Source organism: Eleutherodactylus coqui, chromosome 5, assembly GCF_035609145.1.
Source record: "Eleutherodactylus coqui strain aEleCoq1 chromosome 5, aEleCoq1.hap1, whole genome shotgun sequence".
Lineage (NCBI taxonomy): Eukaryota > Metazoa > Chordata > Amphibia > Anura > Eleutherodactylidae > Eleutherodactylus > Eleutherodactylus coqui.
In genome coordinates, this window is record NC_089841.1 from 172,888,683 (window position 1) to 172,960,771 (window position 72,089).

General features: G+C 43.9%; 1 protein-coding gene across 1 annotated transcript; it reads left to right on the top strand.

The window, feature by feature from the left end:
- The first annotated feature begins 11,329 nt into the window (after positions 1-11,329).
- Positions 11,330-33,986, top strand: LOC136628854 (olfactory receptor 8I2-like). Its single transcript, XM_066604947.1, has 3 exons — positions 11,330-11,446; positions 31,224-31,297; positions 33,023-33,986. The coding sequence occupies exons 1-3, from the start codon at positions 11,330-11,332 to the stop codon at positions 33,984-33,986; spliced, it is 1,155 nt and encodes a 384-aa protein (XP_066461044.1).
- Positions 33,987-72,089: the final 38,103 nt, after the last annotated feature.

Here is a 72,089-nt window from a genome sequence, read left to right on the forward strand (position 1 = left end):
ACGCTTATCTGTGATGATTCCCCCAGCCGCACTAAACACCCTCTCCGACAAGACGCTAGCCGCAGGACAAGCAAGCACCTCCAGGGCATACAGCGCTAGTTCAGGCCACGTGTCCAGCTTCGACACCCAGTAGTTGTAGGTGGCAGAGGCGTCATGGAGGACGGTCGTGCGAACGGCTAAGTACTCCCTCACCATCCTTTTACAGTGCTCCCGCCGACTCAGCCTTGACTGGGGAGCGGTGACACAGTCTTGCTGGGGAGCCATAAAGCTGTCCAGGCCCTTAAAGACTGTTGCACTGCCTGTGCTGTACATGCTGCTTGATCTCCGCACCTCCCCTGCTACCTGGCCCTCGGAACTGCGCCTTCTGCCACTAGCGCTGTCGGGTGGGAATTTTACCATCAGCTTGTCCGCAAGGGTCCTGTGGTATAGCAACACTCTCGAACCCCTTTCCTCTTTGGGAATGAGAGTGGGAAGGTTCTCCTTATAGCGTGGGTCGAGCAGTGTGTACACCCGTAGTGGCCAGAATGCGTGTAACGCGAGGGTCACGAGAAAGGCATCCTAACATGAAGTCAGCCATGTGTGCCAGGGTACCTGTACGCAACACATGGCTGTCTTCACTAGGAAGATCACTTTCAGGATCCTCCTCCTCCTCCTCCTCCTCCTTCTCCTCCTCCTCCGGCCATACACGCTGAAATGATGACAGGCAAGCAGCATGGGTACCGTCAGCAGTGGGCCAAGCTGTCTCTTTCCCCTCCTCCTCATCCTCCTCATGCTCCTCCTCCTCCTCCTGAACGCGCTGAGATATAGACAGGAGGGTGCTCTGACTATCCAGCGACATACTGTCTTCCCCCGGCTCTGTTTCCGAGCGCAAAGCGGCTGCCTTTATGCTTTGCAGGGAACTTCGCAAGATGCATAGCAGAGGAATGGTGACGCTAATGATTGCAGCATCGCCGCTCACCACCTGGGTAGACTGCTCAAAGTTTCGAAGGACCTGGCAGATGTCTGCCAACCAGGCCCACTCTTCTGAAAATAATTGAGGAGGCTGACTCCCACTGCGCCGCCCATGTTGGAGTTGGTATTCCACTATAGCTCTACGCTGCTCATAGAGCCTGGCCAACATGTGGAGCGTAGAGTTCCACCGTGTGGGCACAGCAGTCGGTACACTGGCAGATTAAACCGATGTTGCAGTGTCCGCAGGGTGGCAGCGTCCGTGTGGGACTTGCGGAAATGTGCGCAGAGTCGGCGCACCTTTACGAGCAGGTCTGACAAGCGTGGGTAGCTTTTCAGAAAGCGCTGAACCACCAAATTAAAGACGTGGGCCAGGCATGGCACGTGCGTGAGGCTGCCGAGCTGCAGAGCCGCCACCAGGGTACGGCCGTTGTCACACACGACCATGCCCGGTTGGAGGCTCAGCGGCGCAAGCCAGCGGTCGGTCTGCTCTGTCAGACCCTGCAGCTGTTCGTGGGCCGTGTGCCTCTTATCTCCTAAGCTGAGTAGTTTCAGCACGGCCTGCTGACGCTTGCCCACCGCTGTGCTGCCACGACGCGCGACACCGACTGCTGGCAACGCGCTGCTGCTGCTGACACATCTTATTGCGAGACAGAGGTTGCGTTGGAGGAGGAGGAGGAGGAGGGTGGTTTAGTGGAGGAAGCATACACCGCCGCAGATACCACCACAGAGCTGGGGCCCGCAATTCTGGGGGTGGGTAGGACGTGAGCGGTCCCAGGCTCTGACTCTGTCCCAGCCTCCACTAAATTCACCCAATGTGCCGTCAGGGAGATGTAGTGGCCCTGCCCGCCTGTGCTTGTCCACGTGTCCGTTGTTAAGTGGACCTTGGCAGTAACTGCGTTGGTGAGGGCGCGTACAATGTTGCGGGAGACGTGGTCGTGCAGGGCTGGGACGGCACATCGGGAAAAGTAGTGGCGACTGGGAACTGAGTAGCGCGGGGCCGCCGCCGCCATCATACTTTTGAAGGACTCCGTTTCCACAACCCTATACGGCAGCATCTCAAGGCTGATAAATTTGGCTATCTGGACGGTTAACGCTTGAGCGTGCGGGTGCGTGGCGGCGTACTTGCTCTTGCGCTCAAACACTTGCGCTAGCGACGGCTGGACGGTGCGGTGCGACACATTGCTGGATTGGGCCGAGGACAGCGGAGGTGAGGGTGTGGGTGCAGGCCAGGAGACGGTAGTGCCTGTGTCCTCAGAGGGGGGTTGGATCTCAGTGGCAGGTTGGGGCACAGGGGGAGAGGCAGCGGTGCAAACCGGAGGCGGTGAACCGCCTTCGCCCCACCTTGTGGGGTGCTTGGCCATCATATGTCTGCGCATGCTGGTGGTGGTGAGGCTGTTGGTGGTGGCTCCCCGGCTGATCTTGGCGCGACAAAGGTTGCACACCACCTTTCGTCGGTCGTCAGGCGTCTCTGTGAAAAACTGCCAGACCTTAGAGCACTTTGGCCTCTGCAGGGTGGCATGGCGCGAGGGTGCGCTTTGGGAAACAGTTGGTGGATTATTCGTTCTGGCCCTGCCTCTACCCCTGGCCACCGCACTGCCTCTTGCAACCTGCCCTGCTGCTGCCCTTGCCTCCTCCTCTGAAGACCTGTCCTGAGTAGGCGTTGCAAACCAGGTGGGGTCAGTCACCTCATCGTCCTGCTGCTCTTCCTCCGAATCCTCTGTGCGCTCCTCCCTCGGACTTACTGCCCTTACTACTACCTCACCGATAGACAACTGTGTCTCATCGTCATCGTCCTCCTCACCCACTGAAAGGTCTTGAGACAGTTGCCGGAAGTCCCCAGCCTCATCCCCCGGACCCCGGGAACTTTCCAATGGTTGGGCATCAGTGACGATAAACTCCTCTGGTGGGAGAGGAACCACTGCTGCCCAATCTGAGCAGGGGCCCGAGAACAGTTCCTGGGAGTCTTCCCGCTCCTGAGCATGTGTCATTGTAGTGGAGTGAGGAGGCTGGGAGGAAGGAGGAGCAGCAGACAGAGGATTCGGATTTGCAGCAGTGGACGGCGCAGAACTGTGGGTGGACGATAGGTTGCTCGAAGCACTTTCTGCCATCCACGACAGGACCTGCTCACACTGCTCATTTTCTAATAAAGGTCTCCCGCGTGGACCCATGAATTGTGCGATGAATGTCGGTACGCCAGAAACGTGCCTCTCTCGTAATCGCGCAGCAGTCAGCTGCGATACACCTGGATCAGGAGTTCGGCCTGTGCCCACACCCTCACTTGGCCCTCCGCGTCCTCGGCCGCGTCCACGTCCTCTAGGCCTACCCCTACCCCTCAGCATGCTGTATTACCAGTGATTTGATTTCCCAGGCAGGAAATAAATTGGCGCAAGCCTGCAGGCCAAATATACTTTTTTCCCTTTTTTTTAAAAGGAAAGGCCCACTGCGTCTATTCAATGAATAATAAGTTTAATAACTGTGTTGTGCCCCTGCAAATGTGTCACAGAACTTTAGTGTTGCAGAGTTATTAACTACAGCTGAGCAAGGAATTTCACAGGCAGGAAAGAAAGTGGCACAAGCCTGCTGTAAAACGTAGCTGGTTGCGTCTGATTTTTTTACGTTCTCCACGCAGCACACACGTACCCAGAGCCCCGAGGACTGTCAGAGGCAGGCCAAATATACTTTTTTCCCTTTTTTTTAAAAGGAAAGGCCCACTGCGTCTATTCAATGAATAATAAGTTTAATAACTGTGTTGTGCCCCTGCAAATGTGTCACAGAACTTTAGTGTTGCAGAGTTATTAACTACAGCTGAGCAAGGAATTTCACAGGCAGGAAAGAAAGTGGCACAAGCCTGCTGTAAAACGTAGCTGGTTGCGTCTGATTTTTTTACGTTCTCCACGCAGCACACACGTACCCAGAGCCCCGAGGACTGTCAGAGGCAGGCCAAATATACTTTTTTCCCTTTTTTTTAAAAGGAAAGGCCCACTGCGTCTATTCAATGAATAATAAGTTTAATAACTGTGTTGTGCCCCTGCAAATGTGTCACAGAACTTTAGTGTTGCAGAGTTATTAACTACAGCTGAGCAAGGAATTTCACAGGCAGGAAAGAAAGTGGCGCAAGCCTGCTGTAAAACGTAGCTGGTTGCGTCTGATTTTTTTACGTTCTCCACGCAGCACACACGTACCCAGAGCCCCGAGGACTGTCAGAGGCAGGCCAAATATACTTTTTCCCCTTTTTTAAAAGGAAAGGCCCACTGCGTCTATTCAATGAATAATAAGTTTAATAACTGTGTTGTGCCCCTGCAAATGTGTCACAGAACTTTAGTGTTGCAGAGTTATTAACTACAGCTGAGCAAGGAATTTCACAGGCAGGAAAGAAAGTGGCGCAAGCCTGCTGTAAAACGTAGCTGGTTGCGTCTGATTTTTTTACGTTCTCCACGCAGCACACACGTACCCAGAGCCCCGAGGACTGTCAGAGGCAGGCCAAATATACTTTTTCCCCTTTTTTTTAAAAGGAAAGGCCCACTGCGTCTATTCAATGAATAATAAGTTTAATAACTGTGTTGTTCCCCTGCAAATGTGTCACAGAACTTTAGTGTTGCAGAGTTATTAACTACAGCTGAGCAAGGAATTTCACAGGCAGGAAAGAAAGTGGCGCAAGCCTGCTGTAAAACGTAGCTGGTTGCGTCTGATTTTTTTACGTTCTCCACGCAGCACACACGTACCCAGAGCCCCGAGGACTGTCAGAGGCAGTCCAAATATACTTTTTTCCCTTTTTTTTAAAAGGAAAGGCCCACTGCGTCTATTCAATGAATAATAAGTTTAATAACTGTGTTGTGCCCCTGCAAATGTGTCACAGAACTTTAGTGTTGCAGAGTTATTAACTACAGCTGAGCAAGGAATTTCACAGGCAGGAAAGAAAGTGGCGCAAGCCTGCTGTAAAACGTAGCTGGTTGCGTCTGATTTTTTTACGTTCTCCACGCAGCACACACGTACCCGGAGCCCCGAGGACTGTCAGAGGCAGGCCAAATATACTTTTTTCCCTTTTTTTTAAAAGGAAAGGCCCACTGCGTCTATTCAATGAATAATAAGTTTAATAACTGTGTTGTGCCCCTGCAAATGTGTCACAGAACTTTAGTGTTGCAGAGTTATTAACTACAGCTGAGCAAGGAATTTCACAGGCAGGAAAGAAAGTGGCACAAGCCTGCTGTAAAACGTAGCTGGTTGCGTCTGATTTTTTTACGTTCTCCACGCAGCACACACGTACCCAGAGCCCCGAGGACTGTCAGAGGCAGGCCAAATATACTTTTTTCCCTTTTTTTTTAAAGGAAAGGCCCACTGCATCTATTCAATGAATAATATATGTCTTCTGGCCCTGCCTAATCAATTCTGTCCCTGTAGTATTAATGCAGGGTGCAATGCTCTGCACAGCCGATTTTGAGAAAAAAAAAAAAATGCAACACAGCTAACAGCAGCCTGCACAGTACTCCACACGGTTAAATGTGGCCCTAGAAAGGACCGTTGGGGTTCTTGAAGCCTACACTCACTCCTAACACTCTCCCTGCCTAACCACCACTTCTGTCCCTAATACAGGGTGCAATGTTCTGCACAGCCGATTTTGAAAAAAAAAAAATATATACACTGCTAACAGCAGCCTGCACACGGGTAGATGTGGCCCTAAGAAGGACCGTTGGGGTTCTTGAAGCCTACACTCACTACAAACACTCTCCCTACAGCAACTCCAACACAACTGGACTTTCCCTCAGCTAACTCACAAGGCATCTGAGGCGAGCCGCGGGAGGGGCCGCTTTTTATACTCGGATGACATCTGATCTCCCCAGCCACTCACAGCAGGGGGGTGGTATAGGGCTGGAACAACACAGGAGGAAGTTGTAATGCCTTCCCTGTCTTTCAATTGGCCAGAAAAGCGCGCTAACGTCTCAGAGAGGAAACTGAAAGTAACCGGAACATCGCGTGGTACTCGTTACGAGTAACGAGCATCCCGAACACGCTAATATTCGCCCGAGCATCAAGCTCGGACGAGTACGTTCGCTCATCTCTAGTTAAAACCAGTTACATGAGGGGAAAAGGAGAAATTAGTGGCTCGTGAAGGGCTAATTCCTGCCCTTAAACATTTGCTAGCTCCCGCTTTAGCAGGAGCTATAGGATAGTACATCAGAGACCCCCTAGGGTCTTTCTGAAGCCTGTTGCTTCCAAACTTCCTACAGCACTCAGCTTTCCTAGATGCTGAAAAGCATTTAATTCTTGCACTTACAAGCTACACACCAGTGTTGCAAAATCATGTGGGACTTAGCTAGCTGCATCCTACTGCATGGCTAACATAACAATGGATTCTGAGAAACACACAGAATGACTGATGGGCTACAGCCTCCACAATATATATCTATCCATCTTATATCTTTATCTACCTCTCTGGTATCTATCTACCTGTCTGTCTGTCTGTCTGTCTATCTATCTATCTATCTATCATCTTATCTAGTAAGGGGAAATTCAATGTGGGAAAGGATGTCAACTCAACCTTCCTAATGTCCTGAACGTCAGGCAACCATCACCGTACAGTTGGGGGGACACTTTATTCATCTCTTTATATTACAACGATATGAATCCATGAGAGCATAACACAAATTCAAATTCAAATAGATATATACCACTAGATATGTCCAGGGCAATAGCCATCAATGTATCTCAGGTATAACCCCCATTCAGGAGAAAAGAGTAAAGTGCATATCACAGATAATGCAAAGCATTTTAAATACCTATTAATGCTATAAGGCTCCCTAGAGGTCCACCATAGTGTGGAAACTAGACCCCTGATGCGCGTTTTTGACACACCTTCATCAAAGGGGTATTTCGAATCACTAATTCTATCCCTTAAATAGTGTTCAAGTAGTTGAGCACACCCATTAGTAATCTATGCCCTTTGCAAACACCCTTACACCTCCTCACAAAAGTCTTTCTTCATTGAGAATAGTACATCATATGTAAGGGTGTACCAATATGGCGCTCAATCAGGTTAATGAACATATGCATGACTGACTTGGGTCACTGAAAAGGAACATTTTTTGTATTTATCAAATTGATAGTTAGTAGAGGGAGTTAATTTCTCTGATGTCCCCCTTTTTGATGCCCAATATGATGTTCTTTCTAGGGGTCTTTCCTTCTCACCTAAGAACAATTGCTTTGGCTGACTTGGAATCCTTTTTGGAGGAACAGGATTGACTCACATCAGGTATATTTCCTGATAATATGGCCCCTAGATCGACCTTTTTTCACCCCTTGTCTCTATCATCTCAAATCAATGTTTTTACAAAACTTGTGACTGAGGACTTTTGTATCTTTGGTTGTAGCAGTATAACCAAGAATTTGATGCGGGTTGAGCGCCAAGCTCTTATGGAGCTGAGGGAACGTTCAGATGTGATTATAAAACCAGCAGATAAAGGGGGGAATGTAGTGACCTGGCCTATTGCTCTTTATGAAAGGGAGGCTTATAGACAATTATAAAACTGTGATACATATGAAACATTATCTTGTATTCCATTGTCCTCTTTTTATTTTTTAAACTCTTTTTTATTACAATTTTCTTAATATCGATGTCCTCTTTTATGATGGAGATTTTCAAGATGGTCAGTGGAGCCTTTGAATGAGGAATCATTCCAAAAATGATTAGGGATGGACTGCTATGCGAACATTCACATGTCCCTACTTTTAATAAATTTCCAAAGATCCGTAAGAGTTTATGTGACCCACAGGGACATCTGATTGTGTCCAGCATGGGAGGGCTATCTGAGCCCTTATGTAAATTTCTAGACTGAAAAATGGATGGGCAAATTTGCTCACATGAATCGAAATTTGAGTCCCAATCAAAAATACCCCCAGATCTGAGCTGCTATACCCTAATAAGGAACCAAAACCAGCTGTTAACTGCATTTTGTTTTATTTCGTTTGTTTTATAACGTATAACATAGAAACTAATCCATGAAACACTTGACTTGACTTTATGCTGCACTCTGGGGTCATGTGTAATTTTTCTACAGTTCCCAAACTTTGAGCAATATAGGAATCCATGATGCTCAGAGTTCAGATCTACACCAACTAGGTATAGACCAGAGGGTATTACATGGTGTATAAAAATGCTGTGGAAGCCCTTTTTGTCCAATGTGCTATTCACCCTGTGCAAGTTGCGATCTGTGGAACCAGGAAAGAGCCCCAGATCATCACGTTTCCCCCTCCATGTTTAACAGTTAGTGTCACATACTGAGGAAGCATCCTTTCACCTTCTCGACGGTGGACAAAAACCCTGCATGGTGTACCAAAGATGTCAAATTTTGATTCTTCAGTCCATAAGGCCTTCATCCACTCTTCAGTAGTCCACTGGAGATACTGCTTGGCCCAGGCAAGTCTTTTTTTAATTATGCAATCTTTGCAGTGGCAAGCAGTGGCACTCATTGAACTCTGAGCACAGCAGCCAGGTGAGAGAAGGAGAGAAAAAACTATTGTGTACTATGCAGATATTGCATGGAGACACAGACTGCAGCCAGTGAGTAAATGTGTTAGGAAATTTAACCTTTTCCAACAACTAGAGTTTTAAGAGCACGGATGGGCAGCCCTGTAACAGAAGAGAGCAATTGGTGGTGCTCCCTTCATTTAGAAGTTATGCGCCCTGTGCAGTTGTATTGGTTGCACACCCCAAAGGCTGGCCCTGAGTTGGAGCATCATTGTTGTTTTCGGCTGCAATTTGCTTGACTGTGCATCTACTGTTCATTAGAACAATTCTTGATATCCTCCTCAACCCCATTCATCAACCAATTGTTTAGTCCACAGGATTCCCTTTCATAGGATATTATTTCTCAAGCACAGCATTCTTGCTATACTCTTGACATAGTTGAAGAAGAAAACCCAACAAGATTGTCAACTGTTGAAATTCTGGCTTTGGCTAGTCTAGCACCGATGACTGTGCCACGTTTGAAGTCACTCAGATCGCTTGACTTCTCCATTTTTACGTAGAAACTAATCCATGGAACACTTGTTCACTTGATTTTATGCTGCACTCTGGGGGTCACGTGTGTAATTTATATACAGTTGCCAAATGTGAAAGAGCAGGTGTTATCTAAGAAATTGGTTATTAAGTGTATAACTTGCACAGCTTATTAGCGAAATTACATAGTCAAGTTGTATATATAGCTCAGTCACTTATAAAAGGACCTAACAAGGCCATCCAGAGTCCCAAGAAAGGGATAGTGCTTCAGTATCAGCATCTGTACAATTATAGCATATATCATCACCTAACTGCTCCAACTCCAAAGCCATACTCAGCTAGCAACATTTTAGGCCTTAGTCAGACGGGCGTTTTTAGCCGCGATTTGCGTATGCGCATGCGTCCGGCGATTTTTTAAAACCATTGCTTTGCAATGGTATCGGACACATGAGCGCTTTTTATGCGCTCGTCCGATAAATTATAGAACAAAAAATCGCAGATCGCACCTATCTGCGATCTGCGATTCCTGTTCTCTTCTCTATATGCGCTCAATGGGGCCGGCGGCAGCAGCGCCGACCCCATTGAGAACATATAGAAGACAAATCATTCTTCTCTGCCACAGCTGTAACAGCTGTGGCAGAGAAGAACGATGCTTGCTCATTGAATTCAATGGAGCGGCAATACAGCCGCTCCATTGAAAGCAATGGGCTGCCGGCGTGCGCGGGGTGAATTGTCGGGAAGGGGTTAAATATATAAACCCTTCCCTGCAATTCATCCTAAAATGTGTTAAAATAAAAAAAAATTGTATACTCACCTTTCCGCTGCAGCCGGAGTCCAACTGCTTCTCGGCACTATTCAGCCGGCGGGGCTTTAAAATCCCCGCCTGCTGAATGATCTGCCTCTGATTGGTCACAGCCTGACCAATCAGAGGCCGGTTTCACTCACACACCCATTCATGAATTCATGAATGGGTGAGTGACTGCTGCCTCTCAGCGCTGAGCCAATCAGGGGCAGGTCTGACTCACATCCATTCATGAATGGGTGTGAGTGAGGCATGCCTCTGATTGGCTCAGCGCTGAGCCAATCAGGGGGCAGGTCTGACTCACACCCCCTTCACACCCACTGCAGGACGGCCGCTCGGAGCTCCGGCTGCCGGCAGGTGAGTATACAATTTTTTTTTATTTTTACACATTTTAGGATGAATTGCAGGTAAGGGCTTATATATTTAAGCCCTTACCGACAATTCATCCCGGGCTCGCCCGCAGCGCATTGCTTTCAATGGAGACGGCTGTATTGCCGTCTCCATTGAATGCAATGCGCTGGACAGCTCCGGCCCGTTTCTAATGAAACGCGGCTAGGAGCAGATTTTCGGGCGATTTGCGGGCGACTTGCGCGCACCGGTCACGCGATTTGCGGATGCGCATCCGTCATGCGATCCGCAAATCGCGCGAAAAAACGCCCGTCTGACTAAGGCCTCAATTATAAAAGGTTTGCTCATAAACAAGGGTGTCTGTCTTAAGGTTTCTTTATCTGTTTTTAGTGCCTTACACACAAAACCACCTCACAACCTGCGACTGGTTCTAACTTCTCTTCAATATTCTCACATTACATCCAGCGTTGAAGCAGTAGTGACATTCATATAAGCACCACAATCCCTTCACAGTGCTGTTTGGCAGTTGTCCTGGAGGTCAGACCCCACCAGTCAAACGTTGATTGCTTCTCCTAAGGATACACCATGAATATTAATGTCCCAGGGAACCTTCTAAAACTCTTGCTCAATATTATTTATGGTTCAAAAATATTTTATTAGCTTTATCAGGTATACAATACATTTACAGGATAAATCAAGATATAATAAAGACACAGTCACAGTGCCTCACTCCTGCATGCTTTGCAGTAAACCAACAACCTGTACAGATTTTCTGAAAAAACATAGCAGAACAAAACCTAATATCGCCCCCTTGCGTTTATTGCAGAATATCCCATTATCTGGGGGCTAGAAAGAAAATAGAAATATCAAAACCTTATAAAGAAATAGAATAGGAATAGGAGTTTGAAGAGGTGGGAAAGACCCCGAAAAGAAAGAGTGTGAGGGGAGGGGGTAAGGGTACTGGAAAACTCTTTCCATTCTGAGTAAACCTCTGAGGCAATCCCACCAGCAGATCAGGGCATGTTTCTCAATGCTAAAGGGTATATCCGGTCTATCAGGGGACGGCAGCGCCACTAGTCAACCACGTATACAGCTCAGGCAAAGCCCAAAACTGCTGCTAAACCGCTCAGGTATCATAAAATTTAGAAAATCACATCTCGTCTTTGGCACAAAGTTCCTCCATGTGTTTTAGATTGTCCATAGCTTCCTGCCACATCAGCCTTGAAGGGGGAGTCATGGACTTCAATCTCCTGGGAATAATCTGCCTCATGGCTAATATAAAGAAGCATGATAAAGAGTGTTTTGCTCATGACAACGGCCCTGGTATCATGGACAGCAACGCCATTTCAGGGGTAAGGTTGAGCAGGCTTTTACAAATAGCTATGTACAGAGCTCCCACCTCTCACCACAGTGGCTGGATTAGTGCACAGAATCACCACAAATGGACGAAGGTCCCTCGCTCACAAAGACACCTCCAACAGAGATCCGGATACTGGGGGTATACCCTGGCCAACCTTACCGGGGTCCTATACCATCGTGTTAGAATTTTATAACTAAGCTCCTGTACTCTGCTAGAGATATTCAGCTTCTGCGTCATGACATAAGCCTTCTCCTAAGACTCTGCCGAAAAATATATTCCTAACTCTCTTTCCCATACCAACTCTAAAGTTCTGTTTCTTCCAGCTGTATCCATTTCTAATAGTGATTTATAAAGAGAACAGAAATTCAATGGGGTGTATGGGTTTGACATGCAGACCTTCTCAAAGGTTGTAATTGGTCTCCCCAGTTGTTGTAGGCTACCCAAAGACCTAATGTAGTGGCATAGTTACAGATACTAATACCTAGCTCCGTTCGGGGGGTCTCCTCCATCTAATATCTCCTGTAGAGTCTTTAACCTTGTACCTGTTACTACATCCCGGATCCTAGGAACAGGGTCTGTCATATTATTTATGTTTGTATCCTATTTTCTGTTCTTTCAAATAGATTTAACGTTCTGGATTAGAGTACACTGCTATACAACTACACATTTGACCTCTGCAGCTCTGTTAGATCTCTTGTGGGCAATCTTTGGCTTTATAGACCTGGATAAACATAGATGTACCCTGGGCGTCCATAGGCGTCTGCAGATGGTTGTCATGGCAGGGATGAAAACAGTACTACAGACATGGGTTGATGCAACCCCTTCCCTCTTTAGGTTCTTTCTGGAAAAACTATCCTTTTTCATGCGGATGGACTGAGTTGAGGCCTCCCTTCAGAGGGAGGCACAGGTGGAAAGATTCTTTGAGGTGTGGCGCTGAGTGAAAAAGGCAATCAAGAAATCATTCAAAACAATCATATGGTATATGGAGAGATCCATATCTGGAGACCCCCCGGTTACCGGGATATGACTTGTGCGGGGGACATCTTGGGGGCGTATGCTCCAGGATACAAAATACACATATTTCCATATGGGACATATGACCGGACCGGGCTGGATATTCGAGGAGAAGGAAAGACACAAGAAATCGATTTACTAATATATCAGGTGTTAAAATTGTTTACTTTTAAATATGTTGCCATAGCGGGTTGAGAAATATACGCCTACATATGTTCTCCCCTCCCTCCCTCCCTTGACTCTCTGACTTTCTTGCCCCTTACCATGTATACCAAGGGAAAAGAAAAGAAGAAATCCAGAGAGAAACAGCAGTTATTTTAATAAAAGATATAATACACAACCCCACAATGTAATAATGCGTACAGCGCCACATAAAGATGTATCCCACAGTATATGTCCTGGGTGTAAGAGGAAAGACCCTGTTTAATAGAAAGATGCTTGATAAAACCTTGTCGAAATAAAACGGATCTCACACAATGGGGCAAAGCCCTTGACCTTACACCTATTCCTTTTCCCCTACCTCATCCAAGAGCCCTAACTGTGTTGTTCTTCTGTTGGTCAGACTCTGTGTTCCTTATGTGTTGTAGGACCTTCAATGGCGTCACCAGGGGGCGGAGCAATGACATCAGCAGGGGCGGAGCATGAGAAGCACTCACACACATACATTAAGACAAGTGGTGGTTAGTAGTTTGATGATTATCATTGCAAACCCTGTATGTGAACGGAGATCTTGTTTAATTTTAAAAATGTTTAATAAAAGCATATTAAATAAAATAGATTTAACAGCAGATGTAGGTACCAATTATAATAATGAAAAAAGAAACCAAATGTAAAGGACAGCGCTCCAAGGGTTACCCAGTAAGGGTTACCCACCAACAACTCCACGTCCTGATCAGCGAGTAGAAAAATCCACCCGGTGGGAGTCCACGTACGTATTTCCACAATCCCGATTACCAGACTGGAGAGCTAGCCTAGCCAGTCGTGCCCCTGGGTTGAGGTCCGACGATAACACAAGAGTATTAGAAATAAATAAAGAAAAACGGCTTGGCGCTCCAGGAAAGAAAAAACCCACCGGAAACTAGAGATCAGTTAGTGATCTTTAATAAGAAAAGATAAGTATGACGCATTTCGTCGTGATCACCGCGACTTTTTCAAGTACATCTGACATAAAATACATCATTATACATATATAAGTAAAGTGTGGGACTTACATTTTCGGAGCACCAATGGATGATCATCTGGTGCCATCCCAAATGTGTGCGGATCCCTTCCGGAGTACCATGCGTTGCCTGTTGGTATGGGCGCGCTCACACACGTAAGTGCGGACCGCTTCCGGGTATTACGTGAAGCGCGTAACGTCAGCACGCACGTCTGTAACAAAAGTCGCAGTGATTGCGACGAAACGCGTCGTACTTATCTTTTCTTATTAAAGTTCACTAACTGATCTTTAGTTTCCCTGTTGGTTTTTTTCCGCTGGAGCGCCGAGCCGTTTTTCTTCAATTACAATAATGAATTCCCTTAAGTTACCATTATACCCTTCTGAATTCTAACACATGAATAAAAAGGCAGTGTGACAAATATTTATTGAATACATTCATTCAGAAGTACAATATATTTGAGCTACAATTCATGATACAAAACAAGACCGTAAAATATATCTGTAGTAATGAATTACAAAATGGGGACAAGGTAAATCAGATTTTCTATTCCCGTTATGTAGCCTGTATCTTATTAAAAATCTTATTGTGTAGAAAATATATAGCAACAGTCAAAAGTTAGGATACAACTTTTCATTTCATGTTTTTTCTATTTATTTTTTATTTTCTACACATGTAGATTCATATTGCAGACATAAAAACTATGAAGGAACATACATGGAATTAAGTAGTAAACAAAAGGTTTTACCAAAGCAGAATATGCTTTATATTTTGATTCTTCAAAGTGTCCCCCTTTTGCTTTGATGGCAACTTTGCACACTCACCTGGAACGTTTTTTCAACTAACAGGTATGCTTTGTTGTGTGCAAATATAATTCGCTATTTGTAACCCTCCATCTTGCATCCATACAGCCATACATGCTCATGTATAAATTATAAGGATTGTATAACCGAGTATTATAGACCTGCTGAAACCAAGTTAATACCTAGACATAGTATCACAATGGTCTTGTAATTGTACCACCATTGTCTATAGAGTCTTGTGATTTATTGTCTAAATAATCATGCAAATCTATCATCATTGTCTTAAGACTGAACTAGAGCTGTATGTATATTTGAAGCTTAGTGCTGTCATTGTTTTAACAATTAGTTTTGTTTGTCTGATCTGGTTAATGATCACTTCGTATTGTGACTTTTTTCAAACACACAACTTAATGCATTGATACAGTTCCATACAGTGCTTATCCCTATTGAACTACTGTTCTAACCCACATTAACGCAAGAACCACTCAACTAAGTAAAGAGAAACAACAGTCCATCATTACTTTTGGACATGAAGGTCAGCCAATCTGGAAAATTTAAAGAACTTTGATGGTTTTCATGACTATACTTGAGGATACCTTTAAACAATATGATGAAGCTGGCTCTTATTAGCACCACCCCAGGAAAGAAATACCAAGAATTTACTCTGCTGCAGAGGATAATTTTCACTAGCGTTACCAGCCTCAGAAACCCAAATTAAGAGCACTTCAGATTAGATCCCACGTAAGTGCTAGAGCTCAAATCCCGGACACCTCTCAACATCAGCTGTTGAGAGGAGACTGCGAGAATCTAGCCTTTATGGTCAAATTGCTTCAAAGAAGCCACTATTGAGGAACATCAACAAGAAGAAGAGAATTGCTTGGGCTAACAAGCACAAGAAATGGATATTAGACAAATAAAAATCTGTTCTATTGTGTGATCACTGATGAGTCAAAATGTGAGATTTTTGGTTCCAACTGCCATGTCTTTGTGTAACTCTCACAATAAAGCATGGAGGAGGAAGTGCGATGGTGTGTGTGTGTGTGTGTGTGTGTGTGTGCGGGGGGGGGGGGGGGGGGGGGGGGTTCTGAGGACATTGTGATTTATACAAAATTCAAGGCACACCCAACCAGCATGGCTACCGCAGTATTCCACAGCGACATGCCATCCCATCTAGATTGCGCTTAATGGGGCAAACATTTGTTTATCAACAGGACAATGACCCCAAACACACCTCTAGTCATTGTAAGGAGTATAGGACCAAGACAAAGAGTGATGGAGCACTGTGTCCGATGACATGGCCTCAACAACAACTCAACCTAAGCCCAAATTAGATTATTTGGGGTAAGTTGGACTGCAGAATGCATGAAAAGAAGCTAACAAGTACTCAACACCTCATGGTACTTCTTCAAGACTGTAGGAAAAGTATTCTAGGTGACTACCACATGTAGCTGATTCAGAGAATACCCAGATTGTGCAAAGATGTCATTATAGCAAAAGAGGGCTACTTTGAAGAATCTAAAATATAAAACATGTTCTGGTAACATATACTAGATCAAAAGGACAGTCGTTCTGTCTCCATTAGGTGGATTGAACTCTATTATTATGCTTGCTGTATATGTTTGGAGCTTTTCCTGGCATCAACATCAAGGATAGGTCCTCGTTGCGCAGGCTATTACGATAATGCAAAATGTGCAGATTTTTACTATTTGCTCTTATTTAATAAAAAAAATAGTTGCTTTTGAACTTTATTTTTTCTTTTTCAGCTCCTTTTGTTTTTACTCTTAAAGGTGTTATTTTGTGGATAGGCAAGCACTCAGCGCTGGCCCATGAGTAGAGGCCCATCCTATAGGTGCAAACACATAGTACAGATGGCCACACAAAGCTAAATTATGACCTCTAATAGCAGCACAAGTTAATGCCAATACTGTGCAACCACTGTTAATGGGCATAACTTGGCAGTATACTGTCAGCACACCATGTATGTCTACTCTTAACCTAAAGATTGCACCCCAACTAACCTTGGCAGCCTGCAGATTTTGGTGCAGAATTTACCAATGTTCGTGGGGCGTCCTGCTAGCTAATTACGTTCTGCAGCATGTACTGACAGAGAGAGGAAAGCCGTATAGATGGAGTCAGGGATACAACTGCTTCCCCCTGGAGGGACAGTCCGAGCCTCATTCCATATATATTCCTTCGTAGGTTTCATGTCTTCAATATGAATCTACAATTTAGAAAAAAAAACAAGAATACGTATGGAATGAAAAGGTATATCTAAACTTTTGACTGGTACTGTAGATTACTAAATCTGTTTTCTACCTAAATCTATGTTTTTTACTCATTCAAGTCTCAGGATCTGGTCAGAGAAAAATTTGACGTATGAAGAAGAATTTATTCTTTTGGGATTGGTAACAGCTCCACTATCACAAATGGTTCTTTTTGTGATGTTTTCTGCCATTTATGCCTTGACAATCACTGGAAATCTCATGATAATTACAATAATTAAACAAGAATTTCATCTACACAAGCCCATGTACTTTTTCCTGGCTAATTTGTCATTTTTAGAGATCTTCTGGACTTCAACTATTATCCCAAATTGTCTAATGAATCTTCTTCGGGAGTCTAAAAACATTTCTTTTGTGGGTTGCTTCACTCAGATGTTTTTCTTTGTTGGTCTTGGAGGTTCTGAATGTGTTCTCCTCACTGTTATGGCTTATGATAGATACATTGCTATATGTCAGCCTTTATTTTATTCTACTCGTATGAATCCTTCTTTTTGTGTACAGCTGTTGTGCTTGTCTTGGGGTTATGGATTTTTAAATTCCCTTGTGCACACTGTGTACACAGCTATGTTACCATTCTGCAAGGATCACTTAATCCGACACTTCTTTTGTGATTTACCGCCTCTGCTGAAACTATCTTGTAGAGATACTTATTCAAATGAGTTGGTGTCTACTTTTCTGGGGGGATCTGTTGTTATGACTGGCTTGATGTTAACATTTGTCTCATATATTAACATTTTAAGAGTTGTGCTAAGAATTCCAGGTGAAAAAGGAAGAAAAAAAGCATTTTCCACATGTGGGTCCCATCTAATTGTGGTAACTATATTTTTTGGGACAATTATTGTCACATACATGCTTCCAGGATCTAGTTCTTATAATGAACAGAAAAGGGTATTGTCTGTAATGTACGGTGTTATGACTCCTTTGATCAACCCAATAATTTATAGTTTTAGAAATGCAGACTTTCAGAAAGCTATTAACAAAAGGATATCACAAAGAAGGTTGAGATAAATATAATTTATAAGTTATATAGGTGTCATATATGGGGAAACCCAGTGTGCCAGAACTCAAACTAGCTCTGTAACCAACCAGACTCTTTAAAAGGGTTGTCCCACTTCTAAAATTGATGAGCTGTCCTTAAAAGAGGTCATCAGTAGCTGATTGACGTGGGTCCTTTATGCTACAGACTATGCACAGGTTATGTATTTACATGAGCGTATGAAGATGAAGCTCCATACTGCGCATTGTGAAAGGTACAATGCAGCTCCGTATGTTTTTATGCTACTGATGAATAATTTAGATTTGGTCTATATAATGTTAATATTGATGGATTTTCCAAGTTTTGAAAAACACCTTTTTTTTAAGCACTTTTTTCATATATACCAGGTAGTGGCTTTTTTGGCATTTGCTGTATGCTTCTGAATGCAAAGAAAAACTCACCAGTATAAAAATGAATGTAACAAATATGTAAAAAAAATCCCCCCATAAAGTTTATAAACAACACAAAAAGTTCATGTTTTATGCATATAAAAAAACTATCATAAAAAAGTGTGCATGGAGGAAACCTTATGGTCGTCCAAGTAAATAAATTAAGAGGTGCTACAGGGACAGCATTTCGCAAAGATTTTGGCATCTAGGAAAAACTTGAAAATTTGAAAACACGAGACGCTTTTTTGAAGACTGGCATTTCCACAATAATTTTCACCAATTTATAGTAAATCTGAAGGTCTGTTCTGCCTAGCCCTGCATTTTTTCCACCACTTTTTGAAACTGTTGAGAAAAGGTAAAAGTTGCAAATTTTGACATGTGACAAAACTTGCAATATTTATAAAACTGATCAAAATAGTCTTAGAAACAATTGCCCCATTTGCCCACATTTATCAGTGTATTTGTGCTTTTTTTTGGCATATCTTAATCCAAAACAATGCCTGATCTATTGTGAGGCACATTTATTAATCATTTTCTCCAGAAATTACATCCATTTGCGCCAGGCACCTTAAATTGTATAAGGGGAGTGAAAAGTGGATAGGAGAAAGTGTAGTGGCTAAGCCCGGCCACCAGGACAAGTCCCTACTAGGTGCAAACTAGGGACTATAAAAGACTGATGTGACTGGGGCATACCTCCCTGAAGGGATCATTGGTATGTGGGAGTTGTGACGCAACATTTATGAAGTACCGATTTACAAGGGATATTGACATTTAGTAGAATAGTTTGTTTTGCAAGGCACTATGTGATGAAGTGGTGCCATGTACCTATATTATGTGTAGATATTGTACCAGGGATAACAAGGCATTTCGGAAGTACTGACCTTAGATGCCAACCAGAGATTATGTGCAATAAAAGTATATGGGAGAAGTCCTTTTCCACATACATTGCATTGAAATCACGATGTTGTGGAACTTCTAAAATGTATATGTTCTCTGGCACCTAAGGTGTGTTAGGCTGCAAGGTTTTCATTCCACAGACTTTCAAGAATATTGTATGGAGTACTACGAAGACAGTGGTTAGTCATTACTGAGGTTCAAAATACCTTGTCTCACCAAAAAGATCCTATGATATATACTCTGATACAGACTATGAAATATCCTCTGGTACAGACTATGCACAGGTTATGTATTTATGTATATGCATAACAGTATGAAGATGAAGCTCCATACTGGGCATTGCGCAATGTACATGGCATCTTTGTATGTTCTTATACTACTGATAAATAATTTTAGATTTGGTGGATGTAATGTTAATATTGATAGAATTTCCAAGTTTTGAAAAACACCCTTTTTTCCAAGCGATTTTTCTTATGCACTAGGTCAGTGATGGCGAACCTTTCAGAGACCGAGTGCCCAAACTGCAACCCAAAACCAACTTATGTATCGCAAAGTGCCAACATGTCAGGGGACGGGGCTTATCACGACATGATTTTACCCCCGCTCATTCTAAAAAGGACAGGGCTGCTTAAAAATAGACAGGGTGCAGATTCTGACTGCTTTTTGGATGTGGAAAATTCTGCAGCATTTCTGCATCCAAAAAACAGTCAAAATCTGAACCCTGTCTATTTTGAAACAGCCCTGCCAGTTTCTGCCGCATGTAAACATACCCCAGTGGTAATAGTGGCCCTCCTAGCGATAATAGTGACACCCAGAGTGGTAATAGTGACATACCCCAGCGGTCCCCCAGCAGTAATAATGCCCGCTTCCCCCCCAGCGGTTCCCACAGCAGTCATATTACCCCCCCCCCAGTGGTCCACCAGCAGTCACAATGCCACCCCCAGCTGTCTGCCAGCAATAATGCCCCCCTCCCCTCAAGCGGTTCCCCCAGAAATGATAATGTGCCCCCCTCAGCGGTCCCCTCAGCAGTCATAATGCCTTCCCCCCAGCGGTTCCCCCAGCAGTACTAATGCCTCACCCCCCAACAGTTCCCCCAGCAGTCCTAAAGTCTTCCCCCCCAGCGATTTTCCCAGCAGTCAGAATGCCCCCCCCCCAGCGATTTTCCCAGCAGTCAGAATGCCCCCCCTCCCCCCCCCGCGATTTTCCCAGCAGTCAGAATGCCCCCCCTCCCCTCCCCCCCAGCGATTTTCCCAGCAGTCAGAATGCTCCCCCCCCAGCGATTTTCCCACCAGTCAGGATGCCCCCCCCAGCGATTTTCCCAGCAGTCAGAATGCTCCCCCCCAGCGATTTTCGCAGCAGACAGAATGCCCCCCCCTCCCCCCCAGCGATTTTCCCAGCAGACAGAATGCCCCCCCCCTCCCCCCCAGCGATTTTCCCAGCAGTCACAATGACCCCCTCCCCCCTCCCCCCCCAGCGATTTTCCCAGCAGTCAGAATGCCCCCCCTCCCCCCCAGCGATTTTCCCAGCAGTCACAATGCCCCCCCTCCCCCCCCAGCGATTTTCCCAGCAGTCACAATGCCCCCCCTCCCCCCCCAGCGATTTTCCCAGCAGTCAGAATGCCCCCCCAGCGATTTTCCCAGCAGTCAGAATGCCCCCCCTCCCCCCCCCCAGCGATTTTCCCAGCAGTCAGAATGCCCCCCCCCAGCGATTTTCCCACCAGTCAGGATGCCCCCCCTCCCCCCAGCGATTTTCCCAGCAGTCAGAATGCTCCCCCCCCAGCGATTTTCCCAGCAGTCAGAATGCCCCCCCCCAGTGATTTTCCCAGCAGTCAGAATGCCCCCCCTCCCCCCCCAGCGATTCTCCCAGCTGTCAGAATGCCCCCCCTCCCCCCCCAGCGATTCTCCCAGCTGTCAGAATGCCCCCCCAGCGATTTTCCCAGCAGTCAGAATGCTCCCCCTCCCCCCCAGCGATTCTCCCAGCTGTCAGAATGCCCCCCCTCCCCCCCCCCCCAGCAATTTTCCCAGCAGTCAGAATGCTCCCCCTCCCCCCCCCAGCGATTCTCCCAGCTGTCAGAATGCCCCCCCTCCCACCCCAGCGATTTTCCCAGCAGTCAGAATGCTCCCCCTCCCCCCCCAGCGATTCTCCCAGCTGTCAGAATGCCCCCCCCCTCCCCTCCCCCCAGCGATTCTCCCAGCTGTCAGAATGCCCACCCCCTCCCCCACATACGTACCCCTCCTCCTCGCGGGAGCGCCGCTCCTCTCCTGCCTGATCCCAGGTGCTCACTGAAGGCAGTGTGCTGCTGTTGGATGCCTTCTCCCCCTGCTCTTGCGGAACCAAAGTAGGAGACGTCGGGGGACAGGGGAGAAGGATCCTAGCTGCACACTGACTCACAGTGTGCGCCGGGATCAGCACAGAAAGCAGCGCTGAGTGAATGTCAGCAGGGGAGCCGCGGCCCCTGCAGGCATTCACTAAGGTGGTGATGAGTGGCCGATGGCGACGCGTGCCAGCAGGGAGGGCTCTGCATGCCGCCTCTGGCACGCGCGCCATAGGTTCGCCACCACTGCACTAGGTTATTGAATTGGCTCCTTTTCTGGCCAAATGAATAGAACAAATATGTAAAAACAAAATAAAACCCATAAAAAACTTTGTAAAAAAACACATGAAATTCATGTTTTATAAAGAAAAACTACCACAAAAAAATTTGCATGAAGCAAACCTTATGGTAGTTCATGTAAATAAATTAAGTGCTAGAGTGATAGCCATAAGCCATATCTCAAAGATTTTTACATCTAGCAAGAACTGGAAAATTTGAAAACATGTTGAAGTGCTTTTTTCAAGACTGCTATTTCATGTAGATTTCAATTATAAATTTTCACCAATTTCTATAAATCTCACAGGCCTCTGGCTGCACCTCTTCTGCTAAGCCCCAACCTCTTTTCTCATGACTTTTCAAAAGTGTCAAAAAAGGTAAAAGTTGCAAATTCTGGCATGTAGCAAAATTTGTAACATCTATAAAACTTGTAGAAATAGTCTTAGACTATCAGTGTATTATTGTGGCTTTTTTTCTGGTATATTTCACTCTAAAATAGTGCCTGATCTATTGTAAGACACATTTATTAATCATTTCCTCCAGAAATTAGAGACATTTGCATAATGCACATTAAATTGTATAACGGGAGTGGGCATAACTTGTTTGTCCAGGATTTAGACATGTTTATGTTATGCAGCTTTTTTAATAGTCATTAAATGTTTGCACAGTCTCACTCCAGTAGGCATAAAATGGGTGTCTGTTTGTGCACAGGGTGCAGTTCACATGCGCAGAAGGCTGGAGAGCCCGGAGAATTTAAAACCTCCCTGCACTTGGCTGTCAAAGATAGTAATTTACAAGAAGCCCCGGGAACGCTCGCCTTCCTGCAGTTCCGGGAGCAGCTAGTTGAGCGACTTCTGTTTGAGACTGCCGCACCTCAGCAAGCTTATGAAGGCTCACAGAGCACCACTTTTTACACCCCATACCACACAGTTTACATTATTACTGTTATTTAAAGTTTTGGGAATGCCAAAAAGGGCACAGAGGGGGGATTATGTTTAGGGAGTCAATTTTTTTTCTGCACAAGTGAGCAATTGTGCCTGGAATTTATTCAATTGTGCCCTGAATCCAATGGGGTTCCCTCCATTATAGGCCTAGCTATGTGTCCGGTAAGTAGATTAGGGCCACAATGGGTATGCTTCTGAACACAGGACAAACAGGGGTATCTATTTTGGGATGCAAGACTTCATTCATATGTGTGCTGTACAAAAAAAAATGTTTTTAAAATGACACAATTGCCAAAAAAATGAAAATCACAATTTTTTTCCCTTCTGCTTTGCTTAGATTCATTCAAAAACTGTGGGGCTAAAATATGCAGTACACCCCTAGATAAATTTGTAAAGGGGTCAAGTTTTTAAAATGGGGTCATTTGTGGGGGTTCTATAGCATTTTAGCTGCTCAAAGGCTCTACAACTGTACAATGGGGCCTAAAACACCTTCAAGCAAAATTTCTGTCTGAAAGCCACCGGCTGCTCCTTTCTTTTTGGCCCCGTTGTGAATACAGACATAATATTAGGGCCACAACGGGTATGTTTCTGAACACAGGACAAACAGGGGTATCTTTTTTAGGGTGTAAATTCTTATTTTCATGTGCACTATAGAAAAAAAAACCTGCCTTTAAAATAACATATTTGCAAAAATATGAAATTTTATTTTTTCTCCTCTAAATTGAATTAATGCCTGAAAAAAAACAGTGGGGTCAAAATACTCATGACACCCCTCAGTGAATACATTAAGGGGTGTAGTTTTTAAAATGGGGTCACTTGTGGGGCTATCTAACATTCTAACACCTATGAGCCTTGCAATCTTGGCTTTGTGTAGTTAAACAATGTTAAATTTGTACATCTCCTAAATGGGTATGCCCAGTGGGTATGAAGGGAGTTTGTGTCTCACTGCGTGGGACATGGGGAGAAAGCAGGGATGTGATGTGATCTCCAGCAAAGGCAGTTACTGGAGATGCTTTGGTAAAGTGTGTTTGGGCCTGTTTTTTTTGGAATGGATGGCAGGCTTGGTAGTGGGGCTGTCCATTCCACTCCCTCTACTCCAGTTCTTATTATGGGGGGGGGGGGAAGCTCCTCAGGTGCAGAGGGTGGGTAATTACCTAGTCCATAAAGTCTGCTAAGCTGCAGACAGTGTGGAGGCCGAGTGCAGCTAGGAATGCTGGAAGCTGCTGGTCTTAAGGGACGCTCTATCCCTGACCCAGGGAAAAACTGGACTTTGTACAAGTGTGTGGTTTTCGCACGGCTGCAGCAACCCATACGTATAGGTAGGGAAGGACTCTGTTTAGTTAGTGCTGGAGAAGCAGGATTTTTGTTTATGCCTAAAGCTAAGGCTGTGTTTTGTTTATTTTATGAACTTTTAATAAACGCAGGCCAAGCCTCTATTTGGACTATACCTGTGTCATGGACTCTGACTGCCGTTTACACTGCTATCCCGCTCTCTACCTGGGCTGACTCTCCCAGAGTATATATGTGTGTGCGTACATATATGTATGTGTGTATATATGTGTGTGTTTGCATATATGTGTGTCTGTGTGCATATATGTGTGTGTGTGTGTGTATGTGTGTGTGTTATATGTCTGTGTGCATGTCTATCTATCTATCTATCTATTTCATATCTCTCTCTATCTCATTATCTATTTCATATTTATCTCATATCTACCCTGTTTCCCCAAAAATAAACCCTACCCTGTTTTTTTTTAATTTTTGGGGAGGCTTGAAATATAAGCCCAACCCCGAAAATAAGAACTTACATTAAAAAAAAGGAGCACATTACCTAGCAGGCTCGGTCCAGGTCCCTCCCACTGTTGTCCGGAGCTCCGACACGTGTCCCGAGCTAATCTTTTGCACCCGGGTACCTGAGCCTTTAGGTATGCCCCCGGTCAGAATCACTTGGATATGCAAAATCCTAACAGAGTTATTCTATGTTGGGGCGCCCACCCACTGGCGTTTTTTTTTCCTTTGCGTTTTGCGTTTTTTCTCAAGAGCAATTAGTTTTGAATGTACTCCTGTCCACTGGCGTTTTTTGTTTCAGTCCGTTGCAATTTTTAACATAGGAACTGTCAGTTGCATATGTGTCCTTATTTTTCTCTTAATGCACCCATGAATGTCAATGTAAATTAACGCAAAAAGCCGCGAAAAAGCCGTGAAAAACGCGCGGGAAACGCGCCAAAAACACGACGAAAACGCTGCGTTTTTCACGCACGAAAATCGCAAACGCCAGTGGGTGGGCGCCCTTAAAGTGACACGTCAGATTTCCAAACTTTGGCTTGGTCATTAAAGCGCAAGCAGGCTTGGTTACTAAGGAGTTTAAGTGAACTGGTTATTCACACTTTTTTTTTACTCAAACCAATAATCCATTTTAAAACTGCACTGTGCCCTATTCTTCTCAATTTTTTTTAAGGGACCAGAATCACACGTTGAAATGCGCTCCAATTTTTGTGCACACTCATTAACTTAAATGGACGATTCTGGTCTGTTTTTCACAAGTCAATTGTTGCACAAAAAAACTTGTGTGGTCTTAGGCCTTAGCCACACGGGCGTTTTTTCCCGCGATTTGCGGATCGCATGACGGATGCGCATCCGCAAATCGCGTGACCGGGGCCAAAAAAAATCCCCCGAAAAAACTGCTCCTAGCCGCGTTTCATTAGAAACGGGCCGGAGCTGTCCAGCGCATTGAATTCAATGGAGCCGGCAATACAGCCGGCTCCATTGAAAGCAATGCACTGCGGGCGAGCGCGGGATGAATTTTCGGGAAGGGCTTAAACATATAAGCCCTTCCCTGAAATTCATCCTGAAATGTGTTAAAATAAAAAAAAAATGTATACTCACCTTTCCGCTGCAGCCGGAGTTCAGCCGCGGCCGCCGGCAGTGCTCCTGAACTACTTCTCTGTACTATTCAGCAGCTGGGGCTTTAAAATCCCCACCTGCTGAATGAGCTGCCTATAATTGGTCACAGCCTGACCAATCAGAGGCAGCTCTCACTCACACACCCATTCATGAATGGGTGAGTGAGTGCTGCCTCTCATTGGCTCAGCGGGACCAATCAGGGGCAGCTCTCAGCTGCCATTTTTTTTTTAAATGGGGTAATTTGTAGGGGTATCTATCATTCTGACACCTGGGAGCCTTTGCAATGTTGGCTTGGTGTAGGAAATCAAAATGTTCCTTAAAATTTTAATAATTAATGTTAAATTTGTATGTCTCCTAAAGGGTTAAAAAATAAAGATTTTCAAATATGCTTCCAGAATAAAGTAAACAGATGGAAATATAAATCTCATCAAAAATGTGTACACTGTACAATATGTTTGCCTAAAAAATACACAAGACCTATCAGTTTATTTTTACCACCTAAATGAAGTACAATATGTGACGAAAAAACAATGTCAGAATCACTTGGATATGCAAAACCTTTACAGAGTTATTCTATGTTAGAGTGACATGTGTCAGATTTCCAAAATTTGGCCTGGTAATTAGGGCGCAAACAGGTTTGGTTGTTAAGGGGTTAAAAGGCTTCTCTGGGATCTTAATAATCATAGCTAGAGATGGGCGAGCACGCTCAAAAAAGGTAGTTACTCGAGCGAGCATCGCTCTACTCGAGTAACTGCCTTCTCGTTCGAGCAGGTTTGGGGGGGTGGCGGGGTGTAGCGGGGGGGAGAGAGATCTCTCTCACTCTTCCCCCCGCTCCGCTCTCCCCCACCGCCCCCCGCTGCCCTCCCGAGCCTGCTCAGACAAGAAGGCAGTTACTCGAGAAGAGCGATGCTTAACACATTTCAGGATGAATTTCAGGGAAGGGCTTATATGTTTAAGCCCTTCCCGAAAATTCATTCAGCGCTCGCCCGCAGCGCATTGCTTTCAATGGAGTCGGCTGTATTGCCGGCTCCATTGAATTCAATGGGCAAACATCGTTCTTCTCTGTCACAGCTGTTACAGCTGTGGCAGAGAAGAATGATTTGTCTTCTATATGTGCGCTGCTGCCGCCGGCCCCATTGAGCGCAAATAGAGAAGAAAACAGGAATCGCAGATCGCAGATAGGTGCGATCTGCGATTTATGTTCTATAATTTATCGGACGAGCGCATAAAAAGCGCTCATGTGTCCGATACCATTGCAAAGCAATGGTTTTATAAAATCGGCCGACACATGCGCAAATCGCGGCAAAAAACGGCCGTGTGACTAAGGCCTTACCATGCATGTATGCTCTGATTTTTAGACACACTTGTCGCTAATCGACGCAGGAAAAAATGGTAGGGAGTAATGTGTGTGTCCTAAGGTTTATTTTATGTTTTTAGTGTCGCACACACAAAATGGCACCTCACTATCTGTCAGTGATTCTTCCTTCTCTTCAATTGACTCACATTATAACCATCATTGAAGCGGGCGTTCATAAAAGCACCAGAATCCCCTCACTGTGCTGATTGCAGGTTGTCGTGGAGGTCAAATCCCTAAGGATAGGCTATGATTATAGATGAGCGAGCACTCTCAGATAAGGCAGTTACTCGAGCGAGCATCGCTCTTCTCGAGTAACTGCCTTCTTGTCTGAGCAGGCTCGGGAGGGCAGCGGGGGGCGGTGGGGGAGAGCGGAGTGGGGGGAAGAGTGAGAGAGATCTCTCTCCCCCCGCTACACCCCGCCGCCCCCCCAAACCTGCTCGAACCAGAAGGCAGTTACTCGAGTAGAGCGATGCTCGCTCGAGTAACTACCTTATCCGAGCGTGCTCGCCCATCTCTAGCTATGATTATTAAGATCCCAGAAAACCCTTTTAACCCCTTAATAACCTAACCTGTTTGCGCCCTAATTACCAGGCCAAATTTTGGAAATCTAACACTTGTCACTCTAACATAGAATAACTCCGTAAAGGTTTTGCATATCCAAGTGATTCTGACATTGTTTTTTCATCACATATTGTACTTCATTTAGGTGGTAAAAATAAACTGATAGGTCTTGTGTATTTTTTAGGCAAACATATTGTACAGTGTACACATTTTTGATGAGATTTATATTTCCATCTGTTTACTTTATTCTGGAAGCATATTTGAAAATCTTTATTTTTTAACCCTTTAGGAGACATACAAATTTAACATTAATTATTAAAATTTTAAGGAACATTTTGATTTCCCACACCAAGCCAACATTGCAAAGGTTCCCAGGTGTCAGAATGATAGATACCCCTACAAATTACCCAATTTTTAAAAAAATACACCTATTGATGTGTTCACTGAGGGGTGTCATGAGTATTTTTGAATTCACAGTTTTTTTTCAGGAGTTAATGCAATTTACAGGAAAAAAAATAAAATTTCATATTTTTGCAAATATGTCATTTTAAACAGTTTTTCATAGTGCACATGAAAATGGATACCCATGTTTGTCCTGTTTTCAAATACATGCCCTTTGTGGCTCTAATCTTATCTATGTATGCACACTGGGGCCCAAAACGAAAGGAGCAGCCCATGGCATTTAGTACAGAAATTTTGCTTGAAGGTATTTCAGGCCCCATTGCACACTTGTAGAGTCCTTGAGTTTCCAAAACGGCAGAGACCCCCCACAAATAACCCCATTTTGTAAACTAGACCCTTTAATGAATTCATCTAGGGGTGTTCTACATGTATTTCATGTTTTGACCCCATAATTTTTGAATTGTGGGGTCAAAACAAAGCAGAAGGAAAAAATTATGTTTTTCCTTTTTTTTTTTACAATTGTGTCATTTTCAAAACAGTTTTTGTTTGTACAGCACACATATGAATGAAGACTTGCACCCCAAAATGGATACCCCTGTTTGTCCTGTGTTCAGAAACATACCCATTGTAGCCCCAATCTGTTTACTGGACACATGTCTAGGCCTGTAATAGAGGGAACACCCTTTGGCTTTCAGGAAACTAATGTATAAATTTCACAAATGTCACCCCAACTTTTAGATCATTAGTTCTTCTGTGTTCGGCATACCCTCATTGTAGCCCCAACATGCTTACAGGATAAATGGCTATGCCTACAATGGAGGGAACACCCACTGAGTTTCAGGGCACAACTGAATCCCATTGAACACTTGTACAGAAAAAAAAAAAAAAATTACTCCCTAAAAGGGACCCCCCTCCCTTTGGCATTTCCTAAATCCTAGATAAAAGTAATAGTGTAATAATGTGTGATATGTCTCAAAACAGGTATAATTATAGAAGTCTAGTATTTATGGGCACATGGGGCAATAAAACCAGATATCTCTCCTCCTCCCATGCTGGCTGGGAACATTGCAGAGGCCTTAGGTGAGTAGTTTCAGGCCTTAGGTGAAAAATTTAGAAAGGAAAAATTTCATCTCCTTTCACGGATCAGATCCGTGAGGGAAGATGAAAATTTTACTTTCTAAACTTTTTATTTTTAACTTTTATGTGATTGCAATTATTAGCTGATATAGCAGAAACATCTTTTCTTGGCCCGGTAGAATAAATCCCAGACTTCCACGAAGTGAAAATACGTATGGGTGGTCACTAAGGTGTTAGACTCTTGCTCAATATTTATCTCTGTATCCAATTTTCTATTCCTTAAAATAGATTTAAAGGTAGGCATAGGTACTAATTACTATAATGAATTCTCTTATGTTATACCCTTTGGAATTCCAACATATGGATAAAAGGGCAGTGTCACAAATATTTATTGAATGCGTGAATTCAGAAGTACAATATATTCAAGCCACCATATATGATGCAAAACAATACAGTAAAATATATCTGCAGTAATGAATTACAAAATTGGGACAAGGTAATTTAGATTTTTGTATTCAATTTATGTAGCCTGTATATTTCTGTAAATACACAGAAAAGTCTTAATGTGCAGAAAATACACCATACCAGTCAAAAGTTTAAATACACCTTTTCATTTCATGTTTTTTTCTATCTTTTTTTTATTTTCTACATTTGAAGATATGAAAATTATGAAGGAACATACATGGAATTAAGTGGTAAACAACAAAGTTTTAAACAAAGCAGAATATATTTTATATTTTAGATACTTCAAGTATTCCCCTTTTGCTTTGATGGCAGCTTTACATGCTTACCTGGAATGTTTTTCAACTAACAGGTATGCTTTGTCAAGAATTAATCTCTTTGATGTGCTTGAGACCATTAGTCCTGTTGCTCTCATTAGCACTCTTTAGCACCGCCCCAGGAAAAGCAGACCAAGAGTAAACTCTGCTGCAGAGGATAAGTTCATCAGAGTTAGCTGCCTCAGAAATCACAAATTCATGGCTCCTCAAATTAGACAACACGTCAATGCTTCACAGAGATCAAGCACCAGACACATCTCAACATCAACTGTTGAGAGGAAACTGCGAGAATCAAGCCTTTATGGTCAAATTGCTTCAAAGAAGCCACAAATGAGAAACATCAAGAAGAAGGGAATTGCTTGGGCCAAGTAACACAAGGAATGCACATTAGACCAATTAAAATCTATGTTATGGTCTGATGAGTCAATATTTGAGATTTTTGGTTCCAACTGCATGTTTTTATTGACATGCAGAAATGGTGAGAGGATGGATTCTACAAGTGGTGCCTCTCACCATAAAGCATGAAGGAAGGGGTGCGATGTTGTGAAGGTGTTTTGTGGAGACATTGTTTATGATTTATTCAAAATTCAAGGGACTCTTAAACAGCATGGCTACCACAGTATTCTGCAGGAACATGCCATCCCAATTAGATTGTGCTTAGTGGGACAATCATTTGGTTTTTTTAACAGGACAATAACCCCAAACACACCTCCAGGCTATGTAAGGATTATATGACCAAGAAAGTGAGTGATGGAGTGTTGTGTCAAGAAATGGATATGAAACAAAAGGAGGAAAGGAAAAAAAGAAACAAAAAACGGGAAGGGAAAATGAGGAGAAACAAATAAAAAATAAATAAATTTAAATAAATAAAAAAAATAATAATATGAAATAAAATGAATATAATGAAATGATCCAATATCCAATGGATCATTTCATTATATTCATTTATTCATTTTATTTCATATTCATTGTTATTTTTTTTTTTTTCTCCTCATTTTCCCTTCCCGAGGTTTTTCTTTTCTCCTTTTGTTTCATATGCATTTCTTATTTATCACTTATTTATTACTGCTGTAACAAACTTTATGCACTCATATCATGTACTATTATGTCATCACAATCATGTATCACCATGTGAACTGTATATAGTGTGTGTCCAGCGAGACTGAGGAAGAGGCCAATGTGCCTCGAAAAGCTCGGCGTTTCATGCTGTTTTTTTTATCAAATAAAGAAATACTCCTTTAAAAACACAAACAAATGCACACGTGTCTAAAAGGTTGTGCCAACACATCAGTGTTTTTTTCCTGACCCACACATTATCTAACTGCTTGAGGAACACATTTCTCTCATCATCCATTCTTTTCAGGTGTGCACTGTGCACTAAGGCCAAGCCTCTGGCACATCACTTCTTGCACCAGTTTCTGAGACTCTTGGATCTGTAATTCCATTTCCACTTGCAGTGTATTTGCCTTCTCAGACAGCTCTATCTGTAACCTGTCACCTTCACCAATTTTTACTTGTAGCTCTTAAAGCTGCGTCTCTACCGTGTTTCTTTTACATTCAGAATCACACTTGTCTTGCAGAATGACCTTTATCTCATTGTTCAACTCATTACACTCACTTTACAGAGCCTGTTTAAGATGCTCTTTGTTTTTCGGTCAGTTCCTCCCCAACCTGAGCATGTTTCTGTTTAAACTTGAGCTTCATATAGTTTAGCTTTCTCAACTAAATTTTTCTTCAATTGGGTCACCTTTTGCCATGAGACATAGTGGGGACCCCATACACCGAGCCATTGACACCAGCGACATGGATTTTATTATGTTGTCTCTGCCCTCTCTCCCAGGAATAAAGCCCACCTGGTCTTTATGAATAAATGGTTTTAAACGGGTTGCTATCAGTTTCGCAAAGAGTTTTACGTCAATGTTTATGAGAGAAATGGGCCTGTAGTTGCCACAGACCGAGGCGTCCTTTCCCGATTTAGGCAACACAACCAATGCACTTGCAATGCCTGTGCTGGGAAAGCACAGCCTCCGGATATTGCATTAAAGGATCGGAGAAGGAACGGTGCCACTTCATCCTTGAGAAGTTTATAAAACTTGAAGGCGAATCCGCCTGGGCTTTTACCGGATTTTAACTCTTGGATGAGTTCTAAGATCTCGGAGGGCGAGAAGTCCCCTTCCAACTCCTGGACCCCCCCTGAATCTATGGGCTTGGGAGCGTATTTATCCAAGTAATCGCCTATTTCCTCTTCTCCAATCTCTCTGGTAGAGACAGTGGGTCTCTGAATATCGTAGAGATTTTTGTAGTAGGTGTGGAATTCTTTTAGAATCTCTGATGCTGAATGGACTACACCTCCCTTATGAGATTGTATTTTAGGAATGTGAATCAAAGGAGCCCTAGGGTGAAGAATCCTGGCTAACCTTCGCCCACATTTATCTCCCAATTTAAAGGCACTTCTATGCATTCTTTCTCTAAATTCCATGGATTTTTGGTCTAAAATTTACAGGATTTGTTGGAGTATTGTGGATATTTCCACCTTTACAGTGTCTAAGGGAGGCTTTTTGTTTGAAGTTTCCTTTTTATGTAGTTCAAGCCTTCCTGTCTCTTTAACTGCAACATGGCACTCACTTTGTGGCTGCCATTTTTTTGTCCGCATCCTCTGCCAACTGTGGTAACATGGGGAATACTCACTCATGGGAATCACTATCTTCATCTAAGATGGATTTGTGACTCTCATTGTGGCGCAAGTTAGAACAGAGCAAGCAGCCATCCACAACAATATGCCGCTGCTTAGCAGAGAAAAACCTAATGGCTCACACACCTGCTCAGGGTCCAGTCTGGGGAATCCTTGTCATCCTGCCACCTGGCCCAGCCCACTCCCACCCCCAATGTTCACTACAGTGACCCCATTAAAGAGAAATTTAAGGGTACTTTCACACCTGGAATTCGCACCCAAATCCACAGCTGCAGAATTCCACAATAAAATCTGCAGGTCTAACTATGGATGTTGATGCGGAATTGCGGGCAGATTATAAGCCATTTTTAATTCTGCATCAAAATTTGCAAGTAGCATGTAGATTTTAGTGAAGAATTTATCAGAGATTTTGGATCTTCATGTGGGCTTATTATGTTCTATTAAGTGTGCAGATAGAGAGAGGAAAGGTGTATAGATGGAGTCAGGGATTCACCAGGAATTCACTTGCTCTCCGAGTGGGACATTCCAAGTCTCATTCTATATATGTTCCTTCATAGTTTTCATGTCTTCAATATGAATCTCCAATGTATAGGAAAAAACAACAAAAAAACGCATGGAATAAAAAAGGATATCTAAACTTTTGACTGGTACAGTAGATTGCTAAATCTGTTTTCTACTTAAATCTAGAATTTTTACTCATTTAAATCTCAAGAGCTGGTCAGAGAAAAATTTGACTCATGAAGAAGAATTTATTCTTCTGGGCTTGGTAAGAGCTCCACTATCACAAATGGTTCTTTTTGTGATATTTTCTGCCATTTATGTCTTGACAATCACTGGAAATCTCATGATAATTGTAATCATTAAACAAGAATATCATCTGCACAAGCCTATGTACTTTTTCCTGGCTAATTTGTCATTTTTAGAGATCTTCTACACTTCAACTATTACCCCAAATGGTCTAAGAAACCTTCTGCAGGATTCTATAACTATTTCTTTTGTGGGTTGCTTCACTCAGATGTTTTTCTTTGCTGCTCTTGCAAGTTCTGAATGTGTTCTCCTCACTGTTATGGCTTATGATAGATACATTGCTATATGTCAACCTTTATTTTATTCTACACGTATGAATCCTTCTTTATGTGTACAGCTGTTGTGCCTGTCTTGGGGCTGTGGATTTTTAAATTCCCTTGTGCACACTGTATACACAGCTATGTTACCATTCTGCAAGGATCACTTAATCAGACACTTCTTTTGTGACCTTCTATCACTGCTGAAACTATCCTGTAAAGATACTTATCCTAATGAGTTGGTAGCTACTTTTGTGGGGGGATCTGTTGTTATAAGTGGTTTGATGTTAACACTTCTCTCATACATTAACATTTTGAAAGCTGTGCTAAGAATTCGAAGTGAAAAGGGAAGGCAAAAAGCATTTTCCACATGTGGGTCCCATCTAATTGTGGTTACTATATTTTTTGGGACAATTATTGTCACATACCTGCTTCCAGGATCTGATTCTGCTAACGAACAGAAAAAGGTGTTATCAGTAATGTACGGTGTTATGACTCCTTTGATCAACCCAATAATCTATAGTTTTAGAAACGCAGACTTTCAGAAAGCTATTAACAAAAGGATATCACAGAGAAGGTTGAGGTAAATATAATTTATAAGTTATATAGGGGAAACCCAGTGCGCCAGAATACAGACTAGCTTTGTAACCAGCCAGACTCTTTAAAAGGGTTGTTTCACTTTTAAAATTGATGGCCTATCCGTAGAATAGGCCATCAGTAGCTGACTGGCGTGGGTCCATAATGTAACAGACTATGCACAGGTTATGTATTTATGTATATGAATTAAAGAACGAAGATGAAACTCAATATTGGGCATTGTTCATGGTACAGGGCAGATCTGTATGTTCTTATAATACTGATGAAGAATTTAGATTCAGTTGATGTAATGCTAGCATTTATAGAATTTCCAAGTTTTTAAAATCACCTTCTTTTTGCATATGCACCGGGTATTGGCTCTTTTTCTGGCGTTTTGAGGTATGCTTCTCTATGCAAAAAAAAAAAAAATTACCAGTATAAAAACGAATGTAACAAATATGTAAAAAAAAATTAACACTCCTTAGTGCTCTTGCACACTTGAGTTTTTCTTGCATGTTTTTTTCACACGATATTACAGCATTTTTTTTTAACACAGATGTCAATGGGACTTTCTAATGTTAAAAACACATCGCAAAAAAATCGCAAGTTTGTGCTTTGTTATTTTTGTGCGATGCGTTTTTAACACAAGAAAGCCCCATTGACATTTGCGTTTAAAAAATGCAGCAATATCGCGTGAAAAAAATGGGCAAGAAAAACGCAAGTGTGCAAGAGCCCTTACACAGCTTAAAAAAACACATGAAATTGATGTTTTATTCAAATTAAAAAAAACTGTACAGGAAGCAAACCTTAGAGTAGTTCACGTAACCAAATTCAGAGGTAGTACAAGGACAGCCATCATGCCATGTCTTATTACCTGCCCAAGAAGGTGACCGCTTCAGAGAGCGTTGCCAAAATCCTCTTCTCTGAGCAGTTGAAGTTATACAGACTTTCTCAAAGGTCAAAAATGGTGCAGCTGTGGACCTAAATTGCTCTTTTATCTGCCATGTTTTCCTGATTGATCCAGTTCTACCATGTGTGGCCCTTTTATCGTTTTCTGACATGTGTCTCTGAAAGACCCTATTCTATTGTTTATGCACCCTTTTGCATTGTCGTTGCTGTGAAAAATGTAAATGGGTATGTTATTTATTTTTAATATATGATGTGACGAAATGCTAGTGAAGTTGCAGTGACCAGTTTTGGAAGGAGATGAACCTAAGTTCTAGTGGCAAACAATCACTGAAAACGGCCATATCAAATAAAACTTACAATTTTGAAGACACTGGGCTTTTTGTTAAATTTACAGCCAAAGTTCAAGAAACATGAGCTGCTGTAAATATGCAAACAACATTTTCTATAGGCCCTGGATCTGCCACTAGAACTTATCACATAAGGGGAAATATAAAAACAAGCAATCAATGAAAATGGCCATATATTTACTGACACAGGAGGGCAAACATCTACACCACCTCAGCATGCAGGCAGCCATACTTGCAAATCAGGGAGCTAATTACACCTGTGGAGGACACCGATGAGACAGCCACTCACACAACCTCCTAATATATAGGGGGGTAGCTGCTTGATGTATACTCCCATGCAGAGTAGATACAAAGTGCCAGACCATCCTGACACATGTAGTGCACCATGCAGAAAATCAACCGATTAATGACACCATAATAGTTCGGGGGCTGCCCTGCACCTTAAAAAGTGAACCACATTGGCACTGTCACCCTGGGTTCCCCCAGTGTTTAAAAGCCACACTACATAGGAAAAATACATAATAAATATGAGGCATTACTTGGATTTTGGCCAAAATACTTGAGCTCACAAGCCAATCGTCAAGGCTCCTCATGTTTTGTGAGTCCGTACACTAATGTAAATGTATCACAGAAGGGGAACTCTAAAAACAAACAATAACTGAAAATGGCCATTTCCTTACTGACTCAGGAGGCAAACATGTGCCCCACCTTAGCATGAGGCAGCCATACTGCCAAATGAGGAAGCCAATTACACTTGTTGAGGACACCGATGAGACAGCCACTCACACAATTTCCTATATAGAGGGGGGTGGCTGCTTGGTGTATACTCCTGCACAGAGTAGATACAAAGTGTGAAACCATCCTGATACATGTAGTGCACCATGCAGAAAAGCAACCTATCAATGAAGCCATAATAGTTCGGGGGCTGCCCTGCACCTTAAAAAGTGAACCACATTGGTACTGTCACCCTGGTACTGTCACACATAGTGCACTACATGTATCAGGATGGTCTGATACTTTGTATCTACTCTGTGCAGGAGTATACACAGTGACATGTAGAAAAGGCAGGACTTCACATTGGTGTGTTTGGTGTAACCATTAAAGATAAGCGAGCACCAAAATGCTCGGGTGCTCGTTACTCGGGACGAAATTATCGCGATGCTCGAGGGTTCGTTTCGAGTAACGAACCCCATTGAAATCAATGGGCGACTCGAGCATTTTTGTATATCGCCGATGCTCGCTAAGGTTTCCATTTGTGAAAATGGGGGCAATTCAAGAAAGTGATGGGAACGACACAGCAACGGATAGGGCAGGCGAGGGGCTACATGTTGGGCTGCATCTCAAGTTCCCAGGTCCCACTATTAAGCCACAATAGCGGCAAGAGTGCCCCCCCAACAACTTTTACTTCTGAAAAGCCCTCATTAGCAATGCATACCTTAGCTAAGCACCACACTACCTGCAACAAAGCACAATCACTGCCTGCACGACACTCCGCTGCCACTTCTCCTGGGTTACATGCTGCCCAAACCCCCCCCCCCCCCTCCCGCACGACGCAGTGTCCACAGCGCACACCAAATTGTCCCTGCGCAGCCTTCAGCTGCACTCATGCCACACCACCCTCATGTCTATTTATAAGTGCGTCTGCCATGAGGAGGAACCACAGTCACACACTGCAGAGGGTTGGCACGGCTAGGCAGCGACCCTCTTTAAAAGGGGTGGGGCGATAGCCCACAATGCTGTACAGAAGCAATGAGAAATATAATCCTGTGCCACCGCCATCAGGAGCTGCACACATGGGCATAGCAATGGGGAACCTATGTGCCACACACTATTCATTCTGTCAAGGTGTCTGCATGCCCCAGTCAGACCGTGGTTTTTTATAAATAGTCACAGGCAGGTACAACTCCGCAATGGGAATTCCGTGTGCACCCACAGCATGGGTGGCTCCCTGGAACCCACCGGCTGTACATTAATGTATCCCATTGCAGTGCTCATCACAGCTGAGGTAACGTCCGATTAAATGCAGGTGGGCTTCGGCCCACACTGCATGCCCCAGTCAGACTGGGATTCTTTAGAAGTGGACACATGTAGTTACAACTCCGTGTGGACCGACAGCATGGGTGTGTGCCAGGAAGCCACCGGCGGTACATAAATATATCCCATTGCATTGCCCATCACAGCTGAGGTAATGTCATGTTTAATGCAAGTGGGCTTCGGCCCACACTGCATGCCCCAGTCAGACTGGGGCTCTTTAGAAGTGGACACATGTAGTTACAACTCCGTGTGGACCCACGGCATGGGTGGCTCCCTGGAACCCACCGGCGGTACATAAATATATCCCATTGCAGTGCCCAACACAGCTGATGTAACGTCAGCTTTTATGCAGGTGGGCAAAAAATTAATTGGATTACACTGTAGGCGAGGGCCCCAAAAAATTGGTGTACCAACAGTACTAATGTGCCTCAGAAAAATTGCCCATGCCCAACCAAGAGGGCAGGTGAAACCCATTAATCGCTTTGGTTAATGTGGCTTAATTGGTAACTAGGCCTGGAGGAAGCCCAGTTAAAATAAAAATTGGTTGAGGTGAAAGTTTCAACGCTTTAATGAGCATTGAAACGTATAAAAATTGTTTACAAAAATTATATGACTGAGCCTTGTGGGCCTAAGAAAAATTGCCCGTTCAGCGTGATTACGTGAGGTTTCAGGAGGAGGAGCAGGAGGAGGAGGATGAATATTATACACAGATTGATGAAGCTAAAAGGTCCACGTTTTTGATGGTGATAGAGAACAATGCTTCCATCCGTGGGTGCAGCCTACGTATTGTTTAGGTATCGCTGCTGTCCACTGGTGGAGAAGAGAAGTCTGGGGAAATCCAGGCTTTGTTCATCTTGATGAGTGTAAGCCTGTCGGCACTGTCGGTTGACAGGCGGGTACGCTTATCTGTGATGATTCCCCCAGCCGCACTAAACACCGTCTCTGACAAGACGCTAGCCGCAGGACAAGCAAGCACCTCCAGGGCATACAGCGCGAGTTCAGGCCACGTGTCCAGCTTCGACACCCGGTAGTTGTAGGGAGCAGAGGCATCACGGAGGACGGTCGTGCGATCGGCTACGTACTCCCTCACCATCCTTTTACAGTGCTCCCGCGGACTCAGCCTTGACTGGGGAGCCATGACACAGTCTTGCTGGGGAGCCAGAAAGTTGTCAAAGGCCTTAGAGAGTGTTCCCCTGCCTGTGCTGTACATGCTGCCTGATCTCTGCGCCTCCCCTGCTACCTGGCCCTCGGAACTGCGCCTTCGGCCACTAGCGCTGTTGGATGGGAATTTTACCATCAGTTTGTCCGCCAGGGTCCTGTGGTATAGCATCACTCTCGAACCCCTTTCCTCTTCGGGTATGAGAGTGGAAAGGTTCTCCTTATACCGTGGGTCGAGCAGTGTGTACACCCAGTAATCCGTAGTGGCCAGAATGCGTGTAACGCGAGGGTCACGAGAAAAGCATCCTAACATGAAGTCAGCCATGTGTGCCAGGGTACCTGTACGCAACACATGGCTGTCCTCACTAGGAAGATCACTTTCAGGATCCTCCTCCTCCTCCTCCTCCTCCTCAGGCCATACACGCTGAAAGGATGACAGGCAAGCAGCATGGGTACCCTCAGTAGTGGGCCAAGCTGTCTCTTCCCCCTCCTCCTCATCCTCCTCATGCTCCTCCTCCTCCTCAACGCGCTGAGATATAGACAGGAGGGTGCTCTGACTATCCAGCGACATACTGTCTTCCCCCGCCACTGTTTCCGAGCGCAAAGCGTCTGCCTTTATGCTTTGCAGGGAACTTCTCAAGAGGCATATCAGAGGAATGGTGACGCTAATGATTTCAGCATCGCCGCTCACCATCTGGGTAGACTCCTCAAAGTTTCCAAGGACCTGGCAGATGTCTGCCAACCAGGCCCACTATTCTGGAGGCTCACCGGCGCAAGCCAGCGGTCGGTCTGCTCTGTCAGACCCTGCAGCAGTTCGTGGGCTGTGTGCCTCTTATCTCCTAAGCTGAGTAGTTTCAGCACGGCCTGCTGAAGCTTGCCCACCGCTGTGCTGCCACGCCGCGCGACACCGACTGCTGCCGACGTGCTGCTGCTGACACATCTTGATTGCGAGACAGAGGTTACGGAGGAGGAGGAGGAGGAGGGTGGTTTAGTGGAGGAAGCATACACCGCCGCAGATACCACCACCGAGCTGGGGCCCGCAATTCTGGGGGTGGGTAGGACGTGAGCGTTTCCAGGCTCTGACTCTGTCCCAGCCTCCACTAAATTCACCCAATGTGCTGTCAGGGAGATATAGTGGCCCTGCCCGCCTGTGCTTGTCCACGTGTCTGTTGTTAAGTAGACCTTGCCAGTAACCGCGTTGGTGAGGGCGCGTACAATGTTGCGGGAGACGTGGTCTTGCAGGGCTGGGACGGCACATCGGGAAAAGTAGTGGCGACTGGGAACTGAGTAGCGCAGGGCCGCCGCCGCCATCATACTTTTGAAAGCCTCCGTTTCCACAACCCTATACGGCAGCATCTCCAGGCTGATAAATTTGGCTATGTGCACGTTTAACGCTTGAGTGTGCAGGTGCGTGGGGGCGTACTTGCGCTTGCTCTCCAACACTTGCGCTAGCGACGGCTGGACGGTGCGCTGACAGACATTGGTGGATGGGGCCGAGGACAGCGGAGGTGAGGGTGTGTGTGCAGGCCAGGAGACGGTAGTGCCTGTGCCCTGAGAGGGGGGTTGGATCTCAGTGGCAGGTTGGGGCACAGGGGGAGAGGCAGCTGTGCAAACCGGAGGCGGTGAACGGCCTTCGTCCCACCTTGTGGGGTGCTTGGCCATCATATGTCTGCGCATGCTGGTGGTGGTGAGGCTGGTGGTGGTGGCTCCCCGGCTGATCTTGGCGCGACACAGGTTGCACACCACTGTTCGTCGGTCGTCTGCACTCTCAGTGAAAAACTGCCAGATCTTTGAGCACCTCGGCCTCTGCAGGGTGGCATGGCGTGAGGGGGCGCTTTGGGAAACAGTTGGTGGATTATTCGGTCTGGCCCTGCCTCTACCCCTGGCCACCACACTGCCTCTTGCAACCTGCCCTGCTGCTGCCCTTGCCTCCCCCTCTGAAGACCTGTCCTCAGTAGGCGTAGCAAACCAGGTGGGGTCAGTCACCTCATCGTCCTGCTGCTCTTCCTCCGAATCCTCTGTGCGCTCCTCCCTCGGACTTACTCCAATTACTACTACCTGAGTGATAGACAACTGTGTCTCATCGTCATCGTCCTCCTCACCCACTGAAAGGTCTTGAGACAGTTGCCGGAAGTCCCCAGCCTCATCCCCCGGACCCCGGGAACTTTCCAAAGGTTGGGCATCGGTCACGACAAACTCCTCCGGTGGGATAGGAACCATTGCTGCCCATTCTGGTCAGGGGCCCGAGAACAGTTCCTGGGAGTCTGCCTGCTCCTCAGAATGTGTCATTGTAATGGAGTGAGGAGGCTGGGAGGAAGGAGGAGCAGCAGCCAGAGGATTCAGAGTTGCAGCAGTGGACGGCGTAGAACTCTGGGTGGTCGATAGATTGCTGGATGCACTTTCTGCCATCCACGACAGGACCTGCTCACACTGCTCATTTTCTAATAAAGGTCTACCGTGTGGACCCATTAATTGTGAGATGAATCTGGGGACGCCAGAAACGTGCCTCTCTCCTAATCCCGCAGCAGTCGGCTGCGATACACCTGGATCAGGAGCTCGGCCTGTGCCCACACCCTGACTTGGGCCTCCGCGTCCTCGCCCGCGTCCACGTCCTCTAGGCCTACTCCTACCCCTCAGCATGGTGTATTACCAGTAGTGCAGAAACAGAACGCTGTAATTAAATGTGCCGCTTATTGGCCTGTGGTTGGAGGCTGACTTCGCTTACGGAATGCACAGCAGAGCCAGGAAAGAATTTTGCGCAAGCCTGTAGTGAGACGTAGGTGCGTATGACTCAGCTAGTGGAATTCACAGCGCTGAAGCAGTCAAGTGGCCAAACGCCACTAGTAGGCCTTAAGTATTTTGCTTCTATTTTTTGAAAGGCTGAGCTGAGACAGCAGACAGATACTGTAGGCAGCGTATATATGTATACTGTTTCACTGTGGACGGGATGACGGCGGTGATGTCACGGGCAATGCAGAGCCAGGAAACACTTTTGCGCAAGCCTGCTGTAACACTTAGCTGCGTATTAATTAGGACTACTACCCCCAGCAGACACGCAGTACACTGAGGACGGTCACAGGCAGCCCAAATATATTTTTTTTTCCCAAATTTGTTTGAAAAAGCCCACTGCCTATATAGACAGTATATCTCTTTCACCTTTCCCACTGTCCCTGCCTCACCAGTACTGGCCCTATACTATGTACAATGACTGCAGACTCAGGACGCAATGCTCTGCACGCCCGATATACAAAAAAAAAAAAAAATGTGCAACACTGCTAAAAGCAGCCTCAACAGTACTGCACATGGTCAGATGTGGCCCTAAGAAGGACCGTTGGGGTTCTTCAAGCCTAAGATAACTCCTAACGCTCTCCCTATAGCATCAGCAGCATCAGTAGCACTTTCCCTGATCTATGTCAGAATGCATCTGTGGCGAGCCGCGGGCGGAGCAGATTTAAATACTCGGGTGACACCTGATCTCCCCAGCCACTCACTGCAGGGGGGTGGGATAGGGCTGGAACATCACAGGAGGAAGTTGTAATGCCTTCCCTCTGGACGGGATGACGGCGGTGATGTAACGGGCAACGCAGAGCCAGGAAACAATTTTGCACACGCCTGCTGTAACACTTAGCTGCATAATAATTAGGACTACTACCCCCAGCAGAGACGCAGTACACTCAGGACGATCACAGGCAGCCCAAAGATAGTATTTTTCCCAAATTTGTTTGAAAAAGCCCACTGCCTATATAGACAGTATATCTCTTTCCCTGCCTCACCAGTACTGGCCCTATACTATGTACAAGGACTGCAGACTGAGGACGCAATGCTCTGCACGCCAGATATACAAAAAAAAAAAAGTGCAACACTGCTCACAGCAGCCTTAACAGTACTGCACACGGTCAGATGTGGCCCTAAGAAGGACTGTTGGGGTTCTTCAAGCCTAAAATAACTCCTAACGCTCTCCCTATAGCAGCAGCAGCATCAGCAGCACTGTCCCTGATGTCTGTCAGAATGCATCTGTGGCGAGCCGCGGGCAGAGCAGATTTAAATACTCGGGTGACACCTGATCTCCCCAGCCACTCACTGCAGGGGGGTGGGATAGGGCTGGAACATCACAGGAGGAAGTTGTAATGCCTTCCCTGTCTTTCTATTGGCCAGAAAAGTGCGCTAATGTCTCAGAGATGAAAGTGAAAGTAACTTTAACATCGCATGGTGCTCGTCTCTAGTAACGAGCATCTCGAACACGCTAATACTCTAACGAGCATCAAGCTCGGACGAGTACGTTCGCTCATCTCTAGTAGTAGGCTAATGCCAGTGACACACCAGCATATTTGGACCACATTTATGTATCTATAATAAAGACATGTGTCCCGATCTGACTGCAGGTATCCTGACCCAAACTTGGAGCACCATAGAAATCCATGTTGCTCGGAGTTCAGGTCAGGAGACCCACTGTCAATTTGGGACACATATCCATATAATAGGGGCATAAAACTAGTCTGAATATGCTGGCATGCCACTGTCCTAAGTCAAAAGCCTCTGGAAGTCATGAAGCATTGGCTGAAGTAAATATATTTTTGGGGTGTAGGCGGTAGGTCTTGCCCCTGGTTTAGAGAGGAAAGTTAAATGCATAAATTAGTGGCCAGACAGGCCTAGAACCTTTTGTTCATTCAGTGTGAAGCTTTCGCTTGGAAGCATATTAATAAAGCTGGAAACAGCCAGTTTTAAACTTGAATCCACAATCTTGGAGTACCAGTCAAAAGTTTAAGAACATCTCAATTTTTCCAGTTTTTATTGATATTTACAGTTTAATGTGTAAATATCAATGTGTCAAATGTACTTTTAAATGAAATCATAGCACAAATAAACAAGTTAATATGCATAAAAGTAATAGATTAACTGTATTATACCAAATTAAATCTGGACTTTTGACACAAAGTAGCCACCTTTGGATTCACAGCACCAATACAATTCTCTTAAAGTATCAAATCTATCACAGAAAAAAAATCTAAAAACTAACTTTTATTATACCAGGCCAAATTTTGGAAACCTAACATATCACTTTAACATAGAATAACTCCATTTAGATCCATACTAAATTGCTGACAATTTTGAGTATTGTCTCAGACTAACTAGGAGCTGAAGAAGTTAGCATAGCATCTAATTGTAAGCCAACAGGGGTACGTTCCCTAGGGCAGAATCCATAACCTCTGGGTATCGTTAAATGGACTTTTGGTCCTTAGTGATTATAGTGCATTCAGTGCATTGATCACTAATTCATTGGACCATTTGATTTTCCACCTATTTAATTGATCAGGACATGCACCAGCAGATACGTCTATCTAACACGGGATTTATAACCGTGGTTAGGTCTTCCGTATCAGCACGGCTATTTATCAGCTTTTCCTATTACAAGACTAGAATTATTTCAAAACAATAGTTGGCATCATCCATACGGATAGTTCATTTATCCATAGTGAAAATTTTTTTGATACGCTCTAATCATTAAGGGTTCCTGATGAGTCACTTGTGTGACTGAAACGCGTCGAACCAGTTACCATCATTTTCACTAACCAGTTACCACCATTTTTACAACTGTAGGTGGAAAATATCTTAACCACCTTATAACTGAACCAGCTACCACCATTTTTACAACTATAGGTGGAAAATATCTTAACCAGCCTATAACCACTATGTTATAAACATCGTCTTCTGAACCATCTTGGAAATTATTATTGAATCAATCCCTAACACCAAATAGGGTCTGAATAGCTCTCATCCTTTATGGTGGTGGTGGTGGTGGGGGGGAGAATAAAAAGGGGGAGACAATACCATCATTGAAGGTCCCTCAACTATAAGAGTGGACCAATTTGGTACCTTCCTTTAGTCCTTTTTGGACAGAAATTCTAATCTGCCGGTTACTGAATGGGGTATAACTTATTATGTTATCTTTTACCCCTTTTTTGATTGGCCCATTGATTTACATGTTTTGTGTTACATGTTTTTTTTTTGTCTTGTGTGTCTACGAGGCGCATTATTTTAAGTATTACAATTCTCTTAAAGTATCAAATCTATCACAGAAAAAAAATCTAAAAACTAAGTTTTATTATGCCAGGCCAAAGTTTAGAAACCTAACATATCACTTTAACATAGAATAACTCTATAAAAGTTTTGCATATCCAAGTAATTCTGACACTGGTTTTTTTTTGCCACAGATTGTGCTTTATTTCGGTGGTAAAAATAGACAGAATTTGTGTATATTTACTAAAAACACCAAAATTGGAAAAATTTTGAAAAAATTGACCTTTTTCACATTTTCAACTGCAATATGTGAAATATGTGCAAACATACTATACTAATTTTGGATGAGACACATATGTTAATCTGTTCACTTTATTCTAGAAACACATTGGAAGAAATGTAGTTTTTTTTTAACCATTTAGGAGATGTACAAACTTAACATTAATTAAAATTTTGAGGAACATTTTGATTTTCTACACTAAACCAAGATTGCAAAGGCTTATATGTGTCAGAATAATAGATACCCTCACAAATGACCCTATTTTCCCAAATACCCATCTTAATGTATTCACTGATGGGTGTCATGAGTATTTTGACCCCACAGTTTGTTTTCAGGAGTTAATGCAATTTATAGGAGAAAAAAAAATCATATTTTTGCAAATATGTCATTTTAAAGACATTTTTTTTCCATAGTGCACATGAAAATGGATACCCTGTTTGTCCGGTGTTCAAAAACATACCCATTGTGGCCGTAACTCATATCTGTATGCACATTGAGGCCCAAAACGAATGGAGCATCCTGTGGCTTTCAGAACAGTAATTTTGCTTAAAGCTGTTTCAGGCTCCATTGCACTCTTGTAGAGTCCTTGAGCGGTCAAAACAATAGAGAACACCCACAAATGACCCCCCTTTGAAAGCTAACAAACTCATCTAGGGGTGTACTGCATATTTTAACCCCACAATTTTTGAACGAATCCAAGCAAAGCAGAAAGAAAAAAATATAATTTTGATATTTTTGGCAATTGTGTCATTTTAAAAACAGTTTTTTTGGTACAGCACACATATGAAAGAAGACTTGCACCCCAAAATGGATATCCCTTATTTGACCTGTGTTCGGAGATATACTCATTGCAGCCTCAATTTGTTTACTAGAAACATGGCTAGGTCTGTAATGAAGGGAACAGCCTTTGGCTTTCAGGGGATTACTGAATAGATTCCAGGCTGCATTGCTCACTTGTAGCTGCCAAAATGATAGAACGCCACCACAAATGACCCCATTTTGAAATCTAGTGCCCTTAGCCTATTTACTAAGCGTGTACTGAGCATTCCAACCCCACAGTTTATTATAAAACAGTTGAAAAATAAATAATTTTTTTTCCCACAAATATCTTACTTTCACGACAGTTTTTTTTTTGTTTCAAGCATGGAAAACTGGGAAGACGCACCCCAAATTTTATAGAACTAGTTCTTATGTGTTCAACAATACCCCCATTGTAGCCCAAATCTGCTTATAGGACACATGGCTAGGCTTACAATGGAGGAAACACCCATTGGCTTGCAGGGCAGAATTCATTAATTCCAGGCCCCATTGCACACCCATGTTTGTTGGGTACAACACGGAGGCCTTAGGTAAGTAATTTAACCTCCCCTCATGGATCGGATCCATGAGGACAGATTAAACTTTAACTTTTAAAACTTTTAATTTACTTTTATGTGATTACAATTATTATTAGCTGATAGCAGGGAGCTGTCATACTCCCCTACCCAAGGGCTTCATTCTACAGGGCCAAAGTCTTTTCATGGCCCTGTAGAATAAAGCCCAGACTACCAGGACATGAAAACATGAGTGGTCACTAAGGGGTAAACTCTTGCTCAATATTATTTGTTTATATCCTATTTTCTATTCTTTAAAATAGACTTCAAGTCAGATGTAGGTACTAATTACTATAATAAATTCCCTTAAGTTACCATTATACTCTTCTGAATTCTAACATATGGATAAAAGGGCAGTGCAACAAGTATTTATTGAATGCGTGAATTCAGAAGTACAGTATATTCCAGCCACCATCCATGATGCAAAACAAGACAGTAAAATATATCTGTAGTAATGAATTACAAAATGGGGACAAGGTAAGATTTTTGTATTCAATTTATGTAGCCTGTATAGTTCTGTAAATACACACAAAAGTCTTATTGTGTAGCAAATATCCAGTACCAGTCAAAAATTTGGATACTCCTTTTCATTATATGTTTTTTTATTTTCTACATTTGTAGATTCATATTGAAGACATGAAAACTATGAAGAAACACATATGGAATTATGTAGTAAGCTAAAAAGTTTTAAGCAAAGCAGAATATATTTTGTATTTTAGATTCTTCAAAGTGTCCCCCTTTTGCTTTGATGGCAGCTTTGCATGCTTACCTGGAACGCTTTTCAATTAACAGGTATGCTTTGTCAGGAATTAATTTCTTGCCCCCTTAATGTGCATGAGACGATCAGTTCTGTTGTGTAGAGGTCAGGTTGATATACAGTTCCATACAATATTTAGCCTTATTCAACTACTGATCTGCCCACGTTAAAGGCCCAGTTACACTGAATGAATGTCGGGCAAGCGATGCCCAAGACTTGTCCCCACATAGACTCGCTATAGGAGATTTCACTCGTCCCTCTCCCCAGCCCCTCTCTATTCACTTAACACAGCGGCTATGTACACTAAATGGTCATCATTCAGGATTTTATGCAGCTTAAAATCCTGAACGATGATCGTTCCAGTGTAAATGGGCCTTAAGGCAAGAGCCACTCAGCAAAGTAAAGAGAAACAACAGTCCATCATTAATTTTGAACATGAAGGTCAGTCAACTGGAAGATTTCAAGAGCTTTGAAGGTATCTTGAAGTACAGTCATAAAAACCATCAAACGCTATAATGAAATTAGCTCTCATTGGCATGGCCCCAGGAAAAGAAGACCAATAGTAAACTCTACTGCAGAGGATAAGTTCATTAGAGTTACTAGCCTCAGAAAACACAAATTAACAGCTCCTCAAATTAGACCCCACATCAAAGCTTCACAGAGATCAAGCACCAGACACATCTCAACATCAACTATTGAGAGAGGACTGTGAGAATCAATCCTTTATGCTCAAATTGCTTCAAAGAAGCTATAAGTGAGGAACATTAAGAAGAAGGGAATTGCTTGGGCCAAGTAACATGTTGAATGGACATTAGACCAATAAAAACCTGCGCTATGGTCTGATGAGTCAATGTTTGAAATTTTTGGTTCTAATTGCCATGTTTTTTGAGATGCAGAAATGATGAGTGGGTGGTTTCGACATGTGTGGCTCTCACCATGATGCATGGAGGAAGGCGTGTGATGTGAAGGTATTTTGCTGGTGACATTGTTGATTGTTTGTAAATTATTCAAAATTCAAAGCACACTTAAACAGCATGGCTACCACAGTATTCTGCAGCAACATGCCATCTCATCTAGATTGTGCTTAGTGGGACAATCATTTGTTTTTCAACAGGACAATAACCCCAAACACACCTCCAGGCTATGTAAGGAGTATATGACCAAGAAGGAGAGTGATGGATCACCTAAACCCAGATTAGATTATTTGGGGTGAGTTGGACGGCAGAGTGAAGAAAAAGCAACTAACAAGTGCTCAACACCTCTGGGTACTTATTCAAGATTGTAGGAAAATTATTCTAGGTGATTACCTCATGAAGCTGATTGAGAAAATGCCCATTGTGTGCAAAGATGTCATCATAGCAAAAGCTACTTTGAAGAATCTAAAATCTAAAACATGTTCTGGCATGTTTAACACTTCCTTATTTACTACTTAAGTCCATATAGAGTTGGACTGGGGTACCAAGGGCCCACCAGTGGAATTGATTCTTGGAGCCCACTCTATAATTCCATCAAAATATAACTTTTTCATTTTGCATTACACTATATCAAACTGAGTATTCTCTTATGCAAAGTCCTGTTCACATCACAATATGGCCTTTTATTTGAGGTATACACTGTAAAAAGCTATCAACGTATACCCCTGAAGCGTGGTTCTGACATAGCTTACTGTATAGCCATACTTATGCTTCTCATAGGGGCTACCATTGCAAAATAACATACAAAAGCCAAGAGAATATCTGAAGAAGCTCTACCAGTGCTTCATTGGTTGCAGCAAGGCCTTTGACTACTTTGAGCATGATATATTTTGGAAAGCACTGAGGGAGATAGGAGTGCCAGTGTACCTAATCATGTTGATCAGGTCCCTCTACAGCAATCAAGAATCTGCAGTGAGAATCAAATATTGGGATACAGAATGGTTCAAAATGAAAAAGGGCACAAGACAAGATTGCGTTCTCTCTCCTTCTCTTTTCAACCACTGTGGAAGTGATCATGAGGCAACTGAACTAAAATGATCAGGGTATTGGGTTGAAAATAGGTGGAAGAACCATCACTAATCTAAGGTGCGCAGAAAATACAAGCCTGGTAGTAGAGACAGCAAAGCATCTGAAGGTGCTGATCCTGAAGCTTAAAGAAGAAATGAGAAGTTGGGACTTCACCTGAACATAAAGAAGACGAAGATCATAACCATTGCCAACAAGAAAGTCCACATAAAGGACAACAAAAAAAATCTAAGTGGTTAATAGTTTCATATTTCTTGGGTCCCTCACTGATCATAGTGGCAGCTTGACAGGTGAGATAAAGTGTTGATTAGCACTGGAAGTACAAGGATTTCTCTGTCACGATCAAACGAAGATTAATCACAGCCATCATCTTCCCGATTGCAACATGTGGCTATGAGATGTGGATATTGAGGTTGGCAGGCTGAAGAAAAATTGACGTTTTTGAGCTGTGGTGTTAGATAAAATGTTTACGAATTCTGTGGACAGCGAGGGTCACTAACAAAGCTGTACTGGATGGTATCAACATAGAGGTGTGTCTGGAAGGCAAGATAATGAAACAGAGACTGACTTACTTCGTACACATGGTGAGGGCGAATTCACTGGAAAAAGAGATGCTACTTATTATGGTCAGTGGTAAAAGGAAACAGGGAAAACAAAAGGCACATTGACTGGACATTATCAAGAAGGACATGGGAATGGACATCAGTCAATTGAAAGCAGCCATAGAGAATAGAGAAGCATGGACAGGACTGGCCTACAGAATATATCGGAATACAGAATACAGAATAAGAGCTGGACACAACTGAATGGATGGAATTGGGTGGCAGTTCCTGTAGCTGCCTCAGCAGCCTCTTCCCCCTAATCAGTAATATCTGGAGGTTTTATCTCCTCCAACCACACTGCTACAACTGTCTCAGCTAATTTAGCACACATTCAAGTCCTTTCTTCTGACACCACTTTCAGGGTGCATGTCCAAGTGAGTGCTTCGGTCCCTTTCTCAAGAGCCCATTCCTCAGCACCGTCATATTCAATGGTGTATCTTGCAGACATGATTCTCCCTTCAGCGAGCAACTTCTTCTGTTTCTTCTCCCAGTTGGACACAATCTGTTGTTGGTGGGCAAGCTCCACAGTCATATCTTTTACTTTCTGCTGAAGACTCATTTTAAACTTCTCTAAGTTATCATAGGCAGATGCTTTCTCTTCAGGCCATTGGTTTTGTAGCTTCTAATTCCCTTCAAATTTTCCTCTTCTGCTCTTTAATAGAATCTAAGGATGCAATATTCTTCTCCATTCTCTTTTCCATATCTGACACCTGGGTCTGAAGTGTTAAAATCTGCTATGACAAGTTTCTCTTCATTTCGGCCTCTTCTTCTAACTGCTTGAGGAACACATTTCTCTCATCTTCCATTCTCTTCAGGTGTGCACTAAGGCCAAGCCTCTGGGGCAACTCTTCTTGTGCCAGTTATTGAGACTCTTGGATCTGTGATTCCATTTCCACTTGCAATGTATTTGCCTTCTCAAACAGCTCTGTCTGTAACCTTCAGCTTCAGCAATTCTTACTAGTAGCTTTTAAAGCTGCATCTCTACCATGTTTCTCTTGCATTCAGAGTCAAGCTTGTCTTGCAGAAGTACCTTTTATCTTACTGTTCAACTCATTACACTCACTTTGCAGAGCATTTAGTTTGCTCTACGTGTTTGATCAGTTCCTCCACAACTTGAGCATGTTTCTGTTGAAGTGCCTGGACTTAAGCTTCATATACTTTAGCTTTATCAACTAAGCTTTTCTTCAACTGGGTCACCTCTTCTTCTTGGAGTGCTTCATGAGCTTCTTTGAAGTGTAGTATATCTTCTAAGAAGTTTGTTTCTTTTTCCAACTAGCTAAAGTAGCTTTCTTCAATTACAGATTTTCTTTGATTTCCCTTATCTGAAACTCCAATTCAGCACTTTTCTTAGCTAACTGCATGTTCAACTTCACAATTTGATTACACAAATCTGTAGAATCTACTTCTAAATGGCAACACATTATCTCTAACTCTTGGGCTCTCTTTTGCATGTGAAGTCCTGTTCACACCACGCAGCTTGCCCTTCCAGACATAATCTGCAATCAGATTCATCTTTGGCTACATTTCTGAGGTTTTCATTCTCTTTACTGAGTGACCTCTTTGAGGGCATCCTCTCTTTCTCTCTGGAGTCTCCCTGGCTATAGGACAGTTGCATGCACAGTGCTCTATACTGTGACATCAATACAACAAAGTCCACCGACTTGTTTGCAGCCATCCTTTGCTACACAACAGCTTTGTTGCTCATTGCAACCGCACTTTCTGGCCTTCTAGCCCTTTACATTTCTGCATTCTGCAGCAACACACACATTCAGCCTTCCTGGTTCTTTAACTGCAACATGGCAATCACTTTGTGGCTGCAAATTTTTGCCCGCATCCTCCAACAATTGTGGTAACTTGCGAATTACTCAGTCATGGAGACTACCATCTTCTTCATCAAAGATGGCTTTATGACTCACATTGTGGCACAAGTCAGGACAGACGAAGCAGCCATCCACAACAACGTGCCGCTGCTTAACAGAGAAAAGCCGAGTGGCTCACACATCTGCTCAGGGTCCGGCCTGTGGGATTCCTGTGATCCTGCCGCCTGACCCAGCCCACCCCTGCCCCCAATGTTCACTACAGTGAATGCATTGAAGAAAAATTTAAGGGTACTTTCATGCCCGGAATTCGCACCCAAATCCAGAGCTGCAGAATTCCACAACAAAATCCGCAGGTCTAGCTGTGGATGTTTATGCGGAATTGCAGGCAGATTTTAAGCCATTTTCAATTCTGCATCAAAATTTGCAGGTATCCTGTAGATTTTGGTACAGAATTTACCAAAGTTTGTGTGGCTTCCTGCGGACTTATTATGTTTTGCAGAGCTTGCAGACATAGAGTTGAAAGGTGTATAGATAGTCAGGGATCCACCAGGGAATTCACTTACTGCCTGGTGGGCCAGTTCGAACCTCATTCTATATATGTCCTTTCATAGTTTTCATGTTTTCAATATGAATCTCCAATGTATAGAAAAAAATAGCATTGAATGAAGAAATATATCTAAACTTTTGATTGGTACTGTAAATTACTATATCCGTTTTCTACTTAAATCTAGATTTTTTACTCAAGTTTTAAGACCTGGTCAGATAAAAATTTGACTCATGAAGAAGAATTTATTCTTTTAAGCTTGGTAACAGCTCCATTGTCACAAATGATTCTTTTTGTGATGTTTTCTGCCATTTATGTCTTGACAATAATTGGAAATCTCATGATAATTGTAATCATTAAACACGAATCTCATCTGCACAAGCCCATGTACTTTTTCCTGGCTAATTTGTCATTTTTAGAGATCTTCTACACTTCAACTATTACGCCAAATGGTCTAAGAAACCTTCTGCAGGATTCTATAACTATTTCTTTTGTGGGTTGCTTAACTCAGATGTTTTTCTTTGCTGCTTTTGGAAGTTCTGAATGTGTTCTCCTCACTGTTATGGCTTATGATAGATACATTGCTATATGTCAGCCTTTATTTTATTCTACACGTATGAATCCTTCTTTATGTGTACAGCTGTTGTGCCTGTCTTGGGGCTGTGGATTTTTAAATTCCCTTGTGCACACTGTATACACAGCTATGTTACCATTCTGCAAAGATCACTTAATTCGACACTTCTTTTGTGACTTTCTATCACTGCTGAAACTATCCTGTAAAGATACTTATCCTAATGAGTTGGTAGCTACTCTTGTAGGGGGATCTGTTGTTATAAGTGGCTTGATGTTAACACTTCTTTCATACATTAACATTTTGAGAGTTGTGCTAAGAATTCGAAGTGAAAAAGGAAGGCAAAAAGCATTTTCCACATGTGGGTCCCATCTAATTGTGGTTACTATATTTTTTGGGACAATTATTGTCACATACCTGCTTCCAGGATCTGATTCTGCTAACGAACAGAAAAAGGTGTTATCAGTAATATACGGTGTTTTGACTCCTTTGATCAACCCAGTAATTTATAGTTTTAGAAATGCAGACTTTCAGAAAGCTATTAACAAAAGGATATCACACAGACGATTGAGATAAACATCCTTTATAGGCTACATAGGTGGCATATAGGGGAATCTCAGTGTGCCAGAACAGAGACTAGCTCTGTAAACAGCCAGAGTCTTTAAAAGGGTTGTTTCAATTTTAAAATAAAAAAACTTAAAAAAAAAAGTACATGAAATTCATGTTTTATACAAATAAATAAAATACTATCACAAAAAAGTATACATGAAGCAAACCTTAGGGTAGTTCACTTAAACAAATTAAGTGGTACTGCAAAGGCAGCCACCACGCCATGTCTCATTACAAGCCGAAGAATGTGACTGCCTCAGAGAACGTTGCCAAAACTCTTTTCTCTGAGCAGTTGAAGTCAAGCAGATTTTTTGAAAGGTCAAAAATGGTACAACTATAGCTGTAGATCTTAATTGTCCCTTTTCTGACATGTTTTCTGGATGGGCCCTGTTCTACCATATGTGGCCCTTTTATCTTTTTCTTAGATGTGTCTCTGAAATACACTATCCTACTGTTTATGGACCCTGTTAGGTTGTGCATCTGGGACCTGTGGTTCTACAGGTTTCCATGATCAGAGCTTCACAAGTGAGGGTTAATTGAGCTGGCTGTGTGTGGTGTTTCTCCAGTCAATCCCCTCTTGTCTGCTGCATATTATAACCAGCATCTCTGGGTAGCAGATGCTGGTCATTTTAGTGTTTTACTGTTTTACTCTGTTGTAAATCCACTTCAGAGCTGGTGTTATGCATGCTTTTCTGAAGTGCCTCTCTCACCTTCCCTGAGGATGATCTGTACACCTGCTGTCCCTCCCCTCCTTGCATTTTGGGATGAATGCATTGAGTAGTGTGTGGCGTATGATGACTATGCAGGTGCAGGCGCCCGCAGGTTTCTCTTTATCCCTTGGCAGGTGCGGCCTCTAGACATCTGATGTCTTATGTGTGTGTCAGGTGGGTGATACCTGACACTGTTCCCTGTATCTCAGCATGGTGGCTGACTCTTTATCCCCTTGGTGTGAGGACACTTGGAATAGGTATGTTTTGATATCTGTATGCATGTGAGTTCTGGGTGGGGTTCCTGTTCTATGTCGTTTGCATACCCTGGAATGTTGGTGTGAACAGCGACGTGTTTTGTATGTCTGTGCTAGTGGCGAGATGTGCTTTATGTGCAGTCCTGTTCTATGTGGTTTGCATAACCTTGTGTGTTGGTGTGAACAGCGACGTGTTATGTATGTCTGTGCCGGTGGCCAGACATGAGGTGTGAAGAGTTGCGTTCTGTGTTCAGTGTGTGTGAGCAGTGTTGTGTTTTGTACATATCTTCAGGTTCTTAATCAGGGATAGCCAGGTGGGGCTGTCCTTGTCGGGACAATCACCTCGCTTTTAGGCAGGGGTTCCCCACTTTCCCGGATTAGTAAGGGACAGGAGTTCTTCCATCTTAGCCTGGAGAGGTGCAATTGGGCCTTGCAACATAAGAGAGATGTTTGCAGTTTTAAATAGGATACCATCTTTCATCTGTATTGAGGCATGGCACTTTAGTGCGCCGCATGGACGTAACAGATCCTTTCAGCATTGCCATTGCTGTGAAAAATGTAAGTGCATATCTTATTTATTTTTAATATATGATGTGGAGAAACATTGGTGGAGCTGCAGTGAGCAGTTTTGGAGGGCGATGAATCTGAGTTTTAGTGGAGGATCCAGGGCCTACAGAAAATGCTGTTTACATATTTACAGCAGCTCATAATTCTTAAACTTTGGGTGTAAGCTTAAAAAAAGCCCAGTGTCTTCAAAATTTTAGTTTTTTTTTTGTTTCTGAATATGGCAAAAATAAACAAAGTCCAAATTGTGCTTTTATGGTCATCGTTGTTATTATTATTAAACAGATGCTGATCAAATACCTACTTAAAAAATAACATATCATCATGTTGTTTAATTATTCATTCCCTCCAGATGTAATTGGCTCCTGTATCAGGCTATAGCATCATGCAGGCATTCGGAGGAACAATGCAGCTAGGACAATATGCATACGTGTGGTGGCAGAGCGCACAAGGATGAGGCAGGCACTGCGACTGCTGAGATTATGAAAACCCACTTCAAAAGCAAGATGGCATATGCACACTGTCACACACTGTGAAATTATCTTACACAGACAGAAAGCAAAATGGTTACAGCCTTCAGATCAATTCACAGGGCATGAATCAATTTGAATAAATATACAAATGATAAAAAAAGAAATTAAATAGACGGAATTAAAAATATATGGATGTTTGCCCTGAGAGTATAAGTATGTATTTGTCTGTGTGTGTGTGTGTGTATATATATATATATATATATATATATATATATATATATATATATAATAGCTGTTAAAGAGATAGTAATGGTGTTAAACGATTTAGTTTAAAGACTACCTGCACTTTTACCGTCACCTTTGGTTCCTTCCAGCAGCTGAAGAGAGCCCTATTTAGCGCTATATAGGGGTTGTCTTTAGGTGCTGTAAAGAGCCAAAAAGGTGATGGAACATAAGCCTGCTGAAGGTGCAAGTGCAGGTACTCTTTAACCCCTTAGTGACCAAGCCTGTTTGCGCCTTAATGACAAGGCCAAATTTTGCAAATCTGACATGTGTCACTTTAACATGGAAAAACACCAGAAAGGTTTTGCATATCCAAGCGATTCTGACATTGTTTTTTCGCCACATGTTGTACTTCATTTAGGCGGAAAAAATAGACCAATAGAATTTGTGTTTATTTATTAAAAGCGCCAAAATTGGGAAAATTTTGAAAAAAATCGTCATTTTTTCACATTTCCAACTGCAATATCTTAAATATGTGCAAACATAATAAAGAAATTTTTGCTAAAATTTATATTTACACCCGTTTACTTCATTTTGAGTGCACATTGGAAAAACTTTAGTTTTTTTTTTAACCATTTAGGAGACGTGCAAATTTAACATTACTTTTCAGCATTTTGAGGAACACTTTGTTTTCCTACACCAAGCCAAGATTGGAAAGGCTCATGAGTGTCAGAATAATAGATACCCCCACAAATGACCCCATTTTAAAAACTACACCCCTTAGTGTATTCACTGAGGGGTGTTATGAGTATTTTGATGCCACAGTTTGTTTTCAAGAATTAATTCAATTTAGAGGAGAAAAAGTAAAATTTCATATTTTTGCAATTCTATCATATAAAGACATATTTTTTTCCTATAGTTTACATGAAAATGAGGATTTACATGCCAAAATGAATACCCCTGTTTCTCCCGTGTTCAGAAATATACCCATTGTGGCCCTAATATTATATCTGAGTCCACAACAGGGCCCAAAACGAAAGGAGTAGTCAGTGTCTTTCAGAACAGAAATTTTGCTTGATGTCCTTTTAGACCCCATAGCACACATGTAGAGTTCTTGAGCACCCAAAACCATAGAAAACTCCCACAAATGACCCCATTTTGAAAACTAGACCCCTTAAGGAATTTATCTAGGGGTGTACTGCATATTTTGACCCCACAGTTTTTGAATGAATTTAAGCCAAGCAAAAGGAAAAAAAATTGGATTTTCGTTTTTTTGGCAATTCTGTCATTTTAAAAACAGTCTTTTTTGTACAGCACACATATGAATGAAGACTTGCACCCAAAAATGGATACCCCTGTTTGTCCTGTGTTCAGAGACATACCCATTGTGGCCCTAATCTTATGTCTGGATGCACAACAGGGCCAAAAATGAAAGGAGTAGTCAGTGGCTTTCAGAACATAGATTTTGCTTGAAGTCCTTTTATGCCCCATTGCCCACTTGTAGAGTTTTTGAGCGCCCAAAACCATAGAGAACCCCCACAAATGACCACATTTTGAAAACTAGACTCCTTAACGAATTTATCTAGGGGTGTACTGTGTATTTTGACCCCACAGTTTTTGAATAAATTCAAGCAAAGCAAAAGGAAAAAATTAGGATTTTCGTTTTTTTGGCAATTCTGTCATTTTAAAAACAGCTTTTTTTGTATAGCAAACATATGAAGGAAGACTTGCACCCCAAAATGGATACCCCTATTTGTGCTGTTTTCATAAATATACCCATTGTGGCCCTAATCTTATGTCCGCATGCACAACGGAGCCCAAAATGAAAGGAGTAATCGGTGGCTTTCAGAACATAGATTTTGCTTGAAGTCTTTTTAGGCCCCATTGCCCACTTGTAGAGTTCTTGAGCGCCCAAAACCATAGAGAACCCCCACAAATTACCCCATTTTGAAAACTAGACCCCTTAACGAATTTATCTAGGGGTGTACTGTGTATTTTAACCCTACAATTTTTGAATAGATCTAAGCAAAGCAGTAAGAAAAAATTACGATTTTCATTTTTTGGGCTATTGCGTCAATTTAAAAACAGGGTTTTTTTGTACAGCACACATATAAATGACGACTTTCACCCCAAAACGGATACCCCTGTTTGTCCTGTGTTCAGAAACATACCCATTGTGGCCCTAATAGACTTACAGGACACATGGCTAGGCCTACAATGAAAGGAATACCCGTTGGATTTCAGGGTACAACTGAATAAATTCCAGGCCCCATTGCTCACTTATTGATCCATTGAGGGGCCAAAACTATAAAGAACCCCCACAAATGACCCCATTTTGAAAACTAGACCTCTTAACAAATTCATCTAGGGGTGTACTGCGTATTTTGACCCCACAGTTTTTGAATAAATCTAAGCAAAGCAGAAGGAAAAAGTTACAATTTTCAATTTTTTTGGCAATTTTTTAAATTTAAAAACAGTTTTTTTGTACAGTGCACATAGGAATGAAGACGTTCACCCCCAAATGGATACCCCCGTTTGTCCCGTGTTCAGAAACATACCCATTGTGATCCTAATTTACTTACAGGACCCATGGAAAGGCCTATAAAGGAGGGAACACCCGTTGGATTTCAGGGCACAACTTAATAAATTCCAGGCCCCATTGTTCATTTGTACAGAATAAAAATTGACTCCCTAAAAATTCCCCCCCTCCCCCACACACACTCGGCGCCCTTTTTGGCGTTCGCAAATCGTAGATAAAAGTAATAATGTGAACTGTGTGGTATTTCCGAAGACAGAGGTAATTACGGAGGCTGGTTGGAATGGGCCCATGGGGCAATAAAACCAGTATCCCCCTCCTCTCATGCTTTTTGGGGGTCATTTCTTGACCTCAGTAGCGGGTATGGGGTGTAAAAAGTGGCATTCCGTGAGTCTCCGTAAACTTGATGAGGTGCTGCAGTCTCACATAGAAGGCGCTCAACAAGCTGCTTCTGGAACTGCAGGAAGGTGAGTGTTCCTGGGGCTTCTTGTAAAATACGTATCACAGGTAGTGGTCTGAATAGCGTCGGGCTCATGCAGCCGTAGGTGGAATCTGCTTGCGGAGGCCCGCAGCGGATCCCAGCTGTGAGCCCGGCTGTGACCCTGCGTACGGCCACGTAATGTACTGCGCATAACTGCCTACTTACACAGGCGGTCATGCGCAGTACCTTTTTTTTGTTTGTATTTCCCGCACCGTCGCTTAGCGATGACGCGGGTACCCGCAGCCCGTATACAACGTAGTTGCGTATGGGCTGCGGGTATATCCGCGACCACGGAGCACAATTTGTCTCTATGTTGCGGATATCCGCGGTAAAATAGAACCAGCTGTGTTCTCTTTTCTGCGAGTGGATTACACAATTCCGACCCGCTAATGTGAGCGGAATTGTGTAATCCAATGCGATTGATCTGCGTATTACCGCGGATCAGACGCATGCGGATTCCGTAATTTCTATCCGGTCATGTGAGACCGACCTAAGGTAGATCGCTACCTTTTTATCACGTGACCGGGGACCGCTCAATGAGGCCACCCGTCACTGCTCCAGGCTCTCGGCGACCATTGGTCGCTGGGAGCAAGGAGATTTTAAATTTCCTGGGCTCCCCGACTCCTCCGCATGTGTCCGCTGTTTTGCCGGCGGTCGCATGTGCAGAATCCGGGTAAGTTCACGGATGAGGATCGCGTCGGGGTGCAAATACGGAGGCCTCCAGTAAAAAGTTTCATCTGCTCTCACCGATTGCATCGGTGAGGGGAGATGCAACTTCAATTTTTTTTTTAAACTTTTACGTGATCGCCATTATCCATTGTATAACGGCGAACACGTGACCAGGAACCGCTCACTGCGGCCCCCCGTGAAATCTCCAGGCTCTTGGCTCAGTTTTGTAGCCAGGAGCAGGGAGATTTTCAATTATCCTGGCAATCCACAGCTTTTGCGCATGCGTCCGCCATTTTGGCGACGGGCGTGTGCGCAGAAGCTGGGGTAAGGTCCGCGGATAAATCTGGGGGCCTTATGTACGTACTTTCATCCTCCCTTACGGATATGATCCATGAGGGGAGATGAAACGTACGCTTTTTAAACTTTTTTAACTTTTTTTTTTTTACTTTTTCACACTTTTTTTTAATCTTTACATGATCACTGTCATCCATTGGATGACAGTGATCATGTCCCCAGTGACATCCCTTTGCTCTTGGCTACACATGGCAGCCAGGAGCAAAGGGATTTTGAATTTCCCGGGGCTCGAGCCCCTCTGTGCACGCGCCCGATGTCAATCATCGGGTGCGCATGCGCAGAGGGGGACTTCGGGTCCCGGACCATCGGGACATCGGGGAGGACTTAGGTGAGTATTTTCACCTCCCCTCATGGATCCGATCCATGAGGGGAGGTGAAACTAGCACTTTTTTTTACTTTTTAAACTTTTTCGCGATCGCCGCTATCCAATGAATAGCAGCACTCGCGGGCCTGGGGAACGCTTACCGCAGTCCCCGGCAACACCTCCTGGTTCCCGGCTACCTTTAGGAGCCGGGAGCCAGGAGGTTTTAAATTTTCCGGGGGCTCCTGGGCTTCTGCGCATGCGCCTGACGTAATCGTCTGGCGCGCATGCGCAGAAGGCTGCCGGCGGGTCCGGGAGGACCAGATCTCCGGGGGACACTGCCGACAAGCCAGGTAAGAATTTTCAGCTGCTCTGATGGATCCGATCCATCAGGGCAGCTGAATATCTATCTTTTTTCACTGCTTTATTTACTTTTTTGCGATCCGCGCTATCCATAGCGGGGGGGGGGGTGTCCCTGCCGCCCGGGATGACAGCCTCCATGCTGTCGGCTACCTGCGGGCACCGACAGCATGGAGCTGTCACGTCCAGAGCCCACGTGGCTTTAGTCTCTGCAGGAAGCATGTTTTTACGTCCTCAGAGTTATTATAAAGCCCACTTGAGCAGGACGTAAAAACACTATGGGCTGGTCGTTAAGGGGTTAAATATCCAAAACATTTCTTTTTTCTTTACCAATCTAAAATGTCCCCAATATTATCTCTATAGGTAAAATTCTGAAACTGTTAAATGACTGTTAGTTATTCCTTTCTATATGAAACTCACAGCCTCTTTTTCCTCAGATGGTCATGTGATCTTAATTTGGACAAGCTCAGATTTACTTGGGGTTATGTGTTCAGTTTTCAGTCAGTTTTTCAGTCTGCAAGATGCTATTACATGGACCAACCACAGAAACTGCCTAGAGGAGGACACAGATACTCCTGTCCCAGTTACTGTTTATGGTCACACAGCTCCTGTTACACAGTTATAATCGAGGAGATCACAGCTCATCCTCCTGACTATATAATTGTGGTCTATAGCTTATTTAATTGAATATAGAATACAGATTGTATTTGTAGTGATGCAGAGATGCTATAGGCTGTGGCTGATCATGTAATACTATGCTGATGCATCATTGGATTGATGTTAAATTGAAAGCAACATCAAGATGGTGTCTGATAAGCATCAGTTTGAGGTGAATACAATAAACAGAGAAGGTGTTCAGAGTGTGACAGGCAGTCAGATGAGGGAGCAGGGATAGAAAAATTTGTTAATGTAGACAAGGCATATCTTCACAATCTGTGTTTGGTATAACCATGGGTTACATTCCCTCTCTCTTTTGCACAGATTAAATTTTTATTGAAAATGTTTTCTTACAAATATCCAGAAAATGGAACAAAGTAAGTATGTTTGGTTACATAGGCATTCAAAATAGAAACTGAAATATTAACACTAGCTTTTGAATATCAGCCAATTACTTCTGTTGATTTAAAAACACAGGATAAACAGAGAAGAATATAAGGCTTGGTCAGTCTATCAAAAAACAAAGATAACTTCATTGGAAATGTGCTAGTATATAATTAACCCTTTAGTGACCAAGCCTGTTTGCGCCTTAATGACCTGGCCAAATTTTGAAAATCTGACATGTGTCACTTTTACATGGAAAAACACTAAAGGTTTTGCATATCCAAGTGATTCTGACATTGTTTTTTCGCCACATGTTGTACTTCAATTAGGCGGAAAAAATAGACTGATAGAATTTGTGTATATTTATTAAAAGCACCAAAATTGGGAAAACTTTTAAAAAATCGTCATTTTTTCACATTTCCAACTGCAATATCTCAATTATGTGCAAACATAACATAGAAATTTTTGATAAGATATGTATTTTCATCTGTTTACTTTATGCTGGACGCACATTGGAAAAACTTTCGTTTTTTTTTTAACTATTTAGGAGCCGTACAAATTTAAAGGGGTTGTCCCGCGCCGAAACGTTTTTTTTTTTTTTTTCAACCCCCCCCCCCCCGTTCGGCGCGAGACAACCCCGATGCAGGGGTTAAAAAAGAACACCGCACAGCGCTTATCTGAATCCCCGCACTCCGGTGACTTCTTACTTACCTGCTGAAGATGGCCGCCGGGATCTTCTCCCTCGGTGGACCGCAGGGCCTCTGTGCGGTCCATTGCCGATTCCAGCCTCCTGATTGGCTGGAATCGGCACGTGACGGGGCGGAGCTACACGGAGCTACACGGAGCCCCATTGAGAAAAGAAGAAGACCCGGACTGCGCAAGCGCGTCTAATTTGGCCATTAGACGCCCGAAATTAGACGGCTCCATGGAAACGAGGACGCTAGCAACGGAACAGGTAAGTGAAAAATTTCTTATAACTTCTGTATGGCTCATAATTAATGCACAATGTACATTACAAAGTGCATTAATATGGCCATACAGAAGTGTATAGACCCACTTGCTTTCGCGGGACAACCCCTTTAACATTAATTATCAACATTTTCAGGAACACTTTATTTTCCGGCACCAAGCCAAGATTGCAAAGGCTCATAGGTGTCAGAATTATAGATACCCCCACAAATGACCCAACTTTAAAAACTACACCCCTTAGTGTATTCACAGAGGGGTGTCAGGAGTATTTTGACCTTACAGTTTCTTATCAGGAATTAATGCAATTTAGACGAGAAAAAATAAAATGTCATATTTTTGCAAATATGTAATTATAAACACAGGATTTTTTTCTATAGTGCGCATGAAAATGAGGATTTACACCTCAAAAGGCATACCCCCATTTGTCCTGTGTTCAGAAACATACCCATTGTGGCCCTAATCTTCTGTCTGTATGCACAACGGGGCCAAAACCGAAAGGAGAAGCTGGTGGCTTTCAGATCAGACATTTTGCTTGAAGACGTTTTAGACCCCATTGCCCACTTGTAGACCCTTTAAGCGGCCAAAACGCAGAGGACCCCAACAAATGGCATCATTTTGGAAACTAGACTTCTTAGCACATTAATCTAGGTGTGTACTGGGCATTTTGACCCAACAGTTTTTGAATGAATCAAAGCAAAGCAGAAGTAAAAAATTACGTTTTTTGTTTTTTTTATCAATCATATGATTTCAAAAACAGTTTTGTTTTTACAGCAGACATATGAATGAAGGCTTTCACCCAAAAATGGATACCCCCGTTTGTCCCGTGTTCAGAAACATACACATTGTGGCCTTAATCTTCTGTCCGTGTGCACAATAGGGCCCTAACCAAAAGGAGCAGCGGGTGGCTTTCAGAACAGAAAATTTTGCTTGAAGGTGATTTAGGCCCCTTTGCCCACTTGTATACCCCTTGAGAGGCCAAAACAATAGAGAACCCCCACAAATTTAAAAACTACACCCCGTAACGCATTCATCTAGGGGTGTACTGCGTATTTTGACTCCACCGTTTTTAAATGAATCGAAGCAAAGCAGAAGGAAAAAAAAATATGATTTTTGTTTTTTTGGCAATTATGTCATTTTAAAGCAGCCAGAAGACACAGAAATTAGACGGCACCGTGGAGACGGGGACGCCAGCAACGGAGCAGGTAAGTGAATAACTTCTGTATGGCTCATATTTAATGCACGATGTATATTACAAAGTGCATTAATATGGCCATACAGAAGTGTATAACCCCACTTGCTTTCGCGGGACAACCCCTTTAAATTTATGTAGTGGCTGAAAATAATTTTTTCTATAAGGTTCCACAAACATTTTTACAGCGCTTAGATTCTGCAGCGTCTACTTATCACTGTATATGGTAAACTGCAGACTGACTTTCAATAGAAGATCCTTAGACTGACAGCTTATAGTACCTTGACATAAAACAACTATTAATCGTATAAGCGCTCTACAGCCATCCCAGCGACTATAGCCCCTGTGCTATTACACAGGAGCAATAGTCTATATGAGAATAGAGGTGGAGCGGGCCAGGGGTCTCTTGCGGCTGCTCACTTCCATTCACAGTAAACAGGAGTTGCTCTGTAAGGGGGTACTCGTCTTATTTTGTAAATTTTCTGTAGTTCGCTATTGATGGTCAATAGACCTTCAAGGTGTCATAGAGTCTGGAGTACCAACTACATAGAGGAGGTCTATGGATGTTCTTGGTTTTTCCTGTAATCTCTGACCAGTTTCCGGGCAGTAAGCAGAGTATAGTGGGCTGAAGCAGAGAAAGCAGCAACGAAAGTGACTCTCCTGCAAAATGCAGACTGGCCCCTAATCGTAACCTGTGCCACTAGCACAACAGGCCCAAAGATTAATTTCTTGCCCTGCCTGCATTATAAAAAGAGTGGAGACACTCAGCTTCCTAGCTTCCATAGAGACTGCTGACAATACCGTCTGTTTGTGTATCTGAAGTGTTCTCCAGCCTGTGAGTAAAAAGTTTTTTTCCTGGATAATCAGCATGGCTGCGTCTAGACGTTCAGGGTTTTAGGCAGCACATCATAGTAATGGACTTTGATGACTTAAACTGTGGGCAGACATGGCCCCATTGGTTCTAGCAACTTTTGCTTTGGATTTACAGACCACCACTAGTGTGTGGATGAACTTTGGCCAATAACATATGTAACTATTTTACAAACAGGACTTCTTCATTCATTATTTAAGACGTTATACAGCTGGATCAGTGCTGGTTACTGATAAATAAACGTTCCAGTTAGAAACCAAGAATTTGTAGTGAATGTGAACACACAGTCTTTCCACGGAGCTCCTGGCCACTAATGTCCTGGAGCCAATTTAAGGAAACAAGTCACAGGTAGCAACCTATGTTAAGCTGGCTCAACCTGGGTTATTAGATGCTGATCACTATATGTCCTCCTATTTTCAAGAAAGCCACTATAAAGCCAAGAGTAACATCTGCAGCAGTCTTAACGGAATCTGTCTCAACTATATCAAAATTTGAATGGCCAACCATGGCTGTGCTAACTCTCCCAGTGGAAAGGGACTCACCTCAGCATCCACCTTGATCCTGCTTTTAAGTTCAAAGGTTGAGCAACTCCTTTTTACAATGAGCGAGAATCTACTCAATAATCATTCAATTTCAGTGAGCTGAAACGGAATGACTAGCAATTACTGAGCAATTTCTCACTCAGTGAACTGTTCACGGCCATGTGTACATGGGCCAACAGTCAACCGTAATTGATTGTTTGAGCGATTATTCAGGCAATTATTGGCCCATGTTAAAGTACCTTTAATTTCTCTTTCCCCTCCAGAATGTTCTAATTTATGACCAGAACAACGTTGGTCTTTGGAAAGCAAGCTGTCACTGACGGATCTGAAAGGAAAGTCAGACTGCTGCTTTACTATATACAATGATATGTGGAAGCTGGTCATAAATCATGTGATAAGAACATTTAGAAGAGGAGAGAAACTTTAAACCATTGGTCCAGCTTCTCTGACGAATCTCCTATTGAAATCCAGTCTGCAGTTTACCATATACAGTGATACATAGAAGCTACAGAAACCAAACAGTGCAACATTTCTATCAAAACCCTACTGCAAAGATTATTTTCAGCCCCAAACCCATGCATTTAATTGAAAAAAAAAATTGCCCTAGAAGTACCAATAGCTTTTTATAATAACCAATGAATTGACAGAACAGCATAGTTCCAGGCTAGGGGTCACCTCGTAAATAGTGACCATATTACACTAAACTTCTACTTGTCTGTAAATAAACTTTTACAGAGAAATCACAAACACACAAGTTTAAAAACGTGCAGTTACCATTATGCAATGTAATGTTATCTCCAAGGTGTAGGGTCATTATTTACTGTACCAGCCATAAATGAGGGGTCAGTCAGTATTATTTAGAAGGGGCCACTATTAACTAAAAGGGGTCACAATTACCTAAAGAGGGGACACTATTACCTGAGAAGAGAACCACAAAGGAGAGGACACAATTACCTGGAGAGGGACAACAGAATCGAGGACACTAAAGAGGTAGTTATAGTTAAGTGTGAAGTCTGTTGCAGATCTGCACCAAAATCTACATCAAAATTTGCATCAATGGTGCGGGTTTTGAGGTGGTTTTTGACATGGAAGGGAAGCAGTTTTGGTGCAGTATTTCTGCTGCAGTTATAGAAGAGTCACTAACTAAGTGGGATCACACAGGCTTTGTTGTAATCAAGTGGAGCAACAAAGGAAGCACAATTACTATAGAGTAACCCAAGAGAAACTTTGGAGGTAGTGGCGGGATAGGAAGAGCATGTAGCGACTAGTTATGTCTGCAAGAAGCCTTTATTATGGTCTTGGCCCTGATAGGAAAGTAAATAGAAAGCCAGCAACTCCAGTCTGAGAAGACATCGCCTGTCACCTCTGGAGGTAACTGTACTGCAATCATAATCAGGCCACTTTTCGATGGGCTTCAATGTGCGCATAATATACATGAGTGTCACATCCTGATTATGGGATTACTGACATATTAATGTACTATGGTTAGTTCTGGTGCTGTATTTATGACATGGGCTTGGTTCCACTGCAGGATTTATGTTCTCAGTGTGGTTCTGGTGCTGTATTTATGATAAGAACTGGGTTCTCGAGCAATATTTATGATGTCTGATACCATATGCCAGAGGCAGTGAACCCGAAAGTGGGACCTTTAAAATATAACTTTTATTAGTATATAAAAATCACACTATACACATACATACATATACACACATACAGAGAGAGAGAGAGATTATGTGATTATTTAGAGTGTCACTTTGTATTTGGAGCTGATATCTAATATAAAAAAGCCGACTGGTCTCTCTCTCTCTCTTTCTTGATTTGAATGTCTGACAACAAATGATGAACCACATTCATACTTTTGATGTAAGATTTATATACTTAGAGGACAGACTAAAATGTTCTAACTGTAACATATCGTTATTGTTAAAGTGTCAATTCTTATTGTGTTAAATAATCAATAAATAATAGAGGATTAGTCATGGACACAATAAATGTGAGTGTATTTTAGTGCAGGCACAAATAGATTAGGCCCATATAATAAGGAAGTTAGAAAAAATGTTTTTGCTATAATTGAAAACTCAGGGGTCTTTCTGGCCAAAGTCAAGTCTGTTATTGTTTTCTTATTACTTGGACTGAACAAATTGAAGTGTGAAAATTGAGACTTTGCTTTATTCACTTGATGATGGGGTGGTGAAGACTAAATCCTGGACTGAGAAGTTTTAAAATGCACCTCACACAGCTTACTGCTATGAAGTGCATTATTTTAAATGACCATGGCGTCAGCTATCCTTCATTCAGTTGATTCTGGACTGTGTTGTTATGGATTACAGCTATTTTTGATTATTTTGATTCTAAACTGTGTTATTCTGTAGGAACATTGGTAACGATTCACATATTCTTGAAATAAAGTTGTGTCAAGAAGTTAAATAAAATTGTGTCACTTCTCGTGGGTTTCTATTTTAATTTCACTTTAGATTCTCTTAAAATGTGATGTAAAACAAATTCCCGCTCTCTTTCACCTCAAAATCCTTTAATCTCACATCACATCTCACCGCAACCTAAGGGTGCATTCACACGAACGTATATCGGCTCGGTTTTCACGCCGAGCCGATATACGTTGTCCTCATGTGCAGGGGGGGGAGGCTGGAAGGGCCCAGGAGCAGGAACTGAGCTCCCGCCCCCTCTCTGCCTCCTCTCCACCCCTCTGCACTATTTGCAATGGGGAGAGGCGGGACGGGGGCGGGGCTAATTCGGAAACCTTAGCCCCGTCCCGCCTCCTCTCATTGCAAATAGTGCAGAGGGGCGGAGAGGAGGCAGAGAGGGGGCGGGAGCTCAGTTCCTGCTCCTGGGCTCTTCCAGCCTCCCCCCCTGCACATGAGGACAACGTATATCGGCTCGGCGTGAAAACCGAGCCGATATACGTTCGTGTGAACGCACCCTTAGATTCATAGACAGTATAGTGGAATTTAGCCAACATTGTTGCAGTTCAAACTATCCCACCACGCCACACCAAATGTTTTATGGTGCATTTCATGGGTTCACATGAACACAGGCCAAATATTAATCAAATTTAAAGGGGTATTCCGACGATGAGATATCTTTTTCAGTTCTCACTAGAGATGAGCGAGCACCAAAATGCTCGGGTGCTCGTTACTCGAGTCGAACTTCCCGCGATGCTCGAGGGTTCGTTTCGAGTAACGAACCCCATTGAAGTCAATGGGCGACCCGAGCATTTTTGTATGGGACCTATGCTCCGCTAAGGTTTTTATTTGTGAAAATCTGGGAAATTCAAGAAAGTGATGGAAACGACACAGAAACGGATAGGGCAGGCGAGGGGCTACATGTTGGGCTGCATCTCAAGTTCCCAGGTCCCACTATTAAGCCACAATAGCGGCAAGAGTGGCCCCCCCCCCAACAATTTTTACTTCTGAAAAACCCTCATTAGCAAGGCATACCTTAGCTAAGCACCACACTACCTCCAACAAAGCACAATCACTGCCTGCATGACACTCCGCTGCCACTTCTCCTGGGTAACATGCTGCCCAACCGCCCATTTCAGTAATAGTAGCAGTCAAGACAGGCCCCGGTAACAATTCCAAAGCAGCAGTATAGGGGGAGCACAGTATTAGTTCCATTTCAGTAGTAGTAGCAGTCTAGACAGACCCCAGTAACATATCACTAGCAGCAGTATAGGGGGAGCACAGTATTAGTTCCATTTCAGTAATAGTAGCAGTCTGGACAGGCCCCAGTAACATATCACTAGCAGCAGTATAGGGGGAGCACAGTATTAGTTCCATTTCAGTAGTAGTTGCAGTCTAGACAGGCCCCAGTAACATATCACTAGCAGCAGTATAGGGGGAGCACAGTATTAGTTCCATTTCAGTAGTAGTAGCAGTCTAGACAGGCCCCAGTAACATATCACTAGCAGCAGTATAGGGGGAGCACAGTATTAGTTCCATTTCAGTAGTAGTAGCAGTCTAGACAGGCCTCAGTAACAATTCCAAAGCAGCAGTATAGGGGGAGCACAGTATTAGTTCCATTTCAGTAGTAGTAGCAGTCAAGACAGGCCACAGTAACATTCCCGTTGCAGCAGTTTAGGGAGATAACAGTCTCTTTCCCATTTCAGTAGTTGCAGTATAGACAAGGCCCCAGTTACATTTATGTAGCAAAAGTGTAGGCCAACCCCACACACCTTGCTGTACCATGAGTGCAGGCGAAGCCCATAAAAATTACTAGGATTACACTGTAGGCGAGGGCCCAAAAAAATTGGTGTACCAACAGTACTAGTGTACCTCAGAAAAATTGTCCATGCCCAACCAAGAGGGCAGGTGAAACCCATTAAGCGCTTTGGTTACTGTGGCTTAATTTGTAACTAGGCCTGGAGGCAGCCCAGTTAAAATAAAAATTGGTTCAGGTGCAAGTTTCAACGCTTTAATGAGAATTGAAACATATAAACATTGTTTACAAAAGTAATATGACTGAGCCTTGTGGGCCTAAGAAAAATTGCCCGTTCGGCGTGATTACGTGAGGTTTCAGGAGGAGGAGCAGGAGGAGGAGGATGAATATAATACACAGATTGATGAAGCTAAAAGGTCCCCGTTTTTTATGGTGATAGAGAACGATGCTTCCATCCGCGCGTGCAGCCTACGTATTGTTTAGGTACTGCTGCTGTCCGCTGGTGGAGAAGAGAAGTCTGGGGAAATCCAGGCTTTGCTCATCTATGAGTGTAAGCCTGTCGGCACTGTCAGTTGACAGGCAGGTACGCTTATCCGTGATGATTCCCCCAGCCGCACTAAACACCCTCTCTGACAAGACGCTAGCTGCAGGGCAAATAAGCACCTCCAGGGCATACAGCGCGAGTTCAGGCCACATGTCCAGCTTCGACACCAAGTAGTTGTACGGAGCAGAGGCGTCACGGAGGACGGTCGTGCGATCGGCTACGTACTCCCTCACCATCCTTTTACAGTGCTCCCGCCGACTCAGCCTTGACTGGGGAGCCATGACACAGTCTTGCTGGGGAGCCATAAAGCTGGCAAAGGCCTTGGAGAGTGTTCCCCTGCCTGCGCTGTACATGCTGCCTGATCTCCGCACCTCCCCTGCTACCTGGCCCTCGGAACTGCGCCTTCTGCCACTAGCGCTGTCGGATGGGAATTTTACCATCAGTTTGTCCACCAGGGTCCTGTAGTATAGCATTACTCTCGAACCCCTTTCCTCTTCGGGTATGAGAGTGGAAAGGTTCTCCTTAAACCGTGGGTCGAGCAGTGTGTACACCCAGTAATCCGTAGTGGCTAGAATGCGTCTAACGCGAGGGTCACGAGAAAGGCATCCTAACATGAAGTCAGCCATGTGTGCCAGGGTACCAGTATGCAACACATGGCTGTCCTCTCAAGGAAGATCACTTTCAGGATCCTCCTCCTCAGGCCATACACGCTGAAAGGATGACAGGCAAGCAGCATGGGTACCCTCAGCAGTGGGCCCGGCTGTCTCTTCCCCCTGCTCCTCCTCAGGCTCCTCCCCCTCCCCCTCCTCTTCCTCCTCCTCAACGCGCTGAGATATAGACATGAGGGTGCTCTGACTATCCAGCGACATACTGTCTTCCCCCGCCTCCGTTTCCGAGCGCAAAGCGTCTGCCTTTATGTTTTGCAGGGAACTTCTCATGAGGCATAGCAGAGGAATGGTGACGCTAATGATTGCAGCATCGCCGCTCACCATCTGGGTAGACTCCTCAAAGTTTCCAAAGACCTGGCAGATGTCTGCCAACCAGGCCCACTCTTCTGTAAAGAATTGAGGAGGCTGACTCCCACTATGCCGCCCATGTTGGAGTTGGTATTCCACTATAGCTCTACGCTGCTCATAGAGCCTGGCCAACATGTGGAGCATAGAGTTCCACCGTGTGGGCACGTCGCACAGCAGTTGGTGCACTGACAGATTAAACCGATGTTGCAGGGTCCGCAGGGTGGCAGCGTCCGTGTTGGACTTGCGGAAATGTGTGCTGACCCGGCGCACCTTTCTGAGCAGGTCTGACAAGTGTGGGTAGCTTTTCAGAAACCGCTGAACCACCAAATTAAAGACGTGGACCAGGCATGGCACGTGCATGAGGCTGCCGAGCTGCAGAGCCGCCACCAGGTTACGGCCGTTGTCACACACGACCATGCCCGGTTGGAGGCTCAGCGGCGAAAGCCAGCGGTCAGTCTGCTCTGTCAGACCCTGCAGCAGTTCGTGGGCCGTGTGCCTCTTCTCTCCTAAGCTGAGTAGTTTCAGCACGGCCTGCTGACGCTTGCCCATCGCTGTGCTGCCACGCTGCGCGACACCGACTGCTGGCGACGTGCTGCTGCTGACACATCTTGATTGCGAGACAGAGGTTGCGTAGGAGGAGGAGGAGGGTGGTTTAGTGGAGGAAGCATACACCGCCGCAGATACCACCACCGAGCTGGGGCCCGCAATTCTGGGGGTGGGTAGGATGTGAGCGGTCCCAGGCTCTGACTCGGTCCCAGCCTCCACTAAATTCACCCAATGTGCCGTCAGGGAGATATAGTGGCCCTGCCCGCCAGTGCTTGTCCACGTGTCCGTTGTTAAGTGGACCTTGGCAGTAACCGCGTTGGTGAGGGCACGTACAATTGTCCGGGAGACGTGGTCGTGCAGGGCTGGGACGGCACCTCGGGAAAAGTAGTGTCGACTGGGGACCGAGAAGCGCGGGGCCGCTGCCGCCATCATACTTTTGAAAGCCTCTGTTTCCACAAGCCTATACGGCAGCATCTCCAGGCTGATAAATTTAGCTATGTGCACGTTTAACGCTTGAGCGTGCGGGTGCGTGGCGGCGTACTTGCGCTTGCGCTCAAACTGTTGCGCTAGCGACAACTGGACGCTGCGCTGAGAGACATTGTTGGATGGGGCCGAAGACAGCGGAGGTGAGGGTGTGGGTGCAGGACGGGAGACGGTCGTGCCTGTGTCCTGAGAGGGGGGTTGGATCTCAGTGGCAGGTTGGGGCACAGGGGGAGAGGCAGTGGTGCAAACCGGAGGCGGTGAACGGCCTTTGTTCCACCTTGTGGGGTGCTTGGCCATCATATGTCTGCGCATGCTGGTGGTGGTGAGGCTGGTGGTGGTGGCTCCCGGCTGATCTTGGTGCGACAAACCTTGCACACCACAGTTCGTCGGTCGTCTGCACTCTCAGTGAAAAACTGCTACACCTTTGAGTACCTCGGCCTCTGCAGGGTGGCATGACGCGAGGGGGCGCTTTGGGAAACAGTTGGTGGATTATTCGGTCTGGCCCTGCCTCTACCCCTGGCCACCACACTGCCTCTTGCAACCTGCCCTGCTGCTGCACTTGCCTCCCCCTCTGAAGACCTGTCCTCAGTAGGCTTAGCAAACCAGGTGGGGTCAGTCACCTCATCGTCCAGCTGCTCTTCCTCCGAATTCTCTGTGCGCTCCTCCCTCGGACTTACTGCCCTTACTACTACCTCACTGATAGACAACTGCGTCTCATCGTCATCGTCCTCCTCACCCACTGAAAGCTCTTGAGACAGTTCCCGGAAGTCCCTAGTGTCCTCACCCGGATC

What these genes read in the sequence shown, in the direction of transcription:
- LOC136628854 (XM_066604947.1), top strand. Translation starts at nt 11,330, where the DNA reads ATGGACTTCAATCTCCTGGGAATAATCTGCCTCATGGCTAATATAAAG. An exon ending in ACAGCAACGCCATTTCAGGG is followed by an intron (nt 11,447 to 31,223) that starts GTAAGGTTGAGC and finishes CTTGTCTTGCAG; the next exon opens with AATGACCTTTATCTCATTGT. An exon ending in AAGATGCTCTTTGTTTTTCG is followed by an intron (nt 31,298 to 33,022) that starts GTCAGTTCCTCC and finishes ACTTAAATCTAG; the next exon opens with AATTTTTACTCATTTAAATC.